General features: G+C 42.6%; 2 protein-coding genes across 2 annotated transcripts; one reads left to right on the forward strand and one right to left on the reverse strand.

The window, feature by feature from the left end:
- Positions 1-4,237: 4,237 nt before the first annotated feature.
- On the reverse strand, positions 4,238-38,014 carry jph1a (junctophilin 1a). The gene is made up of 6 exons (XM_071525295.1): positions 37,636-38,014; positions 33,374-34,142; positions 16,517-16,635; positions 7,804-8,540; positions 7,018-7,114; positions 4,238-6,846 (listed from the first exon to the last, which is right to left on the reverse strand). The coding sequence occupies exons 1-5, from the start codon at positions 38,012-38,014 to the stop codon at positions 7,034-7,036; spliced, it is 2,085 nt and encodes a 694-aa protein (XP_071381396.1). The 3' UTR covers positions 4,238-6,846; positions 7,018-7,033.
- Positions 38,015-39,589: 1,575 nt separating this feature from the next.
- Positions 39,590-44,204, forward strand: gdap1 (ganglioside induced differentiation associated protein 1). Its single transcript, XM_071525300.1, has 6 exons — positions 39,590-39,757; positions 40,927-41,119; positions 41,756-41,929; positions 42,798-42,892; positions 43,446-43,560; positions 43,852-44,204. Exons 1-6 carry the CDS (start codon positions 39,590-39,592, stop codon positions 44,202-44,204), a joined length of 1,098 nt encoding a protein of 365 aa, XP_071381401.1.
- The last annotated feature ends 27,885 nt before the right edge of the window (positions 44,205-72,089 follow it).

Consider the following 72,089-nt stretch of genomic DNA (forward strand, 5'->3'; position numbering starts at 1 on the left):
TTGGGCATTTCCTCTGTGCAAAGGGGGTAAGGCTTGTCACAATGAATTTAAGGGTACTGTCCCTTTTGCCTGCAGCAAGATACACTGCCCTGCAATTCTCTCTTCCTTGGTCCTATTCCCATGAGCCTTTGGTGGAGAGGAGCATCAACGACCCAGATCGTTGTCTTCAACGTTGCAGAACCACTTCTGTCCTGTTGAATGAAAGGTGACATTTTATTTCTGAAAATAATGGGAAAATACACTAATAAATACAATAGCTTACTATATTTTTTTCAGAATGTTACATGGTTCATGTAGCCTATTGACCAAGGAAATCTGTGACTGCAAGGTTGTAATGTGTATGAAAGACATTATAGTGATCAGTGTCTAACTGAACAAACTGTGGTTTCGATCAAGGTAAATTGCTTGAGATCAAACCCAGACATGTTGAAGCCTATCAGCACTCATTGGTTTTCACCACAACAACATAACACCACACAGGACAGCAGCCCGTATCATTTGGTGATCGTGTGAACACTGACTCACACAGCACACACATCTGTCAGGTGGGATTCTGTGCTTGTCACAATGTTTGGCGAATCATTCCCATTAGTCTGCGGCCTGATTGGAGTCTTATTACAAGCTATGGGTTGAGACCGTGCCAAATCCATGCTAAATGGTAAGGAACATCTCTGTGGACTCTGATTAAAAACTGGAAAGGGAAACTCATTACGGTTACAAATGCACTCGCCCTAATGCTAACACGCTAACCCTCATGACATGAAAAATGAATTTGCTTATCATGATTGTCACTCTGAAATGAAGAACTTCCGTGCCTGACTTTTGAGGAAATTATTTGTATATATAATAGTGGAATCTATCTCATAATCACGTAACTGTTAAATAATTAGAGAGGCTGTGCAGATAACAGGACTGAGCTTATCAAAGATTTTTTTTTTTTAAATACAATTGCCTTACAGAGGTTTTTTTTTTTAACATGCTGTGTTTATGTGTATGTTTTTCAAGATGTTTTTGTAAATTGCAGTGGTGAAAAAAGCATAAAGCAGTCCCCCAAGAAACATCATTACACTCAAATCATTGCCAATGATGTAAGTAGGTCTACAGCACAAAGATGATTCAGAACCATTACAACAAAGTGACTTTCTCACAAACTGATCACAAACAGAGAATGAGGCGCAAGTAAAATGTCATGGCAGAGTAAATAAGAAGTCTGACATTTTCCACAAACATAAAATGGTCATTTCTGAAAAGTAATGAAAAAAGACATGGTTGCTCTGCATGCTTGCATCTACAAAATGATGTGTTAGCTTATTGCCTCCTGCTCCATAGATGATGAAAGGTTCACATGACATAACAGACAGATAAGTGGATGCGACAGCCATTTACTTTCAGTAGCTTGGGGCTAATGCGCTGTGCCGGGGCCTTGCCTGTTTGAACTATGATGACTCACCCCACAGACCCTTTGATAAAACCTTCACCATAACTCACACAGCATAAGATGAACAGGACATGAAAAGTCTTGTGCTCAGATCACATACATGTGGTTTATGTTCTTCACAATAGTCATCCGTGTGCCTTCCCTCATAAAATGTCATTTGGGAGCTTTGACAAATGAAAATATGACATGGCATGGGTGTTTGTATGATTAGGCATGCATAATAGTTTATTTTAGATGCCACAGTGATAGGCACATGATTTAATAACTGAGATTTGTTTGTGTAAATACTGTATGGCAGACGAAGCGATGCTAAGCTAGGCTAGCTATGCGAGGCATGGAAAGCGGATCTCCTTAATACTGATGTCTTAGCAACAGTTTTGAAAAACGCTGGGCACTGATATCCCCTCACTGCTTACAAGCCTTAATCCAATTTTAGAAGCACAACCAAGCTGCATTTTAGTTGGGAGGTGGAGGCTTGGTCTCAGAGAGGGAAGTTAAATATACACACGAGAAACTCTTGCTTTCATCTTGGTGGATATACGCCAGACTGAAGATGGCTGTGTCCAAGCCAATCCTCGCAAGACGCACAGGCTATAAAATAATTATCCTCAGGCAATTTATTCATCTCGTTTAATCAAATTCATCAACATCAAACATGATAATACATACATATGTTCCCTACTGATCTACTGATAAGGTTAACTGAACAGGATCATTATATTTCAGGCCCTGTGTGATTGTGGCTTCAATCGCAGTTGATGTAAACCCTTTTTTTCAATGCATTCATAGGCACCTTATGTAACAATTTCACTTGTTGCAAAATATAAGCAGCTATTTCTGTGTCCACACATCTGGACACGCATCTCTGAGGTTGATTTCCGCTCCTTGATTTCCGCTCCTAATTCACCTTTAGGTGGTTGTGAAATACCTGCAAAATATCCAGACAAACAATAAGGAGTGTCCGGTATGACAGCAGGGAGCTGCTAAATTCATCAGATGGCAAGTGGATGCTTTTAGTAGGCCAAAGCCATGCCTGACCAAGGTTAAATATGGGAGGAAATGATTGTACATGCCAGCATCAGGTTGGCAGTGTAATTGCTGTTGTGTTGTAGAGCAAATTCACAGTGCATCTGTCTATGTGAATGTGTGTATGTGTGTGTGTGTGTGTGTGTGTGTGTGTGTAAGAAAGAGAGAGAGGTTTGAAGAGGTAGTGTGTCAGTTTTCACCCCGGGTGTTGACGGTACACCCACCTCTGCTGAATATCAACAAGTCGGTAGTAGATTCTCCGCCCTTATCAAACGCCCCCCCCCTCAGGATCATGGCTGTCATTATATCTGGTGGAAACTGTTAAATGACCTCTATAAAGGTAACATATGCTTATAAGGTTTTGGTTTATATTTGTCCTGGACCGCTTGTGCAATTGAATCTTGTCCAGCATTCTGTGCTATATCAGAATAGTAACAGAGATATTCTATACTATTACTGACAAGTTGCACTTCACATGGGGTTTTTTAAAGAGCAAGGATTATACACTCTCAAGAATATTCCTGTTTTGGAGGCAAACTTGCTGATTGGTCATTTAGAAAGTCTGCTGGGCCATCATCACCAGTGCCAATCTTGACACATGATATTATCAAACCTCTGATCTGAAAGAAAGTAAACAAACAAATAAGCATAGGTGTTTGCTTATGTTTTTATAATTTTGAACAAAAAAAAAAAAAAAAAGATATGTACATGCAGTATATCCTGAAACTTGAGTGAGTTGAATTTACCCTCCAAATGTAGCACCAGGATAATCAGCTCCACAGAGAATGCAGATTTCCAACTAAAATCTAGACTATGAAAGGTGATCAGGGGAGGAGCGAACTCACTGTAGTGTTTGCAGGATCCGCCAGCCTCGGGGCAGAGGGCACAGCAAGTGTATAACATGGTGTGGCTGATCCCAGGCAGGTGCCGCTGCCGGTGTAACAGGACACTAATCCGAGCCTGATCAGCAGTGGAAACAGTACAAACTGACCTGAGATGAGCCGGGGCACCTGCCTGTGCTCACACCACTAATGTGAGACCCTGACTAAGATGCTTTGATTTCATGCCTAGCCTTTTCCCCCCGGATCTCATTATGGAAAGGTCACCATGAGGCCATCATTGCTAGGAGGCTAAACACAGATGAGATGATTGACCATAGAGATACGTGGAACAGAACATGAAGCTGGAATTTAAAACACTATGAGGATATGAGACAAAAACAAATCTATTCTGTGATTGCAGCAGCTTTACAGTACTCATGTATGCCCACTGCAGTTAGATTGTTTAATTTGCTCCTGAAACAATGATGTTGCATTTTATGCCTGTATAAGAATTGTGTATGTTGCTTTAATGTGAGACTTTGTATTGCACTATATGAAGCCACTGACTCCATGTCTGGTATCATTAACTGATGTTTGTCCGTATGGATATATGTTTCAGTGATTTGCTATGTGATTTTATTGTTTATGTTGTGTTTTATTATGTGTTGATATTATAAACCATGTTTGCAAACCAAATTTCTCTTACTGGGCAATAAAGTTTGAAGTGATTGAATTGAATTGAAACAACATAACTCACCAAGAATTTATCCACAGTAGAAATCAAGATATATCAAATCATGACCAACCAGAGGGTTGACAGTTGTGACATTAGTGGTGATTTGTGTTGGTATATCAGGTTCAGTGTAGGAGAATAAAGAAATATCAGAAGTAAGCAAGATCTCGTTTAACAAGGCATAACATCTTTATTGTTATACACATAAATTCATCTCCAAAGACTTTGCACAAATCAGTGGGGTAACATGAACCTTGAGATATCAAAAGTCTCCCGCAGTTCCTCGTTATTTTGTAATATACTCAAACAAGTACATCTGCCTTTCACATCCCCAAATGGTACATACATTACAACCAATTAGAAATAAAGTATTTTTTCACTGTCAAACATTACCGTATGTGCATTACATTACCAATTACAAACAAGTTATATTCATTGTCAAAATACAGGTGTGCAAATTGTTAGAAAAATACCAACTCATACCAGATTCTGGATTGTGCTCTGTAAAAATCCTTACAAATAGTATATAATAATCTATATATAAATGTTTCCAACATGCAATGTTGCATTTCAAAAAAATATTCCATAAACAGGCTGTCTGTTCAACCCCTCCAAAATTCCAGTCTTCACCATGCTCATGTGAAGACAGATAAAACAAATAAGAGGGTGTGGCAATGAAAAAAGGGTCAAGAACCATATTTTATGTTGTTCAATCCTATGGCGGCTGACTGCATCACATTTATAATATAACATTGTTTTTGAATTAGTCTAGGAAGGCTCATGGTCTGCTCTGCTCTATTTCCTGATTATGAGTAGATTTCATTGAAGTGAGTAATCCAATAAGAACTATTATGCGGATAGTCTGCAAACATCTAACAGGCCAATTAAGCAGTCTACAATTGTAATGTGCTGCTCATTATGCACTACAGACGATCTAGTAGATTTTGCAAATTGCAAAACTGAATTGCAGCAAAGAAAACCTAGCCATATTAAAGCCCTTTTCATGATGACCAATGCTCAAAAACACATATACTGTATCTTATCAGTATCTATCAGTTGTACAATGAATAAATAATTAATCTTTGTAGTGATGATAGTAAATGTTAATCATATAAATAACCACTTTCAAATAAAAGAAACTCATGCCGTACCTGCAACAAAGACTACAAACAGCTACAATGAAGTGGCAAGTTAAAAGCATGATCAGATGATGACAACAGTCAGAGTATCCCCCACACAACAAAATTAAGACAAGGATGTCATCTCTCACGAGGTGTCTTTCCCTCCCCTCTTCCTCATCTTTTTTCTGAGGTAAACAGTAGTACTGTTAAAGACTTTTAAAGGCATCTCTCCTACCCCCCTTGTGCCACATTCCCCATGGCCTCAACCTGAATAAATTCAATACCAAGTTCCACTATCCAAGACTCTCCTGCTCCAGTCTCACAAGCATGCAAGCGGAGTCGGGACCTACGGAAGCAGCTGTTTGAACCGCTTCACTGCTCTTCACAGCTTAGTGGTATACTGAAACATTGGAAGCAGAGAATAGGATGAAAGAACTCAAGCAAAATGGTCTAGGCATGTGTTGCAATACAATGAAATCATTTTCCTTCTGGTTTAATAAATAACATATTCGATAAGACATTTGTTACTTCACTCTCACAGAGCTAGCTGGCTTTTACAGTGTGAACTTCCCACCAATCACAATGCCAGCTGTCAATCAACGCTCTCTATCCAATCCAGTCTATCCAAATTATGCTAGCTTCTGTGGCATGACAAAATAAATGAAACATAGGATTTTTTTTACAATGGTGCAATGAACCCCTTTTTTTTGGCAAAATATACTATAACTTTTCTTTAAAAAAATAAAACATATTGCACTTTCAATACAATGGGTATGTAATTCTTGAATTACAACCACATTTTTAGAAATTAGTTAAATTCTATAATTTCAAAATAAAAGGGAAAACCAATTTATTGATCAAGTTTATCGAGTTTATTAGTAGGAAACGTTTTCCTTTTCAACTACAAGTCCATGACTGCAGGTAACCAACATTCAGAGAACAACAATGAACAGAAAAACCCCTACGATAAAACAAAAAAAACAAACAAAAACAAAATGTTAAAACTGTACCATGCACGGGGAGTGTTTCAAAGCAGTGTATCCTGGGTTACAGTAGGGAAAGCTGCGGTGATGACTGGGTTAACAGAGTAAGACTGGCTAGTGACCGTGCTAGCACTGACTGCTAGCGACGATCGTGTCCAGTTTCCTGTAGCAAGAGTGGCGCGAACCCCAGAAAAGGCTCCGAACACCCGAGCACGCTCCCGCTGCGACTGTCCCCTGGCCGCTGGGCTCACATCTCCCCATCAAAACGTCAGATGGCAAAATAGAAAGGCAGCTGTTTGCTCCCGTCATCTAAAAGTGCATCTCCACACTCTTCCAGCAAAGTCCGTCAGCCCGCCGCTATCTCTGCCAAGGCAGAGGGAGTGGCGGCGAGCTACAGAGACCAGTGCTTGGATCAGCACACGTGTGGGTTTCAATTACTTCTTTTTTTTCTGACTGTGTATGTTTGGTTGCATTTTTAAACTTTTTTTTTTTTCTCACTAGACACGACATTTCACTTCAGCTTTCATAGGAGCCAAAGGAGTGCTAAATCATGGGGCTGGGCTGAAGAAGGCCCATGACACGATGGTGGTAGTGATGCCTTTCTCCTGATTCTCTTCGGTGTCACGCTGATTCCTAAACACCTACGGCTGCCCCCGAGTCTCACTGGCGCCATTTTGATTTTTCAAAGGCCGGCGATGCAACTCTACCAGTTGCCATGGTTTCACTGGAAGATAAAACAGTTTGTTTGGATTTAATTGGCTGGCAGTCACATTTCAGACTCAGTGTGTGTGGCACCGCACAGAACATGAGTAACAAGGGCAGATTATCTTCATGAAATATATGAAATTATTTTTTTTATTCATAAGGCTGCACAAGGAACATGAACTGAACTTACCTGAGAAACTGCATCATCATGTCAGGAAATGGACAAATATGATCGCAAGGCCAATATTCAACAGCATTACCATAGCAACAAGGATAGAGTTAGGACCCTGCAAAACAAAACATCATGATAAGAGATAATCACATGATAACCACATGAACATTAAATTGCCTGTACTGCTTATGTCCTTGTTTACAAGTCACTGGGATGAACAGGTTCAACACTCTCCATTAATGCCACAAGTGAGCTTGTGCTTTTAGGTGCTTGGGAGAGGTATGAGTGACTTGAGTGAGTGAATTTACATTGATTTTAAAACTCCACCTGTTGACACAGAAGTGCTGTGGCAGCACAGTGTTACAAATAAACAAAATATATAATTAATGTGTTGACTTAGTCACTATAGTAGGAAAATCACTGAACCACTTCCCGGTATGTGACTGTCTGCAAGGCTGCAGCCAGGAGCCTGTTCATGCTTCTACTGTACTGCCTGGTGTATGTGCGCACATTGTATTTCCCTTATGCAGGGATCTGTGCGACCTAAACAGTGCATACTATAATTTCCCTAAGCACTTGCATGGCAAAAAGCGTTACACATGAATGAACCTGCACACAGAGCCTGGCTCTTATAGAGCTGCTCCTCCCCACCACCTAATAATAAGGAACAGGTTTTAATGGAGAGAGTTTTGCATTTGTTCATCCCTATGTAGTTACAACCAACTTAAAGCATGACATTGATTGCTACTGGTTGAGCAAACACTTTTTCCTTCATGTTTTTCATATCCTTATACTAATACTTACTGTTTCTTCTGCCAAAGAATCTGCAATCTCCATACTGGCTTTCTTTGTGTCTGCGAGGCTCTTTGGCTTTAGGGAATCCTGCTTCCTGAGTTTGTGGTCGCTCTTGCTGTCCCGTAGGGACAGTGGCTTGGGGGTGGGGGCACTGAAGGACTTGGGGGGCGGTGGGGGCATACGTGCCAGGGTCAAAGCACTAGGCTCTTCCTCTAGATCCTCCTCAGGCTCCGGGGGTGGGGGGCCCCTTACAGGGGCCTTGACATAGTAACTGTGGTACTCAGAGTGGAGCTGGCCGTTGACTGGAATCGCAGGAGCCTGGGGAGGGGGAGCAGGTGCTGGGGTAGGCTCATGAACTTTAGGGGGTTTAGGTGGAGCCTCCTCCTGTGGAGGGGGGGCCCTGGGGCCATCGGTGACGGCCGGCCTCTCCTCTTTACTTGACTTTTTGCTAGACCGCTCATCCTTGCTGATCTTACGACTTGGCTTCTCTTCTTTGCTTATCTTGCGGGAGGGTTTTTCCTCTTTGCTGCTTTTGCGGCTGGTGCTGTTGGCAAGCTGGCCTTTCTTCTTGCTGGAGTGGGGCGAGGGGGGAGGCGTGGCTCCAGAGCTGGTCACAGGGGAGTGGGGAGGAGTGGTGCCTTTGCGGTAAAAATGAGGAGAATCCTTTGGGGAACTGTCCTTCTTCTCAACAGGGACCTCCTTAATCTCCACAGGCTCCATGAATTGTTGTTTGATGTAGTCAGGCCCTGCAGAGGTGAGAGAGAGAGAGAGATGACACACATTAACATAATACATAATCCACAGATACGCACTTGGATGTCTATATGAGAGAGAGAGAGAGAGAGAGAACAAACGCCTACACACTACACATACACTAAGAATACAACATACAGGCCCAGCAACATTGAAATGCCCCATTATCTGAGGCTCAGATGTACAGTCCAATGATGACACAGGAGATTACCAAACCCTGAACCAATGCCAATTCTACTCTGTAATCTCTGCCCCAGCCACTGTCCAAGAACCCAGATTAGTAGAACAGAGCACTCTATCTGCTATCAACTGCTGCTGCCTGACTGGACAGTTTTGCTGAGAACTAGCAAGGCTAGTCTTTCAAATGAAATATCCATGAATACACATTATATATGCGAGGGAGAGAGAGAGAGGGAGAGAGAGAGTGAGAGAGAAATAGACTGATTAATGCAGGGTCACAAACACCATCTCACAATGGAAGCCTCCTCTGCAAGCACATCTTTATCATCAGTCATTCTCTTTTATCAGTGTGTCGTTTTCCTGGAAAGGCCCTTGTCACATTCATTTTCGGCATCCAAGCAATCAACATGGCTCTATAGATAAGGGGGCTTGACCTTAAGGTGCAACGATGCTTCTTTTATTTCATTCTGCGCTTTGATCCCCACAGCAGTCTTGCTGCTCAGACTGAGGAAGCTCATACAGCTGCCTACTCCCTTCCTCTCCACCCGAAGTTTATGGACTAGTGGACAAAGACGCACAGAGATGGTGTACCGCCTGACTGCTGCCTCTGGACTAAACTGGCACTGCTCTTTTAATTATTATCTGTGTTTTGAGGTGTCTGTACGGGCATTATGCGCACACAAGTGCGGATAATAAAGCTCGTCTGAATCTGAATCTAAATCTCATTTTGCATGTGGGAAAAATAACACTTTATCTGTCCCTTTGTTCTGTATTCAATTAATATTTATTAGATACAACAGGCTGAGTGTTTCTTTGTTTGCCTGTTTTTTTGCCACTTGGGCTAAATTAGACTGTGTCAGAGTGACTCAGACAGGAACAATGCAGCTTTGTTTGCAGAACATCAGATGGTGTGATCAGAAAAGGTTAGATCCTCCGCATCCCATACAGCCAAGTTGCAGTAAAGAGAAAGAAGCAGGGACATTCTAGAGATGTTAGGTTATAGATGAGTAGAATCCAAAACTTTGAAGATGAAAGTACTGTATACTTAATCAAAAGAGATTCATGCGGCATCTTCTGTAATGCTATTTGGTGTGTATGCACGCCACCTTTGAACTTGTCATTCCATGGAGAAGAATCAATGTTGATTGAATTATGACACTTATCCTCTCTAGGAACAATTATGCTAACATCAGGTGGAGAAGGGAACAAGTATATCCAATCCCATATCTGCATAAATGGTGTTATCAAGTAATGTTTTGGCCCCCAGTACTTATAAGCCCAAACTATTTTCCGGCTGCAGGGCATTCCTAATTCGTTTCATAACTGCCACAGCCAATAAGACCCACTACAAAGAGATGGGAGACGTTTGAACATCTGCAGGGCTTAAAATATCTGGTGAGCCTAATTTCACACCATAACTCGATAAGAGTTAGGGCTTCGTGGGAGGGTCTGACCAGTTTCACTCTGTTTGGGGACAGATTCCTCTGAGGGGTTCCAGGCATTTTCTGAATGGTTGTCAGCACTAAAGTGCCCCCAGCCTCACACACACAGACACACACACACACACACACACACACACACAGAACTGCAGCACTGGCAGTCAGTCAAAACTACTGACGCTACACTACTGCAGCCATTTTAAATCCCACAAAACCACAGAATTAATGCAGTCCCATAAGTGTTTGATTGAACGTGATTTTGTCGTATTTCGTCAAACTGGGATGCTGTAAAATCCATTTTCATCAGTTAATCTCATATACTGTTACATATGGTTTGATCTCTGCTCATGTAAGGTTGTCTTGTAGACAACTTAGCATGTGTTCTTGTTGTAATGAGTCAGTGTAGTTTAATTAGAAGTGCTAAGGAATGCTGCCCAGTCAGCTGGAATATGCTCTGGGACTCAATTACCCAGATGGCCGTGGTGTTTCTTTCATCTTAACATTGATCAACTGGGCTGAGTCTGCAGCCTTCCAAAGAGGGTCATTAAAATAGGCCATGGTATTAGTCATAACCAAGAAAAACTACTCAACCCAAATAAACACAGATAAACATCTGAACGTCAGCATTCAGAAGATGATGTGTCAAATATAAGATATGTGCATATATCAAGATATGATATACTTAGATGACATGAGCCCTGGGAGGAAATTGATATTCCCTGTGGGGAAATAAGATATTGAGATATTTTCGGTCCAACACTTCTCAAGAAAAGCTTAACAGTAATATACTGTGTAATGTGTTATAATATTGCAATATCACATTAATAGTTCTTTCATCTTTGTGTCCTGTCTCGCTCTGGTTCAGCCCCGTCTTTTTCTATTACCTCATCATTGTCTCTGTGGCATTATTATAGTACAAGCTTTTGTTTAAGCTACAGTTGCCAGCTCGTTTCATGTTAATCCACAGCACGTTTTCCGCTCCAGTGCACTCTTAGCAAAACACACACACCAACACACACACACACACACACACATACACATACACTCACACAAAACATGATGGGTTGGTCGTTTAAGACCCAGCCTAACCCCTCGTGACCTTAATTTGAGATGAACAGCAGTAACGAGAGGGAGCCTCAGTGAGGCCTGGGTATGTGTGTGCATGCATCGATGTGTGTGTGTGTGTGTGTGTGAAGTGGGAAGGCAGAGGGAGGAGTACAGTATGTGCAGTTATCACATCTGTTGCTATTGTGCATCAGGCTGGTATGAACTGTAGATTCATAGAGGACAGCAGCTTTCACACAGCATCTCTGGCCTGAAAGGAAACATTTGCACCGTCATAATATTGTGTTACATACAGCACTGACAATGAAACACTGACTCAAGGCTGTTGCTGCCATATTGATCATAAGAGGACTTGGTCACTGCCTTGTCTTTACATCCATGTCAGATGCACCATGCAGTCAGCAGAGACAGAAATACACACGTATAAGTTATATATATACATAAGTTTGGACACACACATTTTTCTTTATTTTTTACTATTTTTCACATTTTAGAATACATTAGAAGACATCAAAACTATGAAAAAGGTGTTAAACAAATCAAAACTATCTTATATTTTAGATTCTTTAAAGCAGCCACCCTTGAACTTGATGATAAGGCAAAGGCTTTGGAAAGAAATTCATACATTAGGCATCAACTTCAATTCAATCAGCTGTGTCCAAACTTTTGACTGGTAGTGTACATTACCTAAGGCAAGCTGTTGGCTTAAGTGTTTCAGAACTATAACAATATTGTTTGGATATGTCAAATATAATTACGTCTTACAAGTGGCAGTGCTGATCATGATGTAGGGCATCTTAATTTTCCTGTTTCGTGTTTTTCTTATTTATGATGCATTTGCTGATATTTCTATTTTGATACTGAATATTCTGATATTGATATATATTTGTTGTCTGTTCTGTGGGTTGTGGTCACAGTATGTTCTCTCCCTTCTCTACCTGGTTATATTTAAGATTCATGACTCAATTTGTAGCTTTTTAGATTTTCTCTTTCTTCCTCCTACTCACACTGGCAGATGGGCAGGGGGGGCTGTCATTGTTTGGCCAGATTACATCCACTACTGTAATACACACACACACACACACACACACACACACACACACACAGACAGCACAAACACAAGCACATGCTAAGAAACAATGCCCCACGCTTCACATGCAGATCACTGCAACCTCTGTGGCAATACTGGTTCAGTCTGATGATTGTCTTCCTGTCCCTCACTGTTTTGAGTGGGAACATGCAGTGAGAAACCTGAAGGGCTCGCTCTCACATGCACTGACATGTGACTGATGGAGAAATGGCAGGCTGGAAGACTTTGAGAGCCAGTGGCCTTGATTTTTAATTCTATCATCAGTGCATGCCGCAAGAGTGATAAAATAAATTGGGGATGTGATGTGCCATCTGCCTCGCATTACCTTTGAGAGTAAAACTATTTTGATAAGTGGGACTGATAAGATGAAACAAGTATAGTCGATAAAGTTTGGGACAAGCATCACTTTTGATATTTCTCTTAAGACTGCTGAATACGGCCATGATCAGTGTTATTTTAATGCAATTTTTACTCTTGAAAGTCGTAAGACTTTGCTGCATAACCTCGGTTGATCTACTGTCTACTAAATAGCAAACACCTGCCTCTATGAATATAAAGCAGCACCTGTTCATGTCTGGTTTTGGGCTCTGACAGGTCCAGGCATTTACGGTGCCACCTGGTCCAAGTGTACCTTGACTGGGTCAAACAGGGCGGGGTGGGAGCCCCACTGCGCCCCAGCCCCCCTTGCCCTCCGCCCCCCCCCCCCCCGATGACCGGCTGAAGGAAGGGACAGCTGCTCTGTGTCAGCCCCGGAGAGAGGCGAGCGAGAGGCGAGCGAGGGGCTGAGCGAGGGGCCGCGCCACCTCTCAGTGCACAGGGATTTCAGCTATGTCTCCATTAGACCCCGGTGAGCACACATCGGCACCAAATATAGCCCAATTAACGTCACGCCATAAACCACGCCCAGCCAACCCCTGCTGCCCCCCCCTCCAGGGTGCTGTGTGTGAACCAATCATAAAGGTCAGGGTCCTTTTCCCTGTGACCCTCTCTTCCCTTTTGAAGTACACACTCCCAATCTGGGTGATAATCTGCTATGAGTCTGAAATGTCAATTACAAACAACAAGGGGTTTAGACCCATGGTTGTTTCCCTAGAGGAGTTATTGGAAGCGGGGGGAGGGTGGGTATGTGAGAATATTTCCACTGTAGAGGTAGACATTGAGGAAGCACAGGAGATTAGTTTGGGAAAGTCACACAAGTTCATTTGGATGGCAGGTACTTCCTCTCCCTGTAACAGAGGGACAATGTAGAGTCTATTCATTCACTTTGTCACTGACTTAAAAGGTCATGGAGGTCAAAGGAACAGAATGTGGTGAGTTGTATGTAAATCTACAGGACAGTTGGATGTTTTTTTCTTGGAATCTAGAAATAGGGGACCTCGTTTACACTCAAACATGATACAGCCTGCCAAAGTACAAGCCATGAACCAACAACAAGCCTCAAAGTAGGCTACTCTTGATTCCCCCAACTTTTCTCAAATTTCTCAACTTTTTGCAGAATATAAGACTATTAGCACTGGACTGTTAGCACTGACTGCACTATCGTAAACTGGACTGAGAATTCATGCGTGGAAAATGGGGTTTGGCTATTTACAGGTGCCTGTCTTGCTGTCAGCCAGGCTTACCAGACATGCTTACGTAACTGAACGTTTAAACGGCGCGGCTCAGATGTCGCCCTACGCTGCACATTATTATGACATGGGCCTCTCTCTCATTCATGATCTGACTTATAAGGCAAGGACACTCTCCTCGCAGACTTGTGAACCTGGAGCTCACCAGGCCTGCCAAGCATGACCGCCTTTTTCCACAACACAAACAAGCCGCAGGACGACCCTGTCCCCAGCCGGCCATTTCTGTGCCTCAGTAAAGGGACACGCTTGAATGGGTCCCATTGTCAATCTATTAGTCACCCACTATTTTGTGGTGTCTTTTGGCAAGGGCCCAAGGCCGGCTAGCTCATAGGCCTAAATATACTACGCTCAGTGGAAGATGCTAGGCTCGGCAGGATGGATCTCACACTCTAAATAAAAAAGGTGCTGCATAGCGGTTTTGAGTAATCTTTGGCTTGTCGCTGGAGGAGAACCCAAATCAACCTATTTAGAATTAATTCAGTGGATTTGTTGACTGATCACTTGATTAAATTCTTAAAATAAACGCACACAATCAATAGTGTGTTATCTGAGAGTGCTATGAGATGACTGTTTGAGTCAGGTCTAAAACATAGATAAGATAAAACATGGTCTGAATGTGTGTCTGTTCATCCCATCCAACTCAGCTTAAAAACACAACAACATGGGAATGCTTGATCAAAGATTTTTCAAATTTTGTGAGTTTTAACTGACCCTTGTCCAACCTTTCTGCCCTCTCCCTGTCCTTTTGCTTTACCCCTGACCGCACCTGCAGCCCGAGCTCTTCCACCAAATAGGATCTCAAACCTTCACTATTTATGTAGTATTACATGTCAGGTATTTCCTTGTAAAACTCAGCTTACCTTGTAAATGAACTAAACAGAGTTGAGTCGACATCCTACACTCTGAGCTACTGTATAGTTTGGCACTCTGCCTGTAAAACCTCCGGGAGGAAGAAAGATGGGCTTGGTATTAGGAGCAGGACTTCTGCGTAGGTTTCCTTGACCATCACGCATAATAGAACCAGGCACAGGTTTGACATGATGTGTAAGAATAGCGTTAACGAAACACAAAAACATGTTTCTTTCATGTTTCTTTTCACATTAACATGATATTTTTAGGCAAAATTTACCGCAGAAAATTTTTGCAAGTATTTCAGAGCTGCTACAACAGGCCTTTGAGAGCAAATACAAGGCCTCTATCCAGAATACAGTATACTGCTCCAAACAGGCGCCGCTTTTTCAAAGCACAAACACAGTCCTTCATTGTGGTCTTAGAAATCTTCCTCAATAGCTCTGGTCTTCGATTACACTACTAGAGCACCAAACCCCGCGCTCTCCGGCACACAGAACAAGCTCATTACTGAGACTCAGACGCAGACTAGGACCATGAAAACAACTCTCAAACTGTCAATGCTGTACAAACACCATTACTTATATAAACTACGGTCTCACCAGTTACCCAATTCCATGGACAAATGGACAAATTGGTTGCTTGAGGAAGCAGTAGCTAAAAGAGGGAGGGATTTGTTAGAGGGGAGGATGTTAGAATAGCAAAATAATTTGGTTCTCCTCTTTAGCTGGGTAAGTGGACCTCTGTTAGAGGTAAACATGCTTGTGTTACAGACCCCCTCCAAACCCCACCCCACCCCAACAGACTGCCACTTCATTTCTGGGTGAGCCTTTTCTTGCTTTCAGAGCCATGAGACCTGCACTTGCTGACATGGCCAGGCTAGCATTCATGCAAATTTAAAAGCTAGGCCTTGAAATAGTCAAAGTATTCTGTTTCAACATGTGGAGTGAGTTCAGCTGACCTCTTCAATCCTCCACTACATTACACCTGCAGTCTGGGTGCGGGCCTGGTCTGTCAGTGACAATGTGGGGGCTGCTTTGTGTATTTGTGTGTATGCGTGTGTATGTGTGTGTGTATGTGTGTGTGTGTGTGATACAGGTAGATCTGTATTTGTGTGTGTTTGGAGAGAGAGAGAGAGAGAGAGGGTGTAGGAATGTATAAGGCAGTGTTGTGCAGGTCAGTCGGTAAATGAGAGCCTGGGAGTCTAGAGGTTAACTGTCAGACAAACCTAAGGCACTTTACAAGGGACATGTAAAGGTTGCAGTGGTGTTAAAGATTTTGCTCTTATTTGCATAATTGACCATGACCATTCAGTGACTGGTCAGTAACTGGTCAGTAACTTTACAACTATTTTATTTCGATTTTTTTTTTTTATTTAGACTGAGGTTAAGTATCTAGGGAGACTCTAGGAAGCTCTCACTTTACTCCTAGGCCACTGGGAGCACATATGCGGTTCCAGAGGCAGGGAACTTAAAACCACGTCACTATCTTTGGGCACTTTAAAGATTATTTTAAAGGTATTTCTGCTTTATCAGATAATCTACAGCACAGAGCGACAGGAAATGCAGGGCAGAGAGAAGATGACATGGGTCTGAATTCCAACTCATGACATTACTACATGGTATGCAACTAACTCAGCGCCAGAACTTTACCACTATTAACATGCTTTAGAATATACAGACATGTGTTGAGCATGAAGCCACGTTCCTGAAGTTTACCTGGTTGGTGGAAGTTGGGGGAGAGCTCCCTAGCAACCGCCCTGGCGATTTCAGAGTCCTGGACGGCGGAGATGGCAGCCTGGTCTGCAGCCTCACTTTTTGTCCTGGCATGGGCCGTTCTGGAGAAACACAAATACAAAGAATGGTAGAGTTGCATGCTAACACAGAGATAAAGAAATGAAGAGCAACCATGCTCCACATGGAGGGACACGCACACATAGATACATGTAGACACATCTACATATACATATACATAAGTGCACATACACACATACACATACAAACGTACATTTTACAGTTTTATAGAAATTATGTAACTCAATCCAAAAAGATATGTCAAGGATGAGCTTCCCTCCACTGTGTTTTTCTCTCTCTCTGTTTCTTGCTCCCTCTCTCTCGCCCTCCATCCCTCCCTCTCTCCCCTCATCTTTGAGCTGCATCGCTCGGCCCTGTCCCTCTGAGGGATAACATAACACTCTCCCCCCCTCGTGCTTCTATCTCAAATCCAAATCCTGATTTTCCAAATGGAGCCCAGCCGCACAGCCACATCCAAGCAAGACCTTAATCCAGTCTGGAGCACCGCACTGCTGCTGGACCACACTGGAGCGCTGCCCATAAAGCACATAAACACACACACACACACACACACACACACACACACACACACACACACAGACAAACTCAGATACACACACACATACTTGACCATTACAGGAAAGCTGATAAATTGATAAATTGATATATCGATATATTGTAACATATCATATCATATATCATATCATATCATATCATATCTGCATTTCCTAATAAGCAGCAGGGTAGCGTAGTGAGTCGTGAGACCGCCTTTCAAGCAAAACAAAAATCTCCTTCGGGGATCAATACGGTATCAAAAAAACACAAAAACACTTTCAGGTTATATTCTAAATACCAATAGGAAAGGAGGTCAACTGCACCTCAGTTGGTACCTCTAGATTAGTGGGTCTATTAGTGGGTCCTTGCTTTAGAAGGTGTTTGCATTCTTATACATATAAATCCCCATCTGTAATGAACACCAAAGAAGTCTTTGTTTTGACACGGCAACATGAGAACCCACCACAAGGGCTACAATACAGAGCAAAGTGTAAAACCAATATAGTCAACAGTTGTGAAAAACTGCCATCGACCCTACCAGGCCTTTACCCAAGCATGAGACAAGCTGTTAAAAACACATCCAAACCTACTGTACCACAGTGATGCTCAAAAACCAAAAGGCTGAAGAGTAATACGTTTTGGGATCATGGTGAGCTTAGCATTAGCACTCAGAGGTATTATGGGAGCACACCATGGTGAGACAGTCATGTACAGACAGAGGCCGGGGGGTGACCTGCTTAACAAATCCCTTGAAAACTCCACCGAGAGATACTGTACACGTACACGTGCTTGCACGCGCACACACACACGCAAACACACACAAACGCCGAGAGCCGCGAGTAGAGGAGGACACTTGTGCATTGGGGAGTGAGAGGATTTTTCCCTCTACTACCACCAGTCCATTCTGAAAGACCTAATTATGCAACGACATGAAATGCAGCAGATAAATGCTGTGAAAGCCAGTGGATTAGTCTCACCCGGGGCTCTTACTGTACAAACAGATCACAGCCCCACAGCGAGTGGAGCCCACACACAAAATCCTCAACTTAAACAATACATGACAACGCAAAATGGAATGCGAGGGATGCAGATGGACCGGCCAAGTATCAGCGTAAGTATTGACAGCTGCGCCTGGTGCCCTAGTTAACTCTGTTCATCCATCTTCTTCTCCCTCTTTCTTTCACCATCCCTTCTCTTTTTCAATCAATGCTCCTCTTTCTGTCGATCCTTCTCCGTCCCTCTATCGACGTCGCTTCCCCTCGTTCCCCTCACCCTCCCCTCCCTCCCTCTGTCTGTCAGAGTGACCCCAACGGACAGATGTCTCTATTTCAGACTACTTCTCTGTCCTTGGACTCTGGGCCGTCCTGTTTTTTTGACGCGCCGGGACAGTGAGATATTAAAATGCATGAGGAGCCATATGCTGGGGGGGGGGAGAGAGACGGGCCGCTTCCTCTCCAGAAATAAGTCCCTGTATCACCCTGAGACAAAGGACACACTCATGCTGCGTTTACAGACAGCACAGCCACTGGAGACTAGCCACCGACCAGCCGCAGAGGAATTCAGTTTTAAGAATTTTAGAGCAACAAGGATGGACACATTGGTTGTTGCAAAATTAAGGCCACACATACACCACTATATGTGTTACATGTATGTATATGTACTGTACTTATGAAGACACACACATGGACTTCCATCCCAAGCAAGCACGCACTCAAATGCCATAGACTGGCTTGGATACACTCATAGTCCTGCACGAACATACATGCTTCTATTTATGAAATGTGTGAAATGCGTAGCCAACTGAAGTGAGGTATGCGACTATGCGTTATGGATGTATATAGCATGCCCATGACATATCCTAAGGATCTTAACAGTTCTGTTTAGGTAGAGTGGGCATAAAGTCACGGGCCGACAGAGGAAGCGATGCAGACTGTTCCCAGACAGGATGTCTGGTGGTGGGAGGTGACAGGCAGAGAATGATGGGAGGAGAGGTGTGATAGAGCAGTAGGACAAGAGGAGAGTGAGGAAAGAGTGAAATGAGAGGCGAGAAAACATGGGCATGTGGCGCAGGAGAGGAGAGAGGGTTGGTTTCCCTGTTGATGCGACGTCAATAAGAACTGTTTCTGCCACACACACATGTAGTGGTGATGACATAACAAATGTCATTTCACCGACTCTTTTATCCCAAACAGCTTCCAACACCAGCACCTTCCACAGTGCATGCACTTATGAGCGTATCCAGCAAGGATTGAAACACTAATCCTGCCAGTTAGTGACATGCTCTGCCCATTGAGATACAAAGAACCACCTACGCATTAAGACAGACACCCACACACATTTATGCACACACCAGCAAGGGGTGGGATGGAGAAGAATAGCTTGTGAGGACAAATGATAAAACACATTGTCTTGATCATAGATTTGAGGCAAAGTGTGTGGGTAAACAACATGCATGCTCACTACTGACTTTTGAAAAAGTCTTTGTTCTGAAACTTTTAATTTGCCAGACAGCCTACAGTCTTCCGACTTGCTCCAGTGAATAGCCAAGATCGGCTTCTGAATATAAAGCAACACCTGTTCCTGTCTAGTTTTGGGCACTGCAGGCCCCACTGTGTCGTGTCCCGGGGAAGGGTCCAAACAAATTGAGGTATTTCAGCACCCTGCGTGCTACACAAAAGCACACATACCATACTGCACACCTGGCACAAATGCAAATACCACACACAACAGTGTTTCGAAATTTGGTCAAAGTCTAGAGGGGAGAATAAAAAAACTTTTAGGCAATTCTTTGTGAACTCTTTATGCTGATGCACCAGATGAGAGATGATATTGATGAAGGTCCTGTGAGATCCATCGGTGTTTAATCACTGTGACAAATGAATTGCGTGAAAAGTGTTGAGTCAGTTTGGCAGTCTGTGTGGAGGATGTTCACTCTCTCGATCTGTGCTGTGTGTGTGTGTGTGTGTGTGAGAGAGAGAGAGAGAGAGAGTGTGAGAGAGACAGAGAGAATGAGAGAGAGAAAGGGATAGGAAGGGAAAGAGAGACAGAGAGAAACAGAGGGGAAGGTAGAGGAATAGAGAAAAGACAAAGAGAGACAGAGACAGAGAGAGAGACAAAGAGCGTGTGTGTGTGTGAGGGAGAGAGAGAGAGAGAGAGGGAGAGAAAGCGAGAGAGAGAGAGAGAGAGAGAGAGAGAAAGAGAGAGAGAGAGCACCCCTCTAAAGACTCCTGGGCATTTAGAACTGCTGAGGTATGCATCTCAACCTCTCTAATTTTACTGTAGGGTTAAATTTCAGCCCCCTGCTCGCATGCGGCATGGTGCGCCCTCCTTTCAGGCTAGTCATACCTTGGTCTCTTGCAGAATAATGTGTGTATATGTATGGATGTTTGTACCTGTTTGTGTGTGATTGTGCCTGTGTGTGTGTGTGTGTGTGTGTGTGTGTGTGTGTGTGTGTGCCTGTGTGTGTGCATTTATTCCCTAGACTGAAGCTTCAGTCCATCACTCCCCAGGCTATGGCCTATTTGAGGAATCTCTCTCACATATGCTGACACAGTTCTGCACCCTCTTGCCTCTTTCTCCCCCTCCACCCCCTTTTTGTCTCTTCCCATACCCCCCCCCCCCTCTTTTCTCTCCTCCTCATCTCCCTTCTCTCCATCATAGGTACCTCCACCTCCCCCCTCGGCCCAGGCATGGTAAACTGGACTGCTGACTGGTACAGTATATAATAGGATGGAAGATGAGTCTTGACCTTGTCCATTGGTTAACATCAGCACTCAACAATCTACCCTCAACTTCCATCAAGCCCTCCCATCACCCACGACCTCGGAAATCTGCTTCAGTGCTTTGTGTTTTTGTTCTTACAAAGAAAGAAAACTACTGGTTTGCTGCATGGCTCCATTTGCCAGAGCAGCTCTGATGCTCCTGCTCTGAATGCACAGATTGACTTATGACAAGATGTCATAACGTCATAACAAAAACGCCTGTCCTTTATCTTCTCCAAGCAGTCCCCAGGTCCAAAGTAGCAGCACAGAACATCGCAGAATGTCTGCACAAATTAGCACTTAGCCTGCACATATCTCCTATATCCGCGCGGGTCTGCTATTGAATTCCCGGCCGGTGCTAATTCAGGATTACTCAAGCATGACTAACACTATTAGTGGTTAGCTAAACCCGACTCCCAAATTATTCAGGAATTATTCCTGGGCTGCAGTCTGGGCTCACATTACCAGGGGCTGTGGCGGTAGGGACGATGGCTGGAGCAAATGAGCCTTTAAATGGGAGACCGGAGTGGCTGTTATTATGAGATAAGCTAACTTTATCCTGAAGAGAGGGCGGTGGTGCTGCATAATGAGGATATTAGGACATGGTCATGTTCGAAAGATGGAAAAAACATCTGGGCCGGTATACATGAAGTATCTTGGATCCTGGAACATCCTGGGGTGGCGTGCTCATCCCCTTTCTCTCTCCTTTCTGTCCTGTCACTCTCAGCTGCTATTCAGTAAAAGCAGACATACCTTAAAATATATATATGTTCAAAACATAATAGCAGCATCTGTCCATGTGACCTGCCCAAAAATCCCCAGTGTTTTGTGAATGAGAGGTCTGGATTTTCTTTTATTTGATTCAGGATATACAACATCTATCACACCTTTAATCATATAATCACCAATGCGTACAATGAGACAAACCTGTTTTAAGCATAGTTTAAGTTTTTAATAGTATACTGTTTACAAACACGCATGGGCACTGTGTGTGAGCAGCACTATAAAAACAGAAGGATCACAATAGGTACAGGCATTTGGAAACACGCAACCTGGTGCAACAATGTGAAAAATACTCGCAAGGGTGAAAGCAGAAGGCTGTGTGCAGTACGACGGGACAACGAAAGGAGAAAAAACATGGTGTCTAGTTATGAATAGGCCTGTCAGATGGTGGAGGAAAGGGATACAAGTGAAAGGACAGAGACAGTGACACAATGATCATTATATCCACAGGATCCCTGGAGCGAAGCAATCAGCAGGACTGAACGAATGGCCCTGAAATGAATGGGCACAGCATTGTATTAAACACATGCATTTCTATTGTTGAAAATGAGTTGTTCTACTGAGTTGAAAATGAGTGACAGATGAACTACAATTTCATTTCATGCCTTGGAGTAGATCCCAATTTTTTTTTGTTTTACATTACTTGCTTCAATTCAATTCAATTCAATTATGTTGATGCTTGATTAATTATTCATTGATCAGACATTACAACTTGAACCAATTCAGCTGTTGTAACAAAGATGTATGCGTTTGCATGCAGCGCACTGTAGGCTTGCATGCTCTGCTGCACTGTGCACCCATGTGTGTGCCAGTCTGTACCGTCATGACTGAAGGATTCAGCATTTTTATCAATGAGGGAGTGTTAATTATAGACCTAATTCAGTGCTTGTGAGCACAGGACAAGCAAAGAGTGTTTCATTTACCCCCGAGTAATACGTTTATCATGTTAACTCATGACACAACGGACGAACCGGAAACTCTCTCTCTGAGCCAGGTAGAGACAGATTGAAAAGCAGCCTCCAAACACAGGCACTCCCCTTCATTTCTGGGAATGAGAATGAGGAGAATCAGTTTTGATTAAACAGGAAATATCCCCAAGCTCTGCTGACATTTTTTGCTGTGGATTACAGACCTAATCTCCCACTGGTGTTCTCTACTCCGGAGCTATGGATTGAACCCTCCACTGAGACCTCACCTGGCTCGCCGCCAAACACACAGGTACAGGTGTGTGAGTGTGTGTGTGTGTGTGTATGTCTTTGCATCAGGGTGTTTGTGCATGCTTGTGTATATGCACTCCTCATACTTTATTATAATATATATCATACAGTCGATTGCACAAGGAGGGATCATTATCATTGCTCAAGGGAAGGTTGAGGGAGTTACTTAGAAAGATCAGTGTGTGTGTGTGTGAGTGTGTGTGTGGATTGATGCCTGTCGTTGGGGCAGCAGTTTGGGATAGAGGTAGAGGAGATAGAGAGACTGACTAAGAAAGACAGATTTCAAATATGCACACTGACAAAGTAATTTTGTTTACGTCTGTAAGTGTGCATATGTGTGTGTGTGTGTTAGTGTGTGTGTGTGGTACATGTTCAGTATCAGTACCATGGAGGCTAATGTTGAAGGACTGTCCTGTGAGTGCTGATATGAGACCTTATGGGCGCGTTGAGAGAGTGACACAGAATCCCTTGCTGAGATGATCCCTCTGGTTTTGGTGAAGGGCAGTGGCAGGGATTCAGGCCTCTGCTCTGTTGCTCTTTGTGTCAACACTGCTGGTGAAACATGGCCACAGCTGACCCAGCTCATAACAGACCTGTGGTGGGGTGGGGGGCAGCTGATGGTAAACCCACCTAAACTCAGCTTAGTTTTATGTGAGAGTTTACGTACAGAACGTTCCTAAAACTTGCTGATGTAAGCAACATGCAACTCTTTCACAGAAAATTAATGTTATATTGATCACCGACTGGAGTTCATAATTCGCCTATAATTTTTATTTACCACATCTCTGAAGATGACATTAGCTGATCTGTGGACGGGGCACATCTGCTCCAAATCTGACACTATGTTAAACAGTGAGGAGGAATGGAAGTGTGGACGGTCCAAAGTGATGTAGTGAAATGAGATTAAGGAAAACACTAACTTAACTTAAGTCAATATTCTGAATAAAATTCAATAGGAATCTAAGGATGGGAATATGTGTTGCAAAGTCCAGTTTCTGTGTGGCTGACAGGAGCGCAGTCTGTCTGTTTTCACATTCACAAGCTGCTGTGACCCAGAGTGCCACAGAGCAGGCCGAATTTAACCTGGGGTTGTAGTGCATCACACACACGCGCACACACACACACACACACACACACACACACACACACACACACACACACACACACACACACAGAGCTGTACAGATGCAAATCAAAGAGACAAACAGTCACACAAATATGCACACATTACACACACACACACACACACAGCAACACAACCACATGCAAACGCAAATGCATGCAAAAAACTTTGACCTATATGCAGGAAATAATTTGATAAAAACATGAGATGCCACTCATGCAAATAATTACATTAACCCTTGATTCTCTGTTGCACACACACGCAGACACACACTCATCAATTCTGCATGTGAAGCTGAAGTGACCATTACTAAGACGTCACATAATGAGGCCTACTGGGGATCAGGGAATCAATGTGTAGAAAGGAGAATACCTGTTAATTGTGACTGTGTACGACATTACTGCAACTTTATAGTTTTGTCTAACCAATACAACAGAAGTCCATAAATCTATTGTTCCTGTCATTTTCTCCTACACATGGAACCGGAAACATCTTGCCCAAGACAATCTTAGGTGAATAAACATGATATTAAACAGTGCCTCTCCACTGTGCTACTTTATATGGAAAATCAACAAATGGCTGACAAGATGACGACGGCGATGAGGCTGTAACCATGGTAACCATCAGAGACACTCGAGCAAGCTGTCCAACGAGGCATCTGGCCTGTATTAATGAATCCTGCAAATGAACGAACCCACACTACAGCCTACTGTATGGGTATAACCTTACACGCCTGCAAACACACACACACACACACACACACACACACACACACACACACACACACACACTTAAATACACACACAGATACACATGCACACATACACACACTGAAACACAGATATGGTAAACAATTTAGACATATTCAAATGCAACAAATGTCAGTGCTTTACTTTGACAAAAAGGGAAATTAAAGGTTTACAACTTGGCTGAAAAACATACAGAGAAGGCTTCGAGTTTAAGAAAACACACACACACACACACACACACACACACACACACACACGCATGCACACACATGCAAACAACCACTCCTGGTGAGTCTCATTTAACTACAAGGCTCAACATCCGATGCTGAACCTGTGTGAGTAAAGGTCACATTGCCTGGCAACCGCTTGAGCTCAAGGAATAGTTTTAATTATGGTCTGTGCTCTCTCCTCCAATCTCCTTTCCCTGCCACCCTTCACCCCACTACACACACACACACGCACTCACACACACACACACACACACAGCACACACACACAGACACACACACACACTATCAAGTGAATGGTCACACAATCATCCATTTCCTCTTCACTGCAAAGCCAGAAGTCAAGTTAGTATTAGACTACATCTTCCCATGGCTGAAATACTGTGACACAATTGTGTATTTGATGGCTATATGAAGCACTGGATGAAAAACATCACTGATAAAAAAAAACCCACTATCATGAAAATATGTTTATACACTTATGTCTTATCGCCAAAGAGCAAATCAACTTATTTTTATAACTGTAACTCCCAGTGATATGTGGATCAGGTTCTGCAGCATCGCAATAATATAATCCAGTGGATTACTGTGAAAGGTGAAGGTGATATATGGAATATCCTCAGCGCTGGGTACAACCGTGTTTACAGCTAGATAGGCTCACTTCTTCCAAATCCTAATGAAAATGCATCACATATTCTCCATAAATGTGGCTACATGAGTGGCTGCATGCCTCCTGAATATGATTCCACGTGGGACAGCAACGCCGTGAATCAACGAGAAAAGTGATAATTCCATAATCCAATCGGTGAACATCTGGGGTGAAAGCGGCCTAGCTAGCCAATCAGAGTCGCTGAACAGATTTAGTAGGGCACATCGGCATCCAGAGGTTACAGACACACAGATTGTGGTGGCAGGTACAATACAGACAGGCATGATGAGATCGCTTCAGGCAAGACAAAGTGGAATTACAGACATGATGTCCTTCGTCCTGTAGATAAGCACAGGCCCACCGGCACAGATAACTCTCTAGTGATGCTGCCGGCTTTATTTTTGTATTTTTGTTGGCATCATAAACATATGAATTCTTACCATTTTATATCCCTTGGCAGTGGAGACTACAAATATATAAAACTCTTCACGACTAACTTCATGACAGGCTACCAAAATACAAAACAGATGCTGAAATGGTTCACTGTCTAAAAATACATGTTGTGGGTGAGAATCTAAAGTGGGGGACAGTTCTGTACCCTCCTAGCATTCACTTTTACCTTTTTTCATTTAGCTCTGCCTCTCCAATGCATATCTATTAATAGTCACTGTCAAAGCCACAGCCTACATGCTGTGGACACTAACAGTTTCACCAATGACAGCACTTCTGGAGCCGGTCAAGTATGGTATTTTGGGGCAAGTGTGGCAACTCAGTGTGTGGAGTGCATTAATAATAATAATACTACTGAAGATACACTGAATGTACAAAATGTTAGAGGGACATTATTGATATTGAGTTGCATCCCCTTTTGCTTGTGTGCTTACATCTCCTCCCTTTGTGATTGGTGTAGATTTAATAAGGGAAATCAATGAAAAGAGCAAGTGTCTAATATTTTGTACATTCGGTGTATTTTAACATACTAATGTAAAATGTAGTTAAACCCATTGAACAGATGCACACAGATAGACACAATTGCACAATGACGTTGGATTTTTTACATAATAAATGGATAGGATACACATACACACACACACACACACACACACACACACACACGATTATTCAAGGACAAAAATCCCTGGAGGTCTAGTTTATTGAACAGGAACACTCCTTTTTGCTTGCACTTATTTCTTCTGTACATCTGATATCAGAATGTGTCTAATACGATATTTAACACACTCCACTGGCTCCGACTCTCATTAACCCCAGACAGTGGCGCATACACACTGGGACACACACACAGACACACACAATACAAGGACAGATACACAGATATAAAACACCCAGACAAGACGGAGTGACAGATAGACACACACACACACACACACACACACACAGCCTGTACTAGAGGAAGAAAAAAGCAGTGCATCACATTAGCTGTTTAATAATGGAGGAAGCACAGTCTTGCGAAATCCTGCCTCGAAGACGAAGTCAAGATAAGATTGTAGGGGAAATGGAGAGTGGGTAAAGCCATTTGTACAAGGAGTGCTGTTTAATACTTAATCACTGCAGGTGAGCCAATATATCTGTTAGCCTCTTTGTAACAGCCTTGGACTCGCTGTGACTCCCTCCCTCTGCCTGCCTGCCTGCCTCCCTGCCCGCCTGGCTGGTTGACTCATCCCACTATTTCTTGAGGAGCTGCAAAAAATATGTGCCATTCTCCGGGAGATAGCGAGCCACAGCCACGCACTGTAATGGCATGTCGGTGAAACCCAATCCTATCCCCGCTGCCGCCAACACAGCCCAGCGGTCCGCTCACATTTACAGACAGCCATTTCCCACAGGCTACTACTCTACCCAGGGGAGGCTCCGGGCACAAAGATAATTACACTTTCATACAGTGTACCTGTCTGTCAGTTAGTCTCAGAGTCCCCCTGTGTTTCTCTCTCTATCCCTGACTTCATCTATACATGCATAATATACTATATATTCTACGTGTATCGCCTCCTATTAAAATTCCTCTTTCTGGTTCCTAGAGATGGTGCAGACTGCTGTCTCTGGACCTGCATAAACCCCTGCTGGTCAAGGATTAATTCCTCCCCTACTCCGTCTCCCACTGACGAAAAGAAATAAGAGGGGAATGGACTGCCCACTGAGGGAAAAACGGAGGGAAAAAAACATCTTTTCCTCTCTTCTTTGTAAATGTTTTTTTTTTTTTTCTTTCTCTGACTCTACACCCCTTCCCCTTCCCCTTCCCCCTCCTCCTCTTTCACCCTCTTTTCCTCTGATGTACTATTGCATTACAACTTGTATCAGATGGGGCTTTGGTACTTAAACAGCAGCAGCAGAAGCCAGCAGTCTGATCATTTAACTCGTTTGTTCCCAATGATGTAGCATCTTATGCCTGTACAAGAGCTTTGTATTTTGCAATAATGAGCTATTGACTCCATGCTGGCTCCCTGTCTGTATGGTATATGCTCTGATGATTTGTTATACATACTATTGTGCTTTTATTATGTGTTTTGATTGTATATTTTCACTGTAAACCCTTACGCTACAATAGGGTTTGAATTGGATTGTGGATCAGCCCCCTCTCACATCACTTGATCTGTCAAATGGCTTCCATGGTATCTCCCATTGATGTCCCTCAACAATAAGGAGGCTGGTAACTATGACTCTATGTAATGTGAATGTGCCACAGCAGAGAGTGATATTACATTACACGCTGTAATTTGATTTTACTGCGGGTCATTTGAAAACAGACTGAGCTAGACTAGTTATGATGCATGTGCCATTGCATCAGCTACATTATTTATAGTTCTTTGACTCCAACCCTTAATGTTACTGATATGGATAATGAGAGGCACATGTGGCTGGGGAAGTGGCTATTTTGTGTGTGTGCGAGTGTGCGCATTTGATTCTGTCAGCAATAAATGTTGTGTTACCTCACACCATCACATCGCCATAAATATGAGCGAGGGAGAGCGGCGGCGCTGCAGAAGGAGATGCAGGGGGATAAATATATGATGCGGCTTGCTATACTCTGACTCGTGATTCAGACGCCTGGCGATCCGATCCATGCTGGAGTTACAGCTACTGTATGCTTCATGCGTCACTGCTACTGTAAATTCTGTCCCATGAGAAAGTGACAAACTTTACATGCATCAGCAGAATGTGTGGTTCTGGCGCGGGCCTCCCCATGAAAACTCCATACGAGATGGCACCAGCACCAAGAGCACTGGTCCCCCGCTACCCCCCAACACACACACACACACGCGCTAGACACACACCAACACCAACCCATCCACACACCTCCCTATTTGGAGCAGAAGTCATCATCGCCCTCGATCGACAGCTGAGGTGGAATCTTACATGATGTATTGAGGGATGAGATTATTTTGTTCACATGTTCAAACACAGGCTGATCTATAACTCTCTCCAAAAAGGGCAGGTGCTGAGTGGCTGAGGTCAGCCCGCAGCAGGTGATAAACAAACACTCATGGGCACAGACACACACACACTCACGCACACACGCACACACACTTTCTCTGTTCTCCTGCCAAGTGATAGCATTCCTGTCTCATCTCTAACACACATCCAAACAGCCAGTTTCTCCCGCTCCCATTAAATCTTTCTCTCTCCTTTACGCACACACACCTACACGCACACACACACATGTACACACACACTCGTGAGAGATGATAGTGCGAGCGAGATGGCGGGCTGCTATATCAGTGGTGGGACGGGTATATATTCCTGGCTGGTGCTGATAAGCCAACTGCTGCCTTTCCTTATTTAGTCAGTACTCACTGCTGACACACAACCAGAGTAGCGCACACCACATGCACTCTGTGTGTGTTTGTCTGACAGTGTGTGTGTGTGTAGAGTGTGTAGAGTGAGAGAGTGTGTAGAGTGTGTGTAGAGTGAGAGAAATGGAATGTGTACGGTACAGGTGGGGTCTGAATAAGTGCATGCAAACAGAGGTGTGTGTGTGTGTAAGAGTGTAAGAGTGTGTGTGTGTGTGAATGAGACAGAGTACATGGGTATGTGTGGGTGCACTTAATGTGTGTACATGTTGCTAGCATCCCCTGCCCAGTACAGCCAGAGAACCAATATGACATTCCAGTCTAGTTAGTAGCATCTAGGTATTGGAAAATTGTTTAATATGTTAAGAAGTTAACACAACACTTTCTGTTATTCAGAAGACTCTGTACTTATCTGTTAAGCCTAATTGCTAAGCTTCCATGAGCTAATTTTAAACTCAACAACAACACTGTGCAAATAAAGCAAACAAGACAAAATTACATGCACACAGTGAGCTATAACACAACTAGGAGGCACTTGGAGAGCGCAAAGCTCCACCAACGCTGAACAATTCTCCAACTAACTTTAATTTTAAGTTAAATTGATTTTGTGATTTTTGGGTAGTCGTTACTTGGCAAAGTTCCTGTAGTATAATAGACTACCTACAAATATACCCTTAGGATTTGGAATCGAGTCTCTATCTCTGTTGGTTTCATAGTTATGGCTAAAAAAAGATAATCGTCTAATGGCAGAAATCCCAGATCCGGATCGCCACCAAAATCTAATCAATTGTTCCTTGGCCCAAGGCTATCTGTCCACCAAATTTAAAAATCTGTTTTTAAGTTTATCCTTCCGGGGGGAGGTACCAATGTGACTTTTAACATTGCTTGACACCATTAGTCTAAACTTTACATTGATGTCTGGGAAGAAGAAATAAGCATCATATAAATCAGTCTCCTTTTCAGAAGGAACTGCATATTGGGTGTTGGTTAACCTTTCACCAGAGCCTACACAGCAAATACTGCTGTCAAATGGAAACACAGCACTAGGTCTCCATGAATAGACTGGTTTACAACATGTTTGTTTTTAACATTCTCACTGTGCTCAGCCAACTTCACCTGAGCAAAAGAGGGACAAAATAATAAAGAACAATAAAACAAATAGGAAAAATGAAAATGATATGCATGTTTTACTGTATTACTGTAACATTTGTAATTTTTTAAAGATTATTTTAAAACATTTCTGCTTTTATTAGATAGCACAGAGAGTGATGGGGGGAGAGAGAGAGAGAGAGAGAGAGAGAGAGAGAGAGAGAGAGAGAGAGAGAGAGAGAAAAAAGAGAGAGAGAGAGAGAGAGAGAGAGGGAGGTTGACATGTGACAAAGGTCATTAGCCTATATATGGTATGTAATGAACCACCATTGAACAACAAGGACACCTAAACTGCTGAACTTTAACAGAATGGCTCTATGGGCATATCATCATGAGGAGGGCTATACTTTTCAATGGCACAAATGCCAGCCAGCATTACTCACTTATCTCGGTTTGCAGGCCTCTGACACACACACACACACACACACACACACACACACACACACACACGCCCATTCACACCCAGACATTAGTGTACTATGTTTGTGGTGCATGGAGAAGTCCATTTTACTTAGATAAGGGTGACAAAATAACTGTGAATGAGGGTCACACACACACACACACACACACACACACATACACACACAGCTTGAAACCAGAGAGAACTCCACTCCGGTGCATCACGCTAGCTCTCTATTGATTGGATGATCGGCGGCGTGAGGTCATCAGCTCCACCCCAGAGGCTGATGGGATGGCTCCTCTGTGGGTGTATCCCCTCTCCAGCTCCTATATTCTGCCTAGCCTTTCATTTCTGTCCATCCAGACCACTCAGGACTCCTCAGAAACCTCCTGCTCAGCAAATTGGCCGCATCCCCCATCTCACTCAATCAACATTTACTCCCCACTCTCTCACTCCAATCCATTCTCTCTCTCTCTTCCTCTCTCTCTCTCTCTTCTCCTGGCATAGTTCTACTTCCCTCCCTCCCCTCATTCCCTGTGGATCCACTGGGTACATTCCACATTCAAAGACAGCGAGTCATGTGACTAGAACTGGATCGATAGGAGCGCATCTCTTGCCATGCACTGTATAATGATGCTTACGTAACCCGCTTACACACAACCATCGCAGTCTGTCAACATGGCTGTTTATAATACAACCTCACTCTTGACCGAGTTTTTAAAAAAAAATTCTTGATTCCAGTCAGGAGAACGGAAGAACTTGTTTTGAGAGTGCAGAGGCACATGATGGAGAGGCAGTAATTTGATCAGTTACTACAGTACCAGGGACCTTGTTTGCGGCCATAAACACTTTGTATTGGCTTGAATGCTTTTACTGTTGCCGCTTTAGCGCTATGCATTAGGTCATGTGTTTCCCTTCACTGTAAACCACATTGTTGGTCTAATGCACAGCTGGAGAGGAGATTAGATTGCTCTTTCTCTTCAATACACCATATCCATTACTCTCTTTCCTAATGAGCTTCCACAGTCTCATCCACATTGGCCATCACTTACAAAGACACACACAGACACACACCACGCGCACACAGACACGCAATATCACGGTCACTTCTCTCTGGAACAAAGCAATGCAGTAGTTTTAATGGTAAGTATGTTAAATCCCCATTATATAATCTTCATCTTATATCCTTGAAATCTGCAGAATAAAGCATTTCCTCTCCCCGCTGGTCAGAGAGGAGTTTTCTGAATTATTGTATTATAAGAGAATGTCTGGTTATTATGATAAGGGCCGCTATTCATGAAGCCTGCTATTACTATATTAAATGGCTGGGCTGAGTTCTGAGTGAACATAATCTTATTCATTGTCTTTGTAATGGCAAAGGCTATCCAATCCTCTTTAATGGTATGTGTGCATTTGTGTGTGTGTGTGTGTGTGCATAAATGTGTGTGTTTTCTTTGTGTGAGACAAAAAGAACAAAGAGAGAAAAAAAGTAAGTATCTCTACATGCACGCATTCCTGTGTGCTTTTGCGTATGTGTGTGTGTGTGTGTGTGCTCACACATATGTGAAAGAGAAAGAGATGAAAACACACGTGAGTGCATGGAGACCTTTTCACAGCTTGTACACAACCTCTCAGTCTTCAGTCAAATAATTCCCTGCTGCAATGAAACCAGAGGATGTCAAAGCGATGCTGCATACCCTGAACTGTGTCCCAGTAGGGGGGGAGGCTTTAAATGAAAAGGTCACATCTCACCCACCTGTTAAAGAGCAGATGCCACATCAGAGCAGTACTTGGCAGGAGGAACAGGTATCGTTATTGGGCACACGAGACGCACTTGGCATAGGCGCAGGTATGGCTATATCGCACACACACACATAAACACACAGACACATAAACCTCTCACACACACACACACACACACACATACACACACAAGGTGCATGACCCCGCTCCCTGGGAATGAAAGATATGGGCAGAGAATAGAAGCAGAACCTTTTCCAGGGATGATCGCACCGGCCACACAAAAGCCTTGACTGTTGATGATGTTTAAACGCCGGCGCTGCTGTCATGGGACTCCACTTACAGAAGACTGTGCCTTCAATCAGACCTGAAGATAACTATCAAAGAGACCACTGTCTGACTCTTCCACAGGCTCAGTTTTTATTACAAGTGACAATGACAAAAGCCTGACGATGTTGACCTGTGAAGAATGGCACTGAACCGGAGAAAACAAACTGGCGGAACACAAATCCTAGCTTGTGTTTATATGCACCCGCATGCACATACGGATGCAGGAATGCATGCATATACCCATACACATACACTGACACACACACACACACACACACACACACACACACTACCTGGAAGCTGCTATTTCCACTTTACTCCTGGCGATGGCTGCAGCTCTCTGTGCCCCCTCCACGGCACGGTCCACCTTCTCTTTGGTTTTGGGGTTCTTAAGAGGAATCAACTGCTTCCTTATTCCACGCACCAGCACGTTATTTTTGTACTTCCCTTCTTCCTTGGTGCCATCTGGGAAAACCGTGCACCCGTAACCATGGCGTTTGTTGTTCAGCCATTCCCCCTCGTACTTCATCCCGTTGGATCTCTCCGAAACACCAAATCCATTGCGCTTGTCATTCTTCCACTCGCCCATGTAGGTCTCGGTGGTGGTGGCATCCACATGGTCCTCCAGAGGTAGATCCTCATCCGGCAGCTCGCCATCACCGAGGGATATGGTGGAGTTGGCGTCGCTGGAGCTGATGCGGCTCATGGTGGCATCGCTGCGCGCAGAGCTGCGCTTGCTGGAGATCGAAGTCCGTGAGTCGGACTTGCGCAACTGCCGGAGGCTGCCGAAGAGCGAGCCCCGGCGGAACAGGCCTTTCTTCTTGCCGGTGACGACCTCGCTGTCTGAGTGGAAGTTAAGGACGAAGCCGCCGCGGCCGCCGGTGGGCGTGTCTGCAGGGGAGGAGAGGTCCTGGAGCACGGTGCCGTTGCTCTGCTCGGAGCGCAGCGAGGCCAGAGAAGTACGCAGTGGAGAGCGGATAACTGTAGCCATGCCATAAGGCACACTCTGACGCACGCCATAGCCATGCCGCATCCCACCCATCCACTGGCCTTGATAGGTACCTGAGGAAGAGGCAGACACGGGTCAATGACTCATATACAATAATCACAACCTAGCATATCCTATTCTATCTAGGATGAAATGCTGCTACACGATATTGGAAAAAGCAACCCCTTGCACCTTTAAAATAACGTTCTGTGGCTTTGAACAAAGTTTAGCCACCTAACATGCGTTTGTAATGATGGACCATCTGGTGGGATCGGCAGGGATTTATTCGTGTTGGAATTGCAATGCAAAGTTTTTGTTAACCCTCCTTTTACAGTCTCCCTAAGTACTAGATATCTACCAGGTATGTACATGGACAGAATCGTAAATTATCAAGATATTAAAGCTATAACTAGGTAAACACTTAGAAACAGCCAAATTACTCCAAAAAATCTCTGGTATTACTTATTAAAAGTAACATTGTAGTTTTACATGTTCAGCATGGTAAGAGCCCAAATTTAACAGCACAATTTGGGTGTAATGACAGAAGTAGTCTTCACTTCCCTATAAACACTTTCTATATTACCCATAAGTTCCAGGAAGTATGTTTCAGGTACTGAGGGTATCTATTAGCAATAGCTCCAGTTTAATTGTCTTCTTTATAGGAATCCAGGTAATGCTTTCCTATAAATTACCTTTTCTTACATAGTAACTGATCGTGGCTCTACCCACTTGGAAAGGATTTATTAAACTTACCTGGCCCGTTAAATAAAGTGTTGTTTGTTAACATGGAATTACCAGGTTCTTACCATATCCTTTGTGGTTGATTATTTATGTATGTCCTACAAAGCTACTATGTGAAAAATACAAATTAACTACAATATATAATATATAAATTTCTTACAATATCCATATCCAACTACAATGTATCTACTTGAGCTGAGTAATACCAGAGTAATATATACCTACTTAGTTACAGTTAGTTATCACTTATTAATTATCAGTATTTATTAATTCTTACATAATTATTTTCTATTTTTATCATGTATTTACCTGGTACATGGTACTTAGGGTGACTGTAAAAAGAAGGGTTACTGATTTTCTCTGATGTGCAACTTGATTTTTGCAGGCCAAGGATTGTGCACAGTGCACTAATGCACTAATGGGGACCATCTGAAACAGTATTTCTTCTGAATAAAGAAAAATGCAATCTTGTGCATTTTGGACACTGCAGTAATATTGCAGTTTCATTTTTTGTTTATTTAATTGTGCTGCCCTGCAAAATATTGGTCAATAATGTATAACAGGAACTTTATGCATATAGACCATCCTGATCCTGACTGAAGTCAATGATTTCATGATATACTCTTTTGACATTCATACCAAAAAAGGACAAGATCAATCTGCTCTCCTGATTTGAAAAATTAAATAATAAAAACCTCTTTTAGCACTGGCTAAATTTAATATCATTCTTTTCTTGGGTAGCCTGGGGTACATCTGGTTACTGACTTGCCTGTAAAAATATCACCTCCCAGGGGAATAATTCTGAGACATATAGCTAAAAACTTATGCAGTATGACAACTAGTGTGGATGGATATGGGAATGTGTGGGGAGCCCCGCTGTGGGGGTGCTGAGTATGTCAAGCTAATGAAATGTTATCTCTCCTCCCCTCAGAACTGGGACCGTGAGCATAACTAACTCAATCACAGAGATTTGATTAGGGCAGTGATACTGAGGATCACTTGGGATGAATGTGAATCACAGCTAGGAGCCTATTTTCAGGCAGCCACCAACTCCCCCGCCGACAGTAGGCACATTCACCACCGGCCGTTTGTCTCTGACGACGAGGAACTGCTATGAGTCACATAATGAGAGGAATATTTAATTAATCCCATTTGGTGCTGCTGAGCCCAATGAGCATGTGCTGGCCTACTGTAGCTTCTTCGGAGCATCATATTACAGTACAGTGGGGTGGTCCTAATAATAACAAAGGCTTGATAATCCAGCGTTCGAAACGCATCGACCAACACAATGAGATAAGCCGTAATGGTCAGATTCTGAGGCAAAAACCATATAGCTTGGTCAGGCATTTAGATAGATATACAGTGTGAGATTATCAGGCTGGCTCTGTGCTGCAGTTCAATTCTGTGACCCTGCAGATCAGGTTATCAGGATGTTACAGGGTCAGACAGCCAGATGTTCTGTAGATCCTCTGCGATCAGCTGGTTTCCTAAGCCCAGCCCTCTCTGAGCATCATATGTGAAGCATTTATACTGTGCCATAAGGCCTCCGTTAAGCAGAGATATAGCATGTATGATGCTCACAAATCACATTCTATAGCCAGAAAAGATTATAAATTATAAACAGGGTGACATGCAGCAGGCCTACAGTATAGCTTGCTACAGTTTTAGGCCTGTGATGTTATCTTCCTGATCACACCTCTAGACAGACTAAATCTGTGAACACTCCACTGATTACTGAAATCAAGGTTCAGAGCGAGGCCTCGTCCTGACCGGCTCTCACTTTCACTGTCCCAAAGTGTCTCAACAGCTGGGTGTGACCTGACTTGGCTCCAAGTCCAACATAACATCTTTTTTTATTGATATGATGATTGATTAGTGAATATATCCAACACTGCAAAAAATGTCAATCTTAACAAGTGACTTAGTCTTATGTTCACTCTTAAAATCTTAAATTTCTTAAACAGTTGAAACATTCATCCATTGGGGTGAGATAGTTTCACCTGTTTCCAATGCAGATGCACTTGTTCCAGGAATTTTCTAGAAACAAGTGTTAGTTCCTTGAAACGTGACAGAATAAGGCAGATCCAGTGCCAAAAATACGAGGCTTATTCAAGAAGATTCTTGAAACAAGCTAATTTGCATTGGAAACATGAATCACATCCCATTGGCAGATTTGTTTCGCTTGTAAGAAAAACTAAACAACAAGCCCCAATGGTCTACATTTAACAATTACTTGTTAAGATGGGTATATTTGCAGTGAAGGTTCAAATGTGAAAATGCTAGAGGAGTAGGTGATAGTCCGACTATAATTGGCTCCAAACAGGCTGATTTGATCTGATTTCCAAACTCCTTCTAGACGGGGCATGGTGCCACAGGAGGCGACAGGAGTCACTCCCCTCCCACTGTCACATGAGCAACAATCAATGGTTGCCAAATGAGATGTGCCGCGGAATAAGAGAGATAAGTTTGTCTTAAACGCCATCCAAAAAGTTAACATTACCAGGGCAATAACTCACAGACACTGAGTTTTTTTTTTTGAGGAAAGATAATGCGCTTGACCGTGGTGCGCAGTGCGCAATCTCAACTTCAGCCCAGATCAGATCGGATGGAGATTCATGCACTGATGCATCTCCATTACCTCAGTTTCAGTCTGAGCATCCTCTCTCTCTCTCTCTCTCTCTCACACACACACACACACACACACACACACACACACACACACACACACACACACACACACATAACAGATCATCAGACACGGCCATTAAAGAGACACACACGTTAGAAACAAACACTGTGCCATATTTTTAAGACGGGGTTTCTTACCACCATCGCCGTAGGTTTCGATCCCATATCCATCCTGCAGCCCGTTGCTCCAGGTACCGTCGTATCTGGCAGGTGTGTTGTGGCTCTGCCGGACGCCGTACCGACCCTTAAAACCGTGACTCCACTCTCCGCGGTAGGTCCACTTTCCTTTATTCTCCACACCGAGCCCATGCCGCTTCCCCTGGGACCAGTAGCCCTGGTAGGTATTCCCGCTGGGCCAGGTGTAGACCCCCACTATCTCGAAGCCGTGGGACCAGGACCCGGCGTACTCGCCCTGGCCCTTGGGTCCGGTGCAGATGCCGTGTCCGTGGGCTTTGCCATCCTCCCACCCCCCGCAGTAAGTGCCACCGTCGTCGAAGTCAAACCTTCCGCCCGTCATTCAGATATAGGCTGGAAATAAAGCAGATCGTGCGCTGCTGCAGACTCAAACGTCTCCAGGACCGAGGACGGGGGATCCAGGGATCCAGGACCGATGGTGTGAAGAAAGGATGAGCCAACAAGATGATGACTGTTTGGCAGAAGTAAAGGAACAAAACACACAAGGAGGGTGAAGATGAGCGGCAGGCTGGCAGTTCCAGACACTGATATGTAATACAAAAGGCATGCGTAATGGTAAGTGTAAAGGTATGAATGGAGGGCGTCATTTACCGGAGGCGCACGCCGTATTCTCCGTTGTGTGTTGCCCGTCTCCCCCCTCTCACCCACTGATCACAGAGGGAGAGAGAGAAGCGTCGAGTCCCTGCTGAAGAAAGACACTGGGCCAATTGCAACGTCATGCCAGTGGGACCTCCCACTCTCCTTTCTCTCCCCCTCAATTAAGAGCCCGAACGCGCTCAAACCCTCCAAATAATGTACCGCTGCCCGCTAATAAATCCTATACTGCAAATGCCACTGGACTTTTGAAAGACGCGCCTCGCCTTACACAGCTGCAATTTCCCTTATCATAAAATACTGTAATACACCTATAGGGGCGTATAGTGGGTCTGTGGTACTTATAGTGAGTTTATAAGGACTTTATTGTATTTATAGCATTTAATCTTATCTCCTATAGTGTCACCTTAGTATTCCTATACTATCCATAGAGCGATTTATAATGTTTATAGTGATCTTATTGTATTTTATGGTATTTATATCTCTTACGGTATCACTATAATGTTCCTATGATATTCCTTTTAGGACTTTTATCGTGTGTATAGTGAGTTTAGTGACCTTATCGTAAATGATGGTATTTAAAAAAAATCTCATATAGGCTACTGTCACTAATATTCCAGTAATATTCCTGTAGGGACTTGTTTGCTGTGATATTTGTATAGCAGGCTGTCCTTAAAATGTATTATAGGACTGCTGTAGTTCTTTTTCGTAAGGGCTGAAGCACCGTTTTTGTAAAGCGAGTGAGCGTGGCAAATATTTTGTGTTTATCAGTCATCATCAAATGTGACTTCAAAATGATTTCAAACCAAGTCTGTTGTAAGAAATGTTACATTATCATTATGCCTACATTTTGCCAGTGATATCTGCATATTCCTGTAATAGCCCATTTCCCAAATATAAAAACATGAATTAGCATCACCCTTCATAACTTCCCGAGATTACCACTTTCTGGTTGAAACACATTAGACATAAAAGGAATGGATCACAGCGACCTCTGCTGGTCGTTATAGTCAAGCGCAATAATTGCATGGTGGTTTGTCTGCACAGCCACAAAAAACAACCAACCAAACACACAAACAAACAAAATATATATAAAAAAAAAAAAAAAAACCCAAAACAAAATATCTGTATTCAAACAAAATATCTACTACATTTTACATTCGTTTTTCTTTTCGCAACACAGCTACTGGTATACTATCAACATGGAGAAGGGGGTTAACGTTACGCTCCACGCCTCTAGGGGGGGGTCTGACTCTGATGTGGTGTTCTGCACTCATTCGTCCCTAATACACTGACAGGTAAAATGGCGGCCGAAAACAGCTCAGAATCTCAAGATGAGAAGGAAATTCTTATAAAGACGGGTGCAGTACAAGAGGTACATGACGAAAGTGGGCCAGTTGCACAAAGCGCAAAACAAGACGAATCTAAATTAACGCTTTACCACTGGACGCAGTCCTTCAATTCTCAGAAGGTGAGTGTCACAACGTTTCAGCACCCCAGCAGAGTGGACAGCTCCTCTCCTTGAAGACCCGAGGGTTTGTTTAGAAGTGTATCAGGTGAAATGGGTCAATTATCCTGGATGTCACTGTGGTTGGGATGAAGCCTAATCTAGCTCTCTAATCTAATTAATAAAACAAACGTCTGTGTCATTATACAAAACATGATTGTTTCAGTATTAGTTAAGGGAATCGTTTGTTTACCCTTCTGCACGAATCCGTAGCATAGGCCAGTGGCTGTCAAAGTAGGGTCCGGGGACCTCCAGGGGTCCACAGCAAAGAATGAGGAATATAGGAATAGTTAAATTTCACTACCTATAAATTGGACTAATGAGAGAATGTACAAGGTTGACTACTTTGATTTAAGATAAGATAAGATAAGGTAGCACTTTACTGATCCCCTTGGGGAAAGGATTAGGGTTTCATGCTCATTGCTGTTGTTAATGCCCCACCTTATGCAATTTTATACTAAATCATAGCAAGCAACAAACATCTTCTCATATGGAGTTCCTTGGGACAAAATCTTTTGGGTGTCTGTGGTCTAATGTGTATCTCCTTTGAAGGTCCTTGACAGTAAAATGTTGGGGAACCTCTGGCTTAGGCTGCTCAATGTTGCAGTGGCTTTCAGTGGCTTCTATCAGGAGACTAGTAGGCTTAACTTTGTAACAAAAACATACAGTGTATCATCATCAAATCCATAAGCCTTCATGTTTCATAACTGGATTGTACACTGTATTTTAAAACTAGGCTTTGATTCAAACTGTACCAGTCACCTATAAAATACCCATATAAAATATGTATCCTATAAAGTTGGTACTATGTCTATTGTGGCCCTGATTTTATGGGTAGGTCTAAGAACAGACAAGCCTACAACATTAGACAAATTGTCCATAGATCAGTTTTAGAATCATTTAGTTGCAAATTCTTGTGTATTGTTGTAAAACCCTAAGGTGCAGCAAGATGACCAAAGATGAAGCTAATTATCTATAAGCCAATTGATGTAACACCAGAAGGCACTGGAGTACAGCAAAGGCAATCAAGAGATAATGCTAATTATTTATAGGCCCACTAGAATAACAATATAATGAACGAGAGCACTAAGATCTCTGCACTCATATCTACAGTCATAATTGCTGTATTGCAGGTGCGTCTGGCCATAGCAGAGAAAGGTTTGCGCTGTGAGGAGTACGATGTGAGCCTGCCGCTGAGCGAACACAACGAGCCGTGGTTCATGCGTCTGAATCCTGCAGGCGAGGTCCCAGTCCTGGTCCACGATGACAACGTCATCTGTGACCCAACGCAGATCATGGACTACCTGGAGCAGAACTTCAGAGATGGTGAGACCGAATGAAGTCAATGGAGTTCCTGTAAAAGACCATCACTGGTCTGTCTGTACAGTTTAGCAGCACCAGACTCTCTCTCTCACTGTAAATGGTACTGTAGCAGGACTGGATAGGCATAAGGTGGGGTTCACAGGTTTGAGTCATTTATTTTTCCTTACTTAAGTTTTTTCAGAAAGTTATTTTCTTCCTTGTGCATTTTTGTTGCAAGTTGTGTCCACTGTGAATTTTGTATTGCATATGTGTTCATTTCTCATTCATTCATTTCTTGCGTTTTTAATTTTCTCGTTTTTATCTTGGTTTGCATTCATCCATGATAGCTATGTTCTAAGAGGCTGCATCAAAATCGCATAAAAAGGAGAAAATATCTGGTAAGCATGAAACTGTTTAAGGTGATGAGAAGGAGCATGTGTTTCAATACCCACTTTAATATTATACTGCATAAAAGTCATACATTCAAACTGTTCTCCCCAAACTGAACACATTGCCTGGACTTTCTAATCCCTGTAGCACAAGCTCACATTGAGTCTCCTCTTTGTTAGTTGGAGAAAGAAGAACTTTATGAAGCTGTAGGGAAACTAAACTGACACCTGACCCGTTCTTCCCTCCTCTCCATGTCTTCTATGCCTCCAGAGGGCACTCCTGAGCTGATCCCCGAAGAGGGCAGCATGTACTACCACAGAGTGCAGCACTACAGAGAGCTGCTGGACTCGCTGCAGATGGACGCCTACACCCACGGCTGCATCCTCCACCCGGAGATCACAGTAGACTCCCACATACCAGCCTACGCTACCACACGCATACGGAGTAAGACGCACAGAGATGCACTCCTGTAGTAATGCTTTGTGTTCATGCATACATGTACACACATAAGCAGTATTCTCTCAGTATCCACTTTATTAGGTACCTATCAGGTAAAACCCCCTTTTGCCTCTAGAGTAACCTGAGTTCTTCCAGGCATGGATTCAACAAAGTGTTACAAACTTTCCGCAGGGATCGTGGTTCATGCCAAGATAGTGTCACATAGGTCCTGCAGATTTTTCGGTGGCACATTCATGCTCCAAACATCTTGTTCCATCTTATCCTAATGGTGCTCTATGTGATTAAAATCAGGGGACTGTGCAGGCCGTTAGAGTAAACTAAATGAATTGTCATGGTCCTGGAACTATCTTGAGATGATGGTGCATTATCTACCGATGCGTCTGGCAACATCAATCATACCATGTTCAAAGTCCCTTAAATCATGCAACTTGCCCATTCTAACATTTAGTCAAACAGTAACTGAACCTCTCGTCCCTGTCTGCATGCACTATACTTAATCTTTACTTATTCATAGTATTGTGTTACATCACCACACAACCATCTTGGTAGGAAAAAATAACAGGTGATTCTAATAAATTAACAGATTATTACAATCAAACACAGCCACGGCCAATGAGCTGTGTGTATTTTAAAACACCATATTGGTAGGAAATGCATGTGTCATCATGGCAATACTATGAATACGAGACTCACTGTCTGGAGGAGTGAGCTGTTTGCATAAACATGGAGGTGTGCCTAATAAAGTGGATACAAACTATTTGCACACACACACAAAAAAATATATTTTTTCTGTATTAAACTATGAATTTCCAGAGTAAAACTTCTAACCTGCTGCTGTGTTTGTGTGTCACAGCACAGATAGGAAACACAGAGTCAGAACTGAAGAAACTGGCAGAGCAGAACCCAGAGCTTAAAGATGCTTACATAGCAAAACAGAGGCGCTTGAAAGTAAGTCATCATTTAATTCAGTGGGGTGTGAAGTGTGCTGTTTACCTGATATTATTCATGAAAATTGCTGCCCAGGCAAAACTGTTGTTTTCCATGAATTGCACAGTGACTTGTGCCCTCTAAGACCTCTTCTTCTTGAAGTAAGGTGTGTAATGGACAAAGGCAAAGTATATGTGAATGAGCGCATTATTTCAGTCAAAAAAAGCGTCGGGAAAAACCCCAACAATTTCACTGAGCTATGCCCTACTTAGAGTATTTTTATATTGTTTGTTACTGTGTGTGGTATTACTAATAGCTCAGACATTGTCATCGCACATAGCAGTAGATTGCAGCAGCTACAGTATATTTTCACAATAAGCTAAGTTGATAAATCCAATCCAATTTATTTAAAGTGCATTTTACACAGAAGTGTCACAATACGCTTTACACAGATGGTGAGAACAAAACAAAGTAGGTAGAGAGGTTAATGTAACAATGATCATAAAACCGCAATAGAGCAAATAAAATAACCAAAAACACTGACAATACACATTTTGATATGTTGAAAATCCAGTCCAAGCTGTTTGACCATGACAACATGAAGTACCTGAAGAAGCTTCTGGACGAACTGGAGAGTGTGATGGACCAGGTGGAGACAGAGCTGCAGAGGAGGGTGGAGGAAACACCAGGTAGCCACAGCAACTCGTCACTTAGCAACCCCTGAAACATCTTTCCTAATCTTTATTGGTAACTTCCAAGGGACAAAAAGACATTCCCAGTTTTGCATGTAACACATATTTCATTACTGTTACTTTATAGTGTTTAAAGTTTATAGTGTATTAGACAATTAGTACACGTCACCACTATAAATGTTTATGCCAGTACTAATTCATTACTCAGAGGAATTATGATGGGAGTGCCATTTTGAATTTCATCTTATCTGTTATCCTTACATGCTCCATATCCTCCTCCCCCTGCAGAGGAGGGCAGTCCGTCCTGGCTGTGTGGCGAGTTCTTCAGCATGGCCGACGTCTCTCTGGCGGTCACCTTACACCGCCTCAAGTTCCTCGGCCTCTCCCGCCGTTACTGGGGCAACGGCAACCGCGTCAACCTGGAAACCTACTATGAGCGCGTGGTGGACCGCCCGGCCTTCCGGAGGGTCCTGGGCCACGTCAACAACATCCTGATCTCGGCCGTCCTGCCTGTGGCGTTCCGCGTGGCCAGGAAGAACGCGCCGGCTATTGTCGGTACCACTCTGTTGATAGGCATTCTGGGAGGAGCTACGTACCTGGCTTTTCTCTACATGAAGAAGAGGCTGACTGTCACCAGCTGAGGTAGACTACAAGTGGTCGAGGTGTTTTGGGAGTTCAGGGCTGAGAGAGAGAGAGAAAGAGAGAGAGAGAGAGAGAGAGAGAGAGAGAGAGAGAGAGAGAGAGAGAGAGAGACCTACGTCATAAGACATGTTTCCACTGTCTGAAGTTAAACAGTGCAGAGACATTTTATAATCCATTAAACATGAGTAATATGTAATTAAAACATAACTTAATTGTCCAAGCACAGTGGCAACTGTCTTTGCTGTGTCGCTGGTTGCACAAAATGCACTTTTAGTCATCCTCATATGTGACTGCTGCATTATACCACCAAATATATTACGTAAGTGTGTATATATATGTATTTAAATCATACAAGATGTCATTAAGAGACCGATTTTGCTTTACACAGTATGTGCTTTGTTATATATTATTTCAATGTGCTCAATATTTGCATGTTAGGAATAAAAAAAAAGTAAACTTTGCAGCTTGTAACAAATAAAAAGTGCTTACATTCTGCTTTCTGTGACCAAAGTCTGCCAACACTGAGCATAAAGTCCTGCCCAGAAATTAAGCAATGTCAAGTCTTTTGTCACAATCTGACAAAAAGTCCATATTTTTCTGTAGTTATCCACTGTCCCCACACCTGTACACGTGTTGTATGATTGATGATGTATTGTTTGATAGATAGATTCTCTGTGTCACATAGTTGGTCTGAATGAACACTGTTTGAGTCTCTCATTTACATCTTGTCCAGACCGTGGTAATATACATATGTCTGAAATTAAACAGCTCTCAAACCTTTTCCCATGTTTTCTGTCAATCAAAACGTCACAGAAAATGGCATTCAAAATCCACAACACAACGTCATTTATCATGGAGTAAAAAAAAATTAAGATGCTTTATCAAAACATCTAAAGACTGCTAATCACATTTTCCAGGATCTGGATCTAAGTCAACATCCACAGCAATTTGTCTGCCCAGTCAGGATCCACAGGCCAAAGCTGACATTTAACATGACCAGGCTTTAAATCAAACCCCTCCTCTCGTGCGCTCAAGCTCACACAAAACAGACACAGGTTAGACCTTTCAACAAAGTCTGGCCTTTGTTTTCAGTGTCCAGAGGGCTGGTTAGTGTAGCTGTCAAAGAAATGCCTCACACGTGTTAAAGCCACATGTGAGGCGATCTGTCAAAGGTGCGTAAGCTCATAACAGTGTGTTACCTCTGGAAAATCATGCTCCTGCAATATGGCGACCACAATGACACCATCTTTCAACAGGATTATCTCAGATAGGTGAGATTCTAAGGGGTAAGGGGTAAAGTTATCATGACTCATAAGGGAAAACCTTTATTAATTTTGCTTTATCCCAGAGCTAAAGTTGGCAATTTATTTTGTTTAGTAGATACATTAAAATAAAAGCTTTGGCAATTTACACACATAAAAATATGACTAATCCAGGCCTTTTGACTATGTGCAACCTTGATTAATCCTCAGTTTATGACTCCACAGATCATTCAAAGAGCGCTGTTAGAGGCATCCATGGTGTAACTCCACTAAAGTGCTATAGAAAGAGATCTTTGAGTGACAAAAGTAAGGCACCAACCCCTATAAAAACATTGCTGAAGACATTCAAGTATTCCTCTAAGTTATTGTCAGGACTTAGCTCTGTGTTAGAAGATTTCTAAGAGCAATATTTATCATTTAGATTCTAAAGGATCTCAATACAAAGAGGAAATTCAAATTCTCCTTTTTCCATCAAATGAATACCACTGTCCTTGGCAAAAAGCTTGAGTGTCTTTCTGAATTTTGATATAAAGTGAAGCAGAGTGAATTGGGAGGTCAGTGATCTATTCTCTGTCTCCACCAGGTGGCAGTGTTTCCTCAAACAACACACATCTTTGTCAATCCCTCAAGGGATGAATTACATTCAATCAGTAGGGACCCGTGAAGGCCACTATGCAGGGATTATGAGTAATTTTCACAAAGCAATTGTAATTTTGAAATGGCAGTTAAGTGTTCTTTCTAAACTTCTGTATGATTCAAACCACTTTGTGTTCTGAGGGAGCTGCTCCACCTTGCAGCACATAGGATGATGTGCATACCATTACAGTGGCGCAATCCTTTGGATAAATGAATTTTTGTGTGGACTGCTATATATTAGAGCTGCAATGGTGGCCAAAACCGATTCAGCCAGCTGACAAAATAAACCTCTTGCTGGAGCTGTGCATGGTCACGTATTGTTCAATTGATTGGACCTGACGTCTCGCTATTCAGTTGTTTAGAATCCAACAGGTGGTTCACAATAATTGGACAAAGCTCTCCTCATCCAGACTGCAAAGGCAACATGGTGAATTTCCCTCTGTTGCAGAGTCAATATCACGCAGCATCAGAATAAGTGGTCAGTGTATTACAATATCCTCACCGGGATAGTTTCTTTAACAGCTGCAAGGCCTACACACCTCCACCAGACACACAAACAACAGAATGTTAGTCACTCTTGACATTGGGCCAAGTGTCAACCAGAAAATAGTCATTTTTCCTGTCTTATTCCCAAAGTTGCCCAACTGTACTTACACACTGCAAAAAATCTCCATCTCAACAAGTCATTTAGTCAATTATTGAGTCCCACAAATCATAAATTCTTAAAACAAGTGAAGAAATCTGCCAGTGGGGTTAGATAATTTTACTTGTTTCCAATGCAAATCCAACTTGTTTCAATCATTTCGTAGAATCTAGTGTCATTTTCTTGATAGTAGTGCAGTGATCTGCCTTATTCTGAATTGCTTCAAGATATTGAAAAACGTGAAACTGCATCGGAAACAAGTGGAGTTATCTCACCCCATTTGCATAAATTTTCTCTTGTTTTAAGAAAAATCAGATTTGAAGATTGAATATGGGACTAAATGACTTGTTAAGATAGACGTTTTTTGCAGTGCATAAGGCCGAACCTGCCATGTCTGCATCTAAGCAGTACCTTAGGCTCTGCAATGAATGCTGTACTGCTTGGACTATGAGCCACCATAGGGTTTGTCCTCATGTCCTTGATGATGTGGCATTAGAGTTGAGTCACCTCAGTACCAAAGCGCCCGTTTTGTCAGCTAGTAGATTATTTGTATTCCCATTTAGAGCGTCTTTAACCCCCCCCCTAGTGTATGTTAGAGATGGTGACTGGCGTCTGGTCAGACCGCTAACACTGAGCTGTACGCAGCCACATCGCTGCCATTCAAATAAACAAAACCAACTGTGTCTCAAGGCATTCCCCCTTCTCTCCCTCTCTCTCTCTCTCCCTCTCTCTCTCTCTCTCTCTCTCTCTCTCTCTTTCTCTCGAATACAGTCCTTCTTTCTCTTTGCTCTCTTTCCAGTGGAGTCTCCACAGAGGGAGCGTCTGTGTCAGAGGCACTGGGTGGGGTAGTGCAGGTGTTTCTAAGAGTCTGCACTGTGTATGTGCTCTGTGTGTGTGCGTGCGTGCGTGTGGAGGGGAGCTCGAAATGGGAACCCCTAGCAGACAAATAGACAGACGTGCATGCCCACAGACAGACAAACAGAAAGAGGAGAGAGAGAGTGAGGCTTGCGGCAGAGTGGTGTGGACAGCTGGGGTGAAGGATGGAAATCTGATGCTCGAAGACGCGAGCCAGAAGGGAGGGGGCACAGACAAGGCTGACCTGAAAAAGACTGAATTGAGAAGAATCGAGGAAATGAGAGAGTGCAGGTGAGGTGAGGTGTGTAGAATGACCCACTGCAGTGTACTAGTAGAGTAGCTCCAAGTGGGACTGTTACAATGCTGATGACAAGTGAAATGTCTAAACACAAAAAAAAAATGCTGTGCCTTTGCAAATGGTGCAGAGCCTTTCATTTTTACGGAAGAGGATTAGGGCCACGTGTGTAATATTTATTTGAGTTCTGAGATTAATCTCAGAATTCTGAGAAAAAGGTCAGAATTCAGAGTTCAAAGTCAGAATTCAGAGTTCAACGTCAGAAATCTGACTTTAAACTCAGAACTCAAATATATTTTTCACTGATCCTCTTCCGCACATTTTACTGTAGATGATAACATATGAAAAGAAAAATTATTGGGTGGATTCCAAAACAAAATATATTCACTTTGGAAAAATCGTTGCCTGGTCTTCATTCCTCAACATTAAAAAAACACAGTTTGCACCCTCTAAAATGCAGTTTTGTAAGTAACATGCACAAGATAGCTAATGATCATTAACATTCAATACTGAGTTTTTCTTTCACAGCACAGTAGCAATCATTTTGTCAGAGTAGGTGTCTCATGTTGGAGCGAAACTCTTGAAATGCAGAGAGGCAGGCAGGTGGACAGTGGGGTGATGATATGTGAGCTGAGGGCGTGTTGGATGTCCACAGACAGGGAGGCTGGGTAAACACAAACCCACGCAGCAGTAGCTGACAGCAGAGTCCGCTTGAGGTGGCTCTTGTCCCGCCGACTGGGGTGGGTGGGAGCATGGAAACTTGCAATCAGAGAGGGAGAGAGGGAAGAGAGAGAGAGCTGTGAGCTGGAGTAGTGGTAGATTTGGGGATATGTGTGGTGGAAAGATGGGAGGATACTGTAGGTGATGTGGTGGGTGGAAGAGAAACTGTGATATAAACCAGAGGAATAATGAAGCGTCGGGAGAGAGGAGTGATGTTTCAGTGATGCATCATCTCATATTATCCATCACATCTGCAGAACCGACGAAGAACCAATTCTCCCCCCCCTCACTTGTCAAGAGGGACGGAAAAGATGTCTGCCTGCTCTTCCATGACTTTAGTGTCTACAGTGTCGTTACGTAATGACACTGTAGACACAGGAATGACATGACATGACATTAGATTCAATTAACTACCTCACTGAGCGAAGCAGCAGCTGTCTTGCTCTGACTTTATAACAGCGGCTCTGTCACTACTGCCCAGTAAGCATTGTTATTGCATAAGATGTTCAGCCACAGTAGCCAGTGACGTCAATCCTATTCTCTCCCTCTCTCTGTCATATCTCACTGTTTGTTATTTTTCCCCTTATGGTTACACTGGACACTACGCTTGAATCAATGAGGGAAGATATCCAAGGCCTGCTGGCTCCATCAAAGGTGTTCTGAGAAAACCACCGGGCCTTTCCAGAAAGCAGCCGTCACCACCTTTCAGAGTGTCTGCGATATAGTGTTTGCTGAGTCGACAGCGGTAGGACCCCACGCTGTTGACACTACTGTTAAAATGACCCCCTGCCGGCTCGCCCTTCACAGCTTTATGATGAAATCCTGTGCCACCATTCATCCCCACATGTGCTCCTCAAATATTTAAACTCGGCCTACATAAACATCGCCGCGCAGGAGAGATGATACCCAACGCCGTTTGGAGCGAACCTGCCTCATTGTAAATCTCTGCTCAATTGACCAGATGTGGCCAAGTCAAGCACACCATCTCATTTTTATTCTGTTAATGAATTTTATGTGGATGATAGGCGTGCCGTTGCCATGTGAATTAACCACAATGATCTCTGCAGGGATCTGAGGTGATGGAAGCCTTATTTTTCCACTTTCCTCAGCTCTACTGTGTTCGTATTTGACTCTGCATGGAAAAAGTACCGTGTTTCACCCAGCACCATCTCCCTTTTGTCTACTGTCTGCTCCGATTGTAGAATTACAGTCTTGACAGGTTGAATCAGAGGTGTGATGAAGTCAACTTTGCTCGAGTCCCAAGTCAGTTTCAAGTCTTGAGGCACAAGGCTCAAGTCTAAATGTAGATTACCAAGTCAAGTCCAAATCAAGTCCATGTCATTAATGTCAAGTCTCAAGTCTAAATGTAGAAGACCAAGTCAAGTCAGAACAAATCAAGAGTCCAGTATCAACTTAATATCTTAAAGAAAACAAAAATATCTAGGACTTTTCAATGCAATATGGTTTTAATAGGATAAAAACTTGGTAAGAGCATCATGAGTTTGATTTCTATAATCAGTTCTGACTTCAATAACTTCAATCATCCCATACAAATACAGAAAACAGAATTTGCAGTTCATCACTTTCAATCTAAGTCAAGACTTTAGAAACCTTTTCAAGTCATCAAAGTACAAGTCAAGACAAGTCCCAAGTCTTCTCTTCATGCATCAAATCAAGTCTTAAGCAAATAAAACTGACTGACAAATGTTATTTTTATTTATTTAACCTTTATTTAACCAGGAAGTCCCTTGAGATTAAAATCTCTTTTTCGAGGGAGACCTGAAATGTCCTGCACCAATAAATCTGAGTCAAAATTAAACACAACCTAGAGGTGGGGACTCGAGTCACATGACTTGGACTTGAATCATACTTGAGACGCTTCCACTGGGTTGTGTTAAATTTTGACTCAAATTTATTGGTGAAGGACATTTCACTTGTGATCAAAGTAATAGCAGTGTAAGGTGTTCAAACAGTATGAAATATGGAGAAAGAGAAATATAGAGAGGAGAGGGACTGTAAGCATGGTGGTTGAGGTGTATGTGTGTGTGTGTATATGTCTGTTCATGCATCAGTGTGACAGATTAATGTCAGTGTTATTCTTGTATATGTTCTGTCTCGTCCCGGAGGTCAGCGAGGGTTGCTCCACCTGGTGTGTGTCACGTTCAACACACCCGTGGGGGGGCCGGAGGCCGCCGAGGCGCTGTCGACGGATATCCTAATGTAAATACTGAGCCCACCTCTCGCTTTGAGAACACTTCCTCTCCCATGACCCTCACAGCCAATCAGACCTGAACGTCTGCACAGGGAATCAAAAGTCTTATATAACACCTGTCCATCTGCTAAAATGAGGGGAAGGTCTGAATATTATCAAAAGATATAGGTAAAAGGTAAAATAAAAAAAGAATGGTGAATCGATTTTAAATGTAGTTGAATGGACAATATTTCTCCACAGAAATTACTTGACTTCATAGGCTTCAAAATACATACTTGAGGACACTGAGAGCAGCATTTGCATAGTTGCACAGAAATAGTAGGCTACTGTATGACATAGTTCCATACATTTATGGTAGTAAGTCGTACCAGCCTTTGTGCGTAATACTGGATGTTTTGGAGTGTATGGGCTCAACTGTGTGCAGACCTGGAGCCGAAAAGGTGGGGGGTCAGAGAAAGATTTATTTCAAATCGGAAATGAAATCTTCCCTTCCATACCCCCACTGTGGGTAAGCGCTCAAATTAAAACTTTCAAAGTGAATTCAAGCTTTTAAAATTGAAACTGTCCATCTTAAAAGTGCTTCACAAGAAAGGCACTGTGCAACTGTGCAGCTGGAATGGCCATGTTAAATATGTGAACCTAGCTCATCTGTGTCTAGCTCCATGTCTTGTTAATGGCCCACGGTCAAGCTTAGGCAACTGAGAGAAGGGGTGCAGCATGCCCATCACCCAGTACTGACCAGTCCTCCCTCAGAGCACAACGTACAGGTCATGCAGGAGAGAAAACGAACCTGTGGAATTTGCCACGCTGAATCAACGCCACGCTTTTTCCTCTGACTTTAAGAATGCAGTGTTAGCGCGGTGGAACTTGCCAGAAACTGGTAAAAATGTCAACAAAAACGGAAGCGTGACTACACAGCAGCCTCCCTGGATGGCTTAGTTGTGGAAAAGTTTCCACAACCCTTCACATGTGTTCCCACAAGCAGCAAAGGAGCATGTGGGGCCCATATCTTCAACACAGTGACATCACCTACAACAGCTTCAGTGAAACTGTTGACATCAATACTTAAAAGTAAGTATCTACTATAAAATTACTAGAAATCTGAAGCAACTTTCACTCTTAGATATTAGGTTTTTTCGCAAGTTTTCCACATAGTCAAGTCACGTTTATAGGTCCACGGTGTCCTACCGAATCCAGTCAGTGTGGCGATTATATGGTGGACCTGCACCTAGGAACATTCTGAAATAGCAGTAACAAGCATATCGAACATGGAGTGCAGAAGGAAGAGAGACTGTTGGCTCTGCAGGACTGTTGGAGGGATACTGAGTGCGGTTCTGTGTAGCTTGCTCCTCTGCTTGTTGCTAACGCAGGGACATAAAGCAAAGCGGAAATGATTATCCCAGGTATTTTCTTTGATTGTGGGCGGACAGAGGAAACATCAGCAATATATGGCCCAACTTCCTATGAGTTATCCAGGACTCTGAACTCTCCAGTGGATGGGCATTCAAAAGGATAAATGCTTTATAGTTTTGCCTTGTCACTAAGAACTTGCAGACCAGCAGCATGCTATGAAATGCAGTGAGTACCTTAGTAGAGTTTAATAGAGATTATCTACATGTGAACATGGTTAGTTTCTATGTATTTTCAAAATTAAATTCTTAAATACAACCATCAAAATAAGTTATTATGATGCCCCAGGCCAGTTCAGTTTCTTCTTATGATCACATTTGCACTACAATAGCCCTTATTCTGGTTGTAAAAACTCATTCTGAGTCTCCAAAGTCAGCCATCTACAGTAATCAATGCCAGTGGAGTAGCTGCTGACACTTGCTGAAAATACATGCCGTTCTGACTTTTACTTTTCAGAAAGAGTTGTAGACTAGACTGCCCTTCACTGCAGGAATAACATGAATTCTAGATTAGTATTGTAATTGTAAGTGGTATACCTCTTTAATTCCAATGTGGCCAATCTGATATGTCACTGCTGAATATGCAAGACGGATACAAACATAGTAAAAATGATTGATTCATTTATTGCTGATTTTGGTTCTGCACAAGGAGCCATTCTCTTTGAATACTTGAATACAAACACAGATCAATGAGCTGAAGCCAATCATAACATTGGCAGATATGGTTTCATGCACTCATGCACACGCACACGCACACACAGTCACACTCACACACACACACACACACACACACACACACACACACACACACACACACACACACACACACACACACACACACACAAAATTTGGTTGGCCTTTGGCCTTGGCTTGATCTTTCTGGCAAATAACAGAGGGAAATACATTGCCTTTTCAACACAATCTCAATTAGCCAGCAAAGACATTAATGACTATAAACACAATACCTAAAACAAAATCATAAATGAAAGAATGAAATGTCAGTGATTGAGTTGATCAAAATCACATAACAAGCAGAGTTACATTATTGGTGCTATGCCACATGAAAGGCCTTGTCCTCTATGACCTTTTAAGGGCAAAGACTGAACAGAACAGCACAATGTGGCTTCTGTTAGTTCCAAAAAATATTTTCTTCCTGAAGGGCATTTTCTGCGACTACATGAGAAACACAATGCGGAGATCTCAAAACAAGTGGTTGAAAATAAATATCTCTTTGAGGAGGGTACTGCATGGTGTGCGTCTCTGGTCTCTCTCTGTGTGTGTGTGTGTGTGTGTGTCTGTGTGTGTGCATGTGCGTTTAATTGTTCCTAAAATACCTCACATGGACTGATGGTCCTGTAAGGTCATGCCTAATTGATTCTGGCAGTGATTGTCTCTCTGGGTAGTGAGCGTGAGCAGATACCTTTGAGGTTTTGGATCATTTCTCAGTCCGTAGCTTGCAGTTGACAGTCTCAGGAGTTCTTTAAATGTCCACATATCTTCAAAGAGACATTCCAGTTACAGAGATGGGTCAAAGCTGGAATCCTCTCTTCAGCGTGTCACAAATTCCACGTCTCTGTTTCTAACCAACATGCTATTTTCAAGATGGCTGCCAGTAAAGAAACTTTGTGGCTACCAAAGTGTTGAGCCCTCTAGCCGTATACATGTAACTTTGGGACAAATTAATTCCCTCAAGCTCACAGTGTGATTTTGTTAACAATAAATGCATTCTCTATTGCACTCATTGTATGTTGCTGTGGATCAGAGCATGAACTAAATATCTAAAATGTAAATGTATTTAGGTAGATGTACACATTCCTGTTGATTTTGTTGATGTATGATGTGAAGTAACAAGAGCTTTTCTGGCTAAAAGCACAGCCATTTTAATATCAAAAATGTGATTAGCAGATTGATATTTTATGGCAATCAATCTAATGTTGATGTTGTTATTGATGTCAAATGTGGAAGCATAAGCACCAGGGCTTTTCTAGCAGGTCTATCTGATTTTTGACGCAGTGGCCCTTCTCGCTCCAAAGTGCAAAGTGAGGTCAAAGTAGATGACGGCCCGCAGGACCTCCGACTAATCGCCGAGGTCGCTGGGGACAAAAAAAAGAAGCTAGCATTTGACTGGCTCAAACCAGGTCACGATCTAGATCTGAACTTTAACAATCAAAAGAACAACACTGTGAAATCAGCTGTGAACTTCAGTTGACTACAGATCTGCATTATACACTTTATTTCAGAGGGTATCAGTTGTAATGTAAGACACCTCTAAAAACTTAAGTAAGACATGAAAACATGCTGCCTTTGAGGATTATCTTTGAGAAATGAGCAGGATAACAGGTGAAACTATATATGGTATTCAAAGCAGGCATTGGAAAGCAGATTTTGCATTGGCAGGATTTTCACGGTTTCATTGCCAAGCACAATACTCGACATAATGAGAAACACTTGTTTCAGAATGAACAATTCACCAAGCCACACAGCATACAAAAGCGACCGAGGGTGATCATATTTTACTGTATATCATAAGTACATTGATTTTGTTAGGTGGCCTTGATTCAGAGTCATAGAAATATTCACATACAGTGTCTCCTATAACAATTTGAGGTCTGGCTGTTTTATGGACGCCTTGGAGGTGCAGATCATGACTGCAGAACAGGAAGTGTATGGTATGTTGAGGAGAAAACAAAGCATTGCAAAGGAAATGAAAAGAGAGAACATTGCAATACAAGTCACATTCAAAGCTGCTTCCCAGGAAACCTGCCTTTCTCTTCACTGCTGCCTTATTGTGAACACTGGGTTCAGTTTTTTTTCTTTTTTTGCAGACTTTTCTGCGGTCCAATAGCCATGTCCAAAATGACATACTATGGTGGAAAGAACAAATGAATAAACAATACAACTCTAAGTTACAGAATATCATCCAAGAACAAATTAAACATAAATCAGTAGGAATAATGAAATTATGACTGCATCTGCCTGTGCATAATGGCCTCAGCATGTTTTAATCTGGTGGTGAAATGATAAATGGAAGAAATGGCATAAACATGACCAATCTGTCAGTGTGTTTTTCTGACGCAAAAGGTCAATGTTATACTCACCATCCCTAAAAGAGTATTGTAATTAGAACACAGGGAGCATTAGTACATCTGTGGGAAAGAGACTGGGGGAAAATTGCATGGCAATATCCCTTCGCCTAGAAACAAAGGGATCCATACACAGTCCATCTGTGTTTGTTTATTTGATGCCAATTCCAATTCTGTTGACTTATAAAGAAAGTTAGAAATGCTGCCTCAGCTGAAAATAAAATGCCCTCTTTAAGTTCCTCATTGGGCTGTGTATCTCAACAGTTATCCATTGTTACAAAGCGAGGTATAAAATGGCAGAGAGTTTTATTGACACGCCTGTATCCGTGGAGAATTAGTGGTCTGTTTTCTCTGACTAGCCTGAACCCATTAACACCAGCCAAGTGGAGAGCAGCTTTTTTCCACTGCTTGAACCACTCCTGCTTGTTCACAATCCCGATGGTAAGACTACAGCCAAGGAAATGAAGTGCTAACTACAACCCTGCGAGGGCAAGGGAAGTGCTAGTAATGATTTTGCAATGCAATTCTTCCTGTAAGTTGCTTGCATGTTTGACAAAGCATGACTAAGCTAGCCGCCTAGCATCCTTGAGTTATAGACATGTGATGGACGCTGTGAATCTTCTCGTCGACTTAGTGACAAGACACAAGTGTTAGCAGCAACTCATGTCACCAACACCAGGTTGGTGTTACTGTTTGGGTTTCAGGACACATTGAGCAGGAAGCTGTAGTAGCTACTGGCCAAACTGTGGGGGAGCCCATGTAGGAGCCAAAGTACATGGTGGTTTGGGCTGCGCTGCAGTCTGCTGATTCTGATTTCAACCACAGAAGCTGACATGTATTTATTCATGGTTACAAATGCACCTTTTTAGATTAGAGCCTCTCCCATGGTCTCAAGAGAGCGAGCATGACCGGCGGTCAAGGTAACATCATCACAAGACACAGAGAGTTTAGTGCTGACAGACATCACATTTTTGCAGCTCCAAATGGCAGCGAGAGGTAACTGAAAAATTTGAACTTCAGCAGACAGACAGACAGAAATCATGATGTCAGTAAACTGTGAACAAAATGCTCATGTTTACCAAAATGGCCGGTCTGTGATGCTTTATACCGAAGGATACCAAAGGGACGAGCGAGGCAAAATAGCTAATGTTGGTGTGTCCAGCTTTCCCTAGATGAAGCGCTCACTTGCTGCAAGTTTTGATTTTGATTTGTCAGTACCTGTGGGCAGAGAAGTGTCCATACCCAACCATTTAACTTCTCTATTGCAGCCCCACTTTGTGATTTAATCTGATAAATTAGGTGTATTTTTACATAAGCATCTTGCCTAGCGAAGTATGCTTTCATGCGTTTTTTGCCTTCATACTGTGCCATTCATCATCTCTTTGAGAGTGTGGAACAACGTGCTTCATAGACGCTCACAACATTATTTATACGCAAAAATCACTCCTCACCCCTCTTTATAGATATCCTCTTTATTCCTCAGAGGGACATAATTTCCAGGGAGGAAGAGCTGAGCTGTGTCTCCTCTCCTCTCTCAGCTGGCAATGGGAAGTATGGGACCTTGAGATATTTCACAGTTGCAGACGGCCCTGGTGAGCCTGAGAGGGGATGATAGGGCGACGGGGTGGTTATAAGGGCGTGGAAGGGGCAGAGATCTGTCACGTAGCTTTAAACTGAAATAATATGAATGGTGCCCTTCAGGGAGCCCCAGATATCTCATCAGCCAATCAAAGAGGATACGAGCCATGGGTTTCACTGCAGCCCTGGAAAGAGAGAAAGAGCCTTAGAGCGAGGGTTTTCCAGTCATGCCTTTCTCATGTCAAGCCTCACTGTTGAGCTCAAACTTTAGCACTAGCTGGCTGAGAGGATTTCCCTCCAGGCATTAAGAAGTTTACAAAAACAAATCGATTCGCCCTTCAATATGGAATCATAACACGGCTGGACATTTTTGGCAAAGCTCTCATCTTAGAAAAATCCAAAAGAACCCAAACAGAGAGAGAGAGAGAGAGAGAGAGAGAGAGAGAGAGAGAGAGAGAGAGAGAGAGAGAGAGAGCACTCCTTGGAAATGACAGTTTATTATCTCATAGAAGTCAATGGGGCATGGTGCGTCCTGTTCAGCCCAGCGAGGTGAGCAGCAATGTTTTCCTCTGTTTTATCACCATGGCATTCAAGGTGAGGAGTGGAAAGGCACATAGGGGGCTTCTCTTTTTGAGGCTTGGTGTGAGCACTCCATTTCTGGATGGGAGTCCTGAACTAACAAACGCTTGCACTGATACAGAATTGGACTCAAACCACCATGTGTTGTTTCTGTCCTTGTTTCATCACCCCACCCCCACCCAACCCCCCCCACCCCTCAAACTCAGATCCAGTAAATGATACAGCACCACCATCTGAGTCATTTCTCCATACTGTTGAGTGTGGTTGTGTAGGAAACTGTGAAGGAAATTGTCACTCACTCTGTCTTTTTGTTTATGGAGCAATGCACATTTCAGCATTCATTCAAAATCTGTACTAGGGAGAGGATAATCTTGGAATTGAATAGATACTTCACTGTATTTTGTTTTTTTTTCCCTCAGTTGATATATAGTAAACTGAATGCACTGGAATATATGTGGTTAATAACCAGAACACAGTGATTACTAGAACTAGAGAAATTGGAGAACAGTAATATATATTGTCCTTCAACAGTTCTACTGTGTGTGTGTGTGTGTGTGTGTGTGTGTGTGTGTGTGTGTGTGTGTGTGTGTGTGTGTGTGTGTGTCTACATACCACATGTATACTTGTGTGTGTGTGTGTGTGTGTGTGTGTGTGTTTAAGAAAGCACGTGTGTACCCCGAGCAAAGGTGTGTGTCATGTGTGGTTCTCCAGCTTTCAAAAGTAATAGGATTAAGGTCAGATGGGACCAAACACAAACACTCTGCCATTCTCCCCATCCATCATTCCTCTCTCCACACACACAACTTGGGACAGAGGAAAAGAGAGGCAGAGAAAATGACCAAGCAAGGTGAAGAGGGAGATAAAGCGATTAAAGAAACATGATGGACATATTTTGAGTCACCAAAACAACTGGAAGGGTTTGTGACTACAAGGTTGCTAGTTCAAATCCTTGGCTGGGCTGTGTAAATCTGGGCAGGGAAAGGTAATGACTACCGCTCTCCTCTCCCTCACCAACTACAGTGAAACTGTCTATGAGCAACAGATTTAACCCCATCAAGCCTGGTCTCCTGAAAGTTTGTGAAATGAGCACAATGTCTTAAAATACAAATATGTGCTCCGTGCACGAAAAGTGAGAAATAAATGTTTTCCCACCACAAAAGGGTTACGTGGCGGAAACACAACTTTAAACAGACAGTAGTTTGACTTTGAAATAGCCCGGTGGAAAGTAAAGGTATTGTGGTCAGAGTGGTGGATGGGTGTAGACATTTGCTTTCAACTCCAAAGACCAGGTTCAAGTTTTCTACTGTGAGTGAAGTTTTCATTTTTAGCAAACCTTTTTCTTACCCTAACCTTAACTGAATTGTTTTAGTTGTCTAAACTGATCCAAAGTTTTAGGTGCCTAACCCTAACCCTAACCAAATATGTGTCATGACATGTATTTCATGTGATGAAAAGGTGAAAATTGCATGTTCTATTGATGCTTATCACATAATCAAATTTATGCTATTGTCACATAATCCAGTTTGTGGTGGAGGAACGTAACCTTCACATAATTCATGTTGTGGACACGAATTGAGCGTGCAGTGAGCACATTTCAAAGTTCGTGCTCACTATACAAAATTTTATATTGTGTTGTGCTGAGTGGCCAAGAGGAGAAGACTGGTGGTTGTATTGGATTACAGCAAAGAATGAATGTGTGCAACTGTATGAATGTGAAACAGGACACTGCTGAAAAATAGCATGCGTGTTCAGAAAACAAAAGAATATTGTGAAATAATTGTGAAAAGATATTTCAATGGATCAAAATAGGGGCAGACAGACAGGGGAGGATCCTCCACATGATGCCACATCTCACCCACGCCTCCGTCTCTAGCTTTTAAGTTCGGTCATGCAGACAGATCCAGTGTTTGACCACTGCTCGTTCCGGCCCCGCCCTGCTCTGCCCAGCCCAGGCCGGTCCGGTCTAGCGTGAGCCCATCCTAGGCTGTGACCGCCCCGGCCCCCCTGGCCAGAGACCACAGGTCCCGTGTCCTTTAGCTCACCTAAACTGTGGTGACTGACCGACCGACAGCAGAACCTGTCCCCACGGGCCGGGGCACGAGCCAAAACAAAATAAACCCCATTCTCAACCGAATGACGTGAAAATACAACGCTCCATATAAACAAAGGGAAACACCTACACAACTGGACTGCGCTTTTATAACCGTGTTTCTGTCTGAGAGGGGGAACCCGTATATTATTGAGGAAGCTAAAACTGATGAATATGAAGAGGTGAAAAGAGGTAAGGGAGGGACGGTATATCAGGCAGTTAAATCTGTGTTTATCTTTATGTAGGCTATAAAAAGTGACTAACTACTTATTTACTTTCATTTTGGATGATGTATTGTTGGATGTTTTTGTTTCCATTACACTCATGTATAGACTATATTGTTTTACTGAATGTATTATTAGCCTACTGCACAAATGTAACCATGATTCTTTTGTCTTATCTTGTCTTCTCTAGACACAGAACAAAACCCAAAAGAGATGGCATGCTTTGATCACTCATTCAGAGCCCTGGTGACACTGTGGTGCACACTGAGGACAAATTATCTCAAGAGCCATTAGTAGTCACAAACGTTTATCAGCCCATCCAAAAGATGAGAGGGTGATGTGGTTTCCAGGTACATTAATCAAGATGAAATTCAATAGATGTAAAAATAGAGGCTTTTGGTTAAAAATGACCTCTGGATCACACTTTGATCCATCCTATTTCCCCTATTTCATAAACATTATCTTAGATTAAAAATTGTCAAACATTAAACGAGTATAAAAAAAAAGCAAAATTATGGCCAATTCAGACAAGTGATGCATCATCTTTAAGCTCTCAGTTTGGGCAGAATGTGAGAGAGGTTTCATCCCACAGTATTTGCTAAACTGCCAGCAGCACATTGCTTCTCCACCCTGCCAAAAGTTAAATTCTGGAGGAAACACTGCTGTACATCATATTAAATTACTTTCAAAATGTAATCCATTACAAATTACTAACTTCCTAGTGTAAACTGTAATTGGAAATATAATCCATTACACAGAATTTGCTACTCCCCAAACCAGCATAGTATATACACACATGGACACACAAATATAGGCAGGGGCACACACAAGCACACACACAATGATTGTCTAGTTGACACATAATTTATCTTTTGAATCTCCTTCTTTCTACTGTTCTTTATAGAGGGAATTCTACCAATAATCCCTGCAGGCCAAATAACAACCTCTCTATACTTGTATGTGTGTGTGTGTGTGTGTGTGTGTGTGTGTGTGTGTGTGTGTGTGTGTGTGAACTCCTCTGTGAACTGTGTGTATTTTACTATACCAACCTTTGTGCCAGGCTGCGTCATCGCTCTAATGGCTCTTTGCAATAACACTGGTCGAGTTACGTCAATTACATCCACTGGGAATCGCAGGTTGGGAAGAGAGCCTGTCGTCTGCACACTTGGGTTCAATAAAAGTGCAAAACTGAGAAATTTTGAAGTAGTTGTCAGATTGCAAATTAACATGCATGCATAAGTGCAACCTTTTTTCTGAGTCCTTTTTCAAAATATAATTCTTTTGGGAAAATGCCAAAAACTAAATGATGGTCAGTGTTGTGTGGAGTGTTTGTCTTGTTGACCAGTGAAACTATGTGATGCGGTATACAGGAGAAATGTGACAGTCAGGTGAGGTAAGCGCAGTTTCACATCAATGACGCCCGTCCTGTTTATATTCTCAGAAACTTTTCCCTGGAGCATTTGCCGGAACCTAAAAGCAGCGAACACATTCAGCATGGAGCAAACTGAACACTAATGATACAAATCATGAGTACAACTACTACACATCTCTGCTAACTGTGTAACCTTTTCTAAGGTACCAGCAGATATTTTTTTATACTTCAAATCCCTACAGATATGTTCAACCTGTGTGGAGGGATAGGGGGGAAAGATGGGAAGAAGGGAATGTTGTTGTGGGGTCTTAATAGTATGTTCTTTGAGTGTGTTTTACGTCACTACCACCCACCGCTTTTCCTCCACATATGGTTGAGTCCCAGGAATGTGTTTCCTCAGCCTGCTCTTGATGACACGGGTCACCTCACCGACACTGCACATGGTGGGGAGAGACGGACTGACAACACACGGCTCAGAGCGGTCGAGGGAAGATTTCACTGCTGTTGGATGATAACCTTGAATTTCCAAAAAGTCAGTTGCTCCTAAATTAAGAAATTTCACACCTAATCTAAAGTTGAAACTGCACCTCAAACATACAAGAGGGCTTTTAAAGCCAATTGCAAACTTTACCTCTTCCTAAATATCTAATACTTTATAAATGTGATGACATCATTATCATTGACAGAATAATGATAATGTTCTGCTAAAGCTGGAGGACAATCTGCACATGAAGCTCCACAGGCTGCAGCAACAGGACCAAAGGATTAATGATGGTGCATGCGACAGGATGCATGGCTTTTGTGAAGATCGAACTGAAGACCTTTCTTTCCTAGGAAGGACCATTATGTCCCAGGACCATATGAACTTCCACTTCAAGTTGAAAAAATGAAAGACATCAAAACTGGAATTCCGTTCAAGTTTTCATATCACAGCAGCACTAAGAGGTTCCTGGATTGAAAGAGATTTACCATTTCAGTATTTTCCATGACAGTTCAATAAATGGGGATGATGGAAGAGGACCTACATACAGTAAAGAGTGCTAATGGCACTGACAGACCCAGTGCTGATGAAGAGCCAGGTCCCTGCTGCCGGCAGGGTGGCTGACTTTACTTTTGTTGGCTAAAGACCTCTCATTTTTTCTTCTCTGCATATGATGAATATGGTATACTCTTTGTAAAAACACTTGAAGCCCCAGAATGTGGGACACTCGATCTGAATTCACTTAACAATAAAACAGAATTGAAGACTGGAAATCCCCAATTTAGCGGACATTTAAACCAAACCCAAACACTTTTTAAGAAAGCATTTGTCTCTTCCCTCTACTACCACATTATCAGCGAGCCTGAAAAATTCTTGGATAGAGAACATACAGTACGCAAAGAAAAGAAATCTTTATTAAATAATGCTTTTCACACCCTGTGGTGCTCGGTGTTAAGGCTGCTGCTGTGGCCAGCTGGAGGGGATTTGAGGCAAACCTGGAGCTCAAAGTCTCTGGCCTGCCAGTCAAAACACAGTGTGGCAGCCTGTGCAGCCCTACTTAGATGCCACTCGGGTAATGGCAGCTGAATGCTAAATTGAGATGTTTATGTTCAGTTGGCCTGTGTATATATATTGTGGTGTCTCTTCTCTCCAGATTTTGCACCACATTTATAGGATCAACTAATATGAGGAGTAAGAGAATGTGTTCAACAAAAAGACTTCCATCTGGTAGCAAATTGATAATTTGGAAAATGCTGTTTTATACTGATATAAAACTGTATTTTCTAACTGTAATGGTTGACATTAGAGTCAGTGTGAGCAATAAAAGAATCAACCCGTGATTTGGGGTGCTTTTATTGAAAGTAATTCAAAACTAAGGTCAGTATATCAAAGTTTTCCAACTCATGGGCCAGTGTTTCTCAGTTCATTGTTTTCCATTTTCAGCAGATACATCTCTCAAAAGGTTATTACGACACCACCAAGTATTTGACACTTTCCACATGATTCAACTTCTGGTGATGTATCTTGATGGAATACATCTTGGCAAAGGCAGTGCAAATTACAGCTGTTGTTTCACACTACGGTGCTCTCACTGCATCACCTCCCCCTCCACTAGATTTTTAAAAACAATTTGTCTGCAGTGACTGTGGCACACTTTGTTTATAAGCAATCAATTTTAACACAGAGATTAGCATACCAAGCTGCCTGATTTTTCTCACCAAAGTTAAAACACTCTGAATCACCTTGGGATGGGATATTTATCCAAAAAAGAACAAGCCTTCACTCACCTATCATCACTAAACAACTATCTTGTCTTTATTGTGGAAATTTAGTTGAATGGTTTTCTCCATCGACAATGTATAGACAAGTATAAGAATGAAGATTTCATGATGTGAAATCCTTAGATCTTTGCCTCTATTTAAAATCTGATACTTTGCGCATTACAAACCTTTCTGAAAGCGGCATATTTCAGGTATATGGCTATAATATTAGTAGTAGAGGAGTTCATCTCCAACCTCTCCAACCTTCACCTCAAATATATATCCAATCTAGCCTGCTGATCATCAGCCCTCCAAGAAGGGAAAGGTAATACGACTAGAGTCTGATTCATGGAATAAGTGGTGACTCAGAGTCTTACCATGCATTAAGAGAAGCCACTGAAAGAAAAAAAAAGACATTTAAATTGCCATTTGTTCTCTTTCATTGTAGATTTTTTAGAGTAGGTAATATTACATAATGTGTTGCGCATATGTGTCCTCACAGCAGTTGACACCGTCTGGATCTCTGCGCATAAAAGACCACCTTCTCCCAGCGGTGTCCACAGCCAAACATGCATGCACGCACACACACACACACACACACACACACACACACACACACACGCACACACACATACACACACATACACACACAAAATGAGAGAGATAGAATGAGAGAGAGCGGCTGCTCCAGATTGAATGATCATTGTCGAGACTGTTTCTTTTTTTTTATGACGACTAAAGCTCTTTTGGAAACATCTCTTCTCCTGGGGGTCAATGGGGCTGGGACCACCTCTCTCTCCACCAACCGCAATCATGGTAACTGTAGTGTATCGTGACATGTGAATGGAGTGCGTTTAAGAAAAACACCTGTTTTTATTATTAATGGGGTTGTTTATATCATTACTTTATCCACACTTGCTGGACTGGATTTTGAGGAAAGTTCACAGACTGTGTTATTGGCACAGGGGAAATGTTACTGGGTGAGAAGTCATTTGATAGTGTGGGTAGGCTCACTACCCTTCCTCCAACACCCTCTGCATTGGACATTGATAGGAATGACTTTCACAGAAGCTCAACAGCTATAAAGCTTCTAGAGAGGAAAAGAAGAATCAGCTCCTCTACATAAAACACCTGGTACTGTTTTGGGTAATGGACTTGATTGTCTCTATCAGTCAAACGTTGCAATGAAATATGGAATTCTGTGTTTTTATGGAACAGTTTATGGATAGTGTAAAAGGCAAGTTGGGGGATAACATTGAATATCCTTAAATCTCCCCATATAATGATAGAGAGCTTCAAAAACAAGGCCTTGAGAAAGAAGATTTGCACTGGCAAAAATTGGAATCCACACCCTCTACTTCCACATTTACCTATTTGAATATGATTAAGAGATGCTGCAATGTGATTGAAAGCCGGATGTGTGGTGATGATGCTCCAGCAGCTATAGAATCTCTACATCTGGAATCACTCTGCTACTGTGTGTCTGGGGACTGGGCTCTGTGGGTCAGAGGGCAGCTAAAGGTTTGTCATTACAACAGTGCTGAGAAATACCTCAGAAGGGCAGCTCTCCTCTGGTGAACGATGGGCCATCCAACAATAACAATAGACACAGAGGAAGAGGAGTAACGCAAATGGATGAGAATGGCAATCGTTTAATAGTAGGACGCTTGATCTATGGTGTCGCAGAATGATAATCATGCAAGAGAAAGACAAGCACAATGGAAGTTAGCGGAAAAGTGTGTGTGTGTGTGTGTGTGTGTTGGGGCGGGATGGGGTGTGTGTGGTGGGGTGGGGGGGTATGGCAACAATGCAGTTGATGAGCTGTGAGGACAGTTGTGAATGTTTTGGCTTGAGGAAATCACTGTTTCACATCTGTCAATGAAATCACCATAAGGAGTTTTTTTTTCATTTCTGGACAAATATCAGCTTATAAAATGACAGACGCAGCTTGATTCAGTGCAGTGAAAAATGAGCATGGCTCAGAAGTCTCTGCTTTTCATTTGTCGTTCAGCCCAAGGACTGTGAAATTGCTCTCAATGAACTGACAGCTGTAGGTTTTTCAATACGTTAACACCGGGGTTCCAAGGACTTCAAATGTTTCTCGGCTTCCCAGGGCCAGCAGTCCCAGAAAACAAAATATCTGCAGTTTAGGTTTGCTCTACTTTGTTTCCTCTTGAGGGCCTCAACTTTAGCCTCATTCCTCATTCATATTCTGAGAAGTTGCTCATCTGCTTGAAGGCAATAAAAACAGACAATAAGAAGAGGAGAAGCCTTGTACTAATTGTAACCATCTGCCGCTCCTGAGAACACTGACCAGTGATGCAGCGGCAGAGTCTCTCCACGAGTCTCTATGGCACTTTGATATTCTACAGGAAACAGGAACAGGAAATGTGCGTTGGCTTAGGGATGCTGGGATACATCGTACACACTCACCACTGAACAAACCAGAGTGGAGGGCAGCAGCTGGCTGGATTTGCTTTGGCCCAAGGCTGACCAATCCAGGTCCTAACTAGACCCAGACAAATTTCCTGGTTGATAACAGCACTCTCTGTCATATTTAGTAGTAGAGCTTTAGGCATATTGACCATGAGTTCTATTTAAACCTTTTGGATTGGCTACGAGAAGGGTGCTGACAGGAAACATCCACCCTAAAACATGCTAACACTGTTAGAAAGCAACTTTTGGCAATGGACCTTACATTTCTGGGTCCATTTTCCTGTTTGGTGGTGTATTTTTTTTTCTTGCCGTGGATAACTGGCAAAACATACACAATGTTTTGCTAGACAGTTTGCCAGTCTTGAAAAAAGCACATTGATGAATTTGTGATTACTGGGAGAGAAACAATTTACAACCAGTGTTGTAGTTTGTAATTACAGGGTACTAATAAAATAATTACGGGCACAATGCTGTACAGGGTAACAAAACAAGAAGTCCGGGAATTAAGGAGTAACAATTTTGTAATCATGAGAGATTTGTAAGGTTGTTATGGTGTAACTATTTTCGTAATTACTGCATACTTAAAAAATAATTACATGGTACAGTAACATAATTACGGGGGACAAAACAAATGTTATTGGTGTAACACACAAAATACATTTCAAAATAAATCCTGGAACGTACTGAATATCACAGATTGACGACATATAACAGTGTAAGAGGATCAGAGGGTGGAATTTCACTTTAACAGTGATAGCACCTTAAAAGACAAAAAGCACATCAAAAGGCTAATACTGTATTGTAGTCAACAAAACTGAACAAGCTCCTCAGGTCATGTACAGGACTGAATTGTAGGAGTGGTTTGTTGTTACACACGTTAGCGTGAAAAATATTGTTGACCTCTGGATGGTTCTCAGAGTAGCATGGCTTAGTTTCAATCTGGTTTCCTTGATATGACGAGCTTTGGATGCAGTGAAACATGAGAATATTTGCCGCCAGTCTCATAAATACTGTAGGTCAAAAACAAGGAAGGCTTGATAAGATGTGAAGTAATAATTTACTGTTTTCCAGAAGCAGAGTGATCACTCCTTCGCACACAGCATTGACAGTCACGTCAATGGCAGGGTTGATAGCCTGATAATCTATACATGTGCATGCATAGGATGGCCAGGAATTGGCCTAATATTTCCAGTTGATTAGTGTAAGCAAATAAAGTGATGTCTGTGGTGTGTGAGACTGTTTGGCAGATTGGAGCAGTGTGAGAACGACAGCCAAGAGAAAGAAAAGAGTGGGAAAGCAACCAAACTGTAGAGAACAGTCAAAACACTTGCTGATGCAAAGCAGGTTAAAACCACCACAACAATCCAAAACAGCCAGACACACACCCACTTATTTACACCGCATGGGTCAAAGGTTTATGGAAACAAATGAGAGCGTTTACTATGTGGAAATATTCAAAAGTATAGTATTACAAAATAGTGTGACGTAATGTTTTCAACTAAAGCTTGACAGAGTTCATTAATATTACTAACGATAACACGGGTTCAGGAAGAGGAAAATGTCGGTCTCATGACCGATTGCGACTATATTCAAACTTCTCGAACGCGTATTCATGTAAACAGCAGAAATGGAAACAGGGACAGAAATCATCAACACTACCAAGACAATCGCAGAGGGTGACAGATTTTCCATAGGTGAGGAAAAATAACTCTATATGAACTGTCACCAGCCCCCTATAGCCTCACAAGCCCTTGAAACAACATTCTCATGGTCATCTCTCGTCCTCCTCCAGCCCAATTTAAGTGGCCGTGCCAAGTCTTGGAGGACTCATTAAACAAGCTAATGTTATGACTTATGAATCTATGAGGCAGGGGTCAAGGTTTCACTATGACTTCTCTTTGACGTAGCTTGGGGATTTATCAAATTGAGTGAAAAAGATCACATAGTGTAAATATGTTTTGCCAGGATGCATCTGAGACATTTGAAAAAGGGTTCAAAGGTTCAACCATCAAATACTATTGCTGACATTTACATTGACACATATTTGCCTTGAAATTAGGGGACAATGACTGATTTTTCATGATATGACATATGAGCAACAGTTTCCAAATATACATTATTTCATGCTCTTGTATGGATAAGACGCCTGAATCTTCCCACAATTCTATGTACATCAAATCAATACTGCCCAGAAAACTGCAGTTTATAAGTTCTAAGAAACACCCATTGTTACCCCAGAACAAATGAAGCCATGTTTCTCTGTCATGGTGCAATCAAACTGCGGGGACCATGACCTCTCAGTATTTGCCCCATAAAACTTGGTTTGTTTGCATTGAACCAGATGAACCAAGCCATAAATTCTTACGAGGGATGCCACCTGCCGCAGCGGGTTCAAGCCTCACAAATGGGGGGTATTGCACAACATCTGAGGTCACCTTGTTTGTAACTTGAACAAAAACAGCCAATGAGAAGATGATCAAGAGCGATGTCTGAATGAGTAGGTGTGTGTGGGGGGTAAATGGGTGTGAAAGGATGGATTCCATGACTTCATGAATTGAATATGCTGCAGAACACATGTTACATGGTTCAACTAGGGTGAATAGCAGCTTCTCAGTATATATGTTGAACACATGTCCTGGTCAGGAGGCACAGTCTTTATCCGTTTGAGGACTATCCAGTCTCAATCCAGCACTACATCCCCAAACTTAATTTATATTCAAGACAACCAGACAATTTGACAGGTTTGACCAATCAAATAAACACAACATCTAGTAACAACCATGTCTCCAGCCTTGACCAAAACAAATAAGCTATGAACGACCTGTGGGTTCTGGCTCAGTATTTGGGATATACTCAACAAAGCGCTCTGACCAGTTCCATCAGCGTCACTTCGGAGAACTGGCTTTGGTCATTGACAGACATAAACCTAGAAATGGCGCAATGCCTTCTCCTTAGTGACGGCTTGGATGACGATGACAGGAGGCAAAAAGGGGGACTCCCAGCAATCCCACAGAGGCTTTGCCTCCACTAAACTTCAAATCCATCTCTTCTGTGGAACATGGAGCACTAGAAAGCTCGCTCTTTACTGATAAGAAGAATCCAATGTAAACACTGATGTTATCACAAATGGTGGCCTGGGCAAGGGCATGCTAATGACAGATTGATTGTTCATTCAACGTCATTATGACGAGAGAAAACTCAAATGAGTTAAAGACGCAAGGAGCTGGCCTAGTACAAAACATCTTAAGTTTCTTTTATGATATCATATTACTCACAAATCAAATGTGAGAAGCCGGGAGTTTGAATTCCAGTGTTATAGCTTTTTAGTACACAGACTCCTGAACTCTCCTTGGACGTTGAGGCTCGATTTGTGGCCAAAGACAGGGAGCAAAACAAGTATGAAAGAACAACATGAAGAGAGAAAGAATGCTCTGGGTAAAACTCTGACTTTTTAGACGACTGCAATTGTAATTCTGTGGCCTTATCTCTTTATAAGGTAATACAAGCCAACCCTTCATCATGGCCTGTTATGCAGCCTCACACCCAGAGATATACTGTATGTTGGGAGAAAGTTAAAGCTGGAACATCTCACAGCTAGGTGTGGCATGTTATTTCAACTTTCTTTTTTTCTAATTCACACTTTAGAACATAAAGTTTTAGGCTCTTGTTGAATGTACAATATACTATACACAATACAGAAATCTAGTCGTTAACTTCTCCAAGGTAAAAGTTTCTGTGACAATGGTGTCTACCACTTACATCACGAAAGGACCAACCAAGAGTGTAACAAAGGGATCACTTGTATTAGTGTACTTAGTTGCTTGGTTTTCTGGCAGGTAGTTGCTTGAATAGGCTCTAATAGGATCAGGGAGGGAAAGCTGACATAAAAATAATCCAACATAACAATTTGCATATTCTTTAACGATGAATGGTACAGTTCACCAGATGTCACCGCTGCACTCTGGACGCAAAGTCTACTGCTGCAACCCTCGCCTGTGCTTCCCAGCCACACAAAAGCTCTTACCAGGTGCCAAGTAAGCAAGGAGCAAGTCTCCAACCACCCACATAGGGATCTGGACTCAAGCTTTCCCTCCACTTTGTCATAATGACCACTTCTTCAGGACTAGTGATGAAAAGCCCAGTCCGATCATAAATCCCGCGCAACGTTTTTGATTATAGGAGAAAGAGATTTACGTCTATGCAACTGATGATTTCAGACAAGGGGTCAGGAGGTATAATGACTGTCAAGGAATGCCTGTAGAAATCTGTGCTGTCAATCCTCACATCATGTAAGTGTAAGCAGCTGGGTTATAGAAACAGTCTGACCTTGCATACTGCAGAAAGACATACAGTATCGGTGCTGCAATAAAATGGACAGTAAATTTGAGCATGCAGGCTATCCACAGTGGATTACTTTGGCAGTGTGACCTGTTCTCATGCTTGACAGAGATAATGCATGCTGTGCAATGTCTTAGCATTAACGTGCTGAACTTTGGTAGTACCTTGGGTTGTGTAGCTTCCTGGACATTATATGACACCAAAATCGGTGATTCTCTGTTATCTGTTGCTCCGGGGCTCTGCGAGTTTTATGTTATTACACGTTTCAGTTTGAAGTGCAACACTAAAAGTCTTCCGACTGGATTTCGGTGTTACAACATAAAGAAAGCGATTCACTTAAAAAAAATTCTGCAGAATGATTTTTTGGATATATTGTCAGAATCTGCTTTGTTTGTGTTTGTTTATGTGCTAAAAGTGTGATCTTCAGACCTGTTTCACCATGTAATGGTCGTGAATGGAGAGAGAAAAAAACACAATTCTCCAAATGTCTCTATCAGATAACAGATAACAGAGAAACACAGATTTTGGGGTTATATCATGTCCAGGAAGCTACACAACTCAATGTACTACCAAAGTTCAACATCACTTTAAGCCCCGCTGTCCTTTATCATTACACAAAATAATTTGAATCACAAAGGGTTAGAGGGCCTGGGCCCCTGCAGCCAGTGTATGCATTATTTCTGTCAGTGTGCAGTCAGGGACAGGAGTCAGAGGCTCTGCCCAAGACGGTCCCAGCCACAGGACCTGTCTGCCAGGCCCCAGCTCATTGCTCATCTGCTGTCTAGACTGCCTCCAGGCCTACCCAGCCACAGCCTGATCCAGCCGGCCAGCCAGCCAGCCAGCCAGCCAGCCAGCCAGTCCACCAGCCAGTCCGCCAGCCAGTCCGGCAGCCACTGCCAGCCAGTATGCATCTAACCATCCTTCTCGCTCTCAACTGGCTCCAGCAGTTCAGAAGAAATGCCACCTCTATCACATAGCGTGGACGGCTATAACCCTTATTTCAGCCACAGAATATACAGACATCACAGTCAAGAACCAGAACCAGGCTGAGATTTAATTAGTTTATTTGAGTGCTAAATTTGCACCTGTTCTCTGTTGGAGTATACTTTTCAGATGAAAACGTTAGTCACACATAGAGTGGGTTGTGAATGAGATAAAAGCTGGAACAATGCTGAATCTGGGCAATTTAGCTTAAAAATTCTGTATCTTCCTACATTTTTTTTTCATAAAGCCAGATAATGATATGTTTGAGAATATTCTGGCATAAAAGTAAAAGATTATAGCGTATCACAGCATTTTACAAAGATCCCTATAGGTTGTTTTTGTTTTGGCAGCTCACTCCTCAGTCCCAGGTGATAGTTTTTGTTACCTGCTGTCATGAAGATACATCATAAAATGTCTCAGCTCTAACTTTAGGTCCTGCTGGATTTTTCATGTTTGCCTGTCTCTCTCTCAGCTGACATCTGAACCTCTTGCGAAATGTCTGTGTGTGACCGCAGTCCTGTCTCTGTCCAGCCTTACAAGGCCTAAGCATCAAAGATGGCTGTAAATGTCTTATAGATGGGTGAGAATATCTTGGGGCAAAGGAATGTAACATGTCAAAAATAGATACACAAGCTGAGGGACTTATTCCTGAAGTAAAACCCTGTCTAGTAATCCTTCAGGTTTTTCCCACACTCTAAACAGTGTTACGGGAAAAGCAGTGTTTAATTGTGTATGTTCTGCAGACATAATGTTTGTTAAGATTGTTTGAAGCACTTTACAGGCCTTTGCATAAAGTTGATGGTGTAGTAACTCCCTAGTATCTCTGTTGCCACTCATGCTGTAACCATGAATGCTTACCTTTTGTCATCTACTTCTAGGAATAATCCGCCTCAATTGCAGGAAAATTGTTCTGCGAATTCTGCTAGAT

Source organism: Centroberyx affinis, unplaced genomic scaffold (genome assembly GCF_046629955.1).
Source record: "Centroberyx affinis isolate AG114_WGS23_722 - 3 ecotype Tasmania unplaced genomic scaffold, CSIRO-AGI_Caff_v1 ptg001285l_1, whole genome shotgun sequence".
In the NCBI taxonomy this organism is placed as follows: Eukaryota; Metazoa; Chordata; class Actinopteri; order Beryciformes; family Berycidae; genus Centroberyx; species Centroberyx affinis.

Coding starts and splice junctions, on each gene's coding strand:
- jph1a (XM_071525295.1), bottom strand. CDS start 38,014: ATGACGGGCGGAAGGTTTGACTTCGACGACGGTGGCACTTACTGCGGG. Junction 34,143..37,635: donor CGAAACCTACGGCGATGGTG/GTAAGAAACCCC, acceptor CCTCTTCCTCAG/GTACCTATCAAGGCCAGTGG. Junction 7,115..7,803: donor ATTCTTTGGCAGAAGAAACA/GTAAGTATTAGT, acceptor TTTGTTTTGCAG/GGTCCTAACTCTATCCTTGT.
- gdap1 (XM_071525300.1), top strand. CDS start 39,590: ATGGCGGCCGAAAACAGCTCAGAATCTCAAGATGAGAAGGAAATTCTT. Junction 39,758..40,926: donor AGTCCTTCAATTCTCAGAAG/GTGAGTGTCACA, acceptor GCTGTATTGCAG/GTGCGTCTGGCCATAGCAGA. Junction 43,561..43,851: donor GAGGGTGGAGGAAACACCAG/GTAGCCACAGCA, acceptor CTCCCCCTGCAG/AGGAGGGCAGTCCGTCCTGG.